A 67039-nucleotide genomic window follows, 5' to 3' on the forward strand; every position below is an offset into this window, starting at 1 on the left:
GATAGCTGAGCGGAGTCCAAGTTAGGCCTCCTCTGACAGACCTACACGCTGCACATCTTCGGGAGGTTACTTCCCATGCCTCCTTGAACTCGGCCGTGTCTCTGCGAGTTTGGGATGCCTTGTCCAGTCGTTTCAGACCGTGGCAGCGCCTTCGTGAGCCACTTATGCCATTGATATTGCGCCGGCTACCACGGCTTGTCAAGCCCTCCTCTGCCAACCATCCCGAAACTGACGGACAGTCCGAGAACGCTGTTAAAGGCCTAAATAACTACCTCCGCGCCTATGCATTCTACCACTCAGGCCCCTGCCTGATAGACGGTGCGTATGCAGGCGGGTTTGCGAGAGCCACGGGACAGAGATTCTCGGGCGCAATGATGTATGATTCCATGTTTCTCAGCCTTGCATCATACTAATGGGAGCCAGGGCGACCGTAACCGTGAGCTTCCGTCCTGGAATACTATTGCGGATGGAATACAAGTCGTTTTGAACGAGTGCTTTGCCATGGGCGGGAGGTGTCTCTAGGGAGATCAACCACCCTAACAGTGGAGGGCAATCGCGGTAAGTAGCATGATCATTCATAAGTCGTCCTCGGCCATTACATACGCCTTGACGAGAGCCAAGTTGGCCCATGTAGGGCAATGGAGGAGGTTCGCCCAGCAGATGACCCTATCTTTTCAGAACAAGGTATCCCGGATGGGCCATCCAGCTAAGATCCTCAGCGAGTGATTCCATCCTCATCATCCCTCCTGCGGCCTGTGATCTAGAGTTTCGCCCTAAGATCAACGGGCTCGGGCCAGTTTACTACTACCGGATTCATTCATCAGCCGTCGTCAAGACGAACCCGCAGGATGCAATGGGTCTGGGAAGGATTTCGCCAACCTGTATACGCGGAGAACCCTACTTGCATGGAAAACGGCGATACCGCCGATGGACGGGGCTTTATTGAAGTCCCCACGACATCCTTGATACCCTCATGAGCCGTGCCAACACCAGCACCACTACAACCATCACATTTTTGGCCCATCCTGCCGTGAGACGCCCGACTTGGTCAACCATTGAAGCTGCCGTTACCACGAGGCACGCCTGGCCGCTCTTTTCGCTTCTTGGTCTAATGCAATAGCCACACCTTGGGTCAGGTCAGATGAAGGGGAACGTGCCCCGCGTCCAATACATCACGCAATGGCCACACCTCCTGGACAAGAAGATGAGCAGTCTGAGGGTACGATTTCGATGTGATCAATAGTGAAAGTCTCATCAAAGTCCAAGACCAGAGTGGCTAGTCGGTCTTCAAGGGATGCCCGGCGATGGGAACTACCCAAGCCTGTCTACGGGCAAAAATCAGGACGGCAGACGTGCTGGACACCGCCATCAAACCCCTCTTGGAAAGCAACCCTCGCACGACTTGCCGCAGCTCAATCCTCCACGACAGCCATAATGACGAGCGTTGGCTTCACATGATTGCCTTCGAAAGCCTCTATCTGAGCTTGGAGCGAGTTTGAGGAACGAAAACATTGGCGAAGATATCAAGGGCGTAACCCGCGCACCGTCTGAACGCCATCATGCGGTAGAATCGATGATTGTTGGTATACCTGCCACCACTAAAGAGGTTTTCAACATGCCAAAACGCCCCTAGCTTGGCCTTTTGGGGGCAAATTCGGGCAGGGGGGCGTATTTCATCAAAATGGGCTCCTACAAGAAGGGGCCAAAATACATCCATACCAAATGCTGCAACAATGCCGCTACGCCATTGCAACCGGCTAACCTAGACATTGGGCCGGCCACCCACTGCCAGCCAACCGTTATCGTCTTCCCACTCTGACTCTCGCCGCCATTAGAGCAAGTCGGGGGAGAAGCGAATGATGGTGTGCGGGACCCGAGACCGTCCTCACCTTTCACCTAAGTCTAATTCTTCCAAGCCCTAAGTACGGGGTGTTCGAGTCTTAATCAATCCCCTGGATGATCTCGATGACAAGTTCAAAGCCAACAGTATTACTACCGTCAGAATTGATATATCCTTGGTTGCAACCGGATTGGACTGATTAAATCCTGTTATCATTGACCGGCTATCGGAGACTATCTAGCAATGCCAGGCTCCCTGCCCGTATCAGTCCCGTGACTGCACAGCTGTGGTGATGCCTCTCGTTTCGCTCTGCGTCGACCTCCTTTAGCTGCCGCGACGTTTCTTCACATATTCTCCGGCGAGTGGGACTGCAGGCAGTCACCTGCCACCAACACCCGCTGGGTCAAAAAGGGAATTCAAGACCTCCGAGTTTCTAAGGTTACCAAATCCTTTGCGCATGCTACTACTATGCATGCGTATAACATCGACAGTCAGAGTGCCATTGTGGCACAAGACGAGAACCAACACGATATCCCTGACACGCGATCCAATTTCCCTTCTCGAGCGAGGTGCTTGGGTTCCAAATGCGGCGGAAGCGGTTGTCGGAGAGTTCCCAGCGAAGCTTCGCCGGACAGAAAAGATTAAAGGATATCACTTGGGATGATTAGTGAAGCCTATTGAGATCCAGCCGCCAGCTGTCCACTGGCTCGAACCAGGTTAGAAATCGCCACGACGGGACTGGAGCCTAGGAACCACTTTCTGGCTTTGACAGGATACATTATCCGAATTTCCTTGCATGCTGGAGCCGCCTTTCTGTTGAATAGTTCATGTCTCATCACGACAAATACCCAGAAACAAGCCAGTTCTTCGTCTTGCTCTCGAGCGTCCCCGGTAAGCCAAAACCAATTTGTTCCCTCCAGGTTGCCTATGGAGGGAACGGGAAGGTGCTATGGGAGAGAAGCCGGGTGTTCCTTTCTCAGGTCCTCACCAGCGCCAACGGGTTTACGAAAGCCATGCATCTGACACTCTGTGGTGCAACAACGTATGTTTCCCCAAGGCTCGTTTCTCACTTAACCTAGGCTTGCATCCTTGACCCTGAGCTGCCGACGCCTCCAACATCGAGTTCCAGATGTCCTGTAAGCATAGGGCGGCATGGGTTCGCTAGAGCGCATACCTGGATTCGGCACGACTGCCAAGGAGGGGTGCTCCACGGATCACGGATCATTGGTTGCTGGCAATGGAGATGTCGGCGGCGGTCCACATGGAAAAGAACCCCAACAGCAGCGACATGAGATATGTGAACCGGATGATGCTGTTGGCCTGCGTACTCGATTAGCGGGCCCTGGATGAACCACCGGGGTGGGGTGGACGAGTGTCACCTCCTACTGGACACCACCAACGCCAGCCTTCGTCCGGCCCAACATTGCATATCGTGTGTGGCAACCAAACGTTCCGACAGACACGTCTTCGGAGCCTACGGGTGGATATGCTGTACTGAACCATCTCGATCCCTGCATTCTATGAGGACAAGACGGTTCTGTAACATGTGCCTGCCCGCAGGTCTCAACCTAGAGTGCGAGATAGTCACGTCACCCTTGTTATCCACGCCAAGTGTATTGAATACGAGAGTATCAAGTACTACGACATCCAAGTATCACCGAAAAAAAGACGGAAGAGGCCGATTTACACGTCAGTCTAGGATGTTTCTGAAGGAAGCTGATTCCCCGTTCGAGCCCCAATGTTCGAGTATGGGCTGAGACTGTTTGAGAGATTGCCAAACCCAAACTCAGACCCATGTCCAATTCACGCATCAGGCCCTGAGCTGGCCGTCGTTTGCCCCCGGCAGACGGCACAAGCCTCTGTCATGTCCTCAACAGACCACCTTGCACGTCTACAGAAGAAGCATCGTACGAAGTGAAGCAAGACGGGTCAGTGCATGGAACGACAGCACCCTGCAAATCAACTAGGTCATCGAACCACACGAATTGGAGGATCCGTCCGTCGTACTCTGAAATGGCGTCAATAAGCGATCTTCGAAAGGGAGTCGTCGCGGTGCAGATTATTCCAGCCCGCAATACCTGTCCCTGAAGTACACTGGCAGCTCAACTTGGCCTGGCTGCAAGTACATGACTATGCAGTCGGAGACGACGTGGCTGCCGTTGAACACCCGCGGACCACTACGCTCTGCCCGTCCGGGAGACAAGTGACTATCATGTCGACATCATTCTTTACTCTGCGCGTTGACGCCCAAGGACCGTCACTCAGTAGGATATCACGACTTTGAAGAGGGCAATCATCACCATGATTTACGCTGGTCGCCACCATGTCTCTTTGAACACCCCCCTCTGCCTCTATGCACGAACTACGGTGGCTTAATACCAACGACGCCATGAGATTTACCGGGCAGCTCGCGACGTCAAATACTTTATTAGACCTCGACCCTTGAATAGCCCCATCCTAGTCTATACACATCTGTTACGTAGCAAGTATAGAGGGCGCTGGACCGGCTAGTCCTCAACACCCTCCCATTCTGCCTGCAAGGACTGCTCTCGAATGGTACACACAGCTACCTGAAGCTATTCGGATACCATGTCCACATCTTCCTCTCACCAGGTAGAGGTTGTTGACTTCACGGGAACGACGGAATTCTACTCTAATCTCTTTCTGAACGGAAGATCTGGTCCGCTGGGCCGACGACAGCGAAACCTAGTTTGTCGCTAGCTCCACCGAGCCCATTAGTGTATCGCACACACGGGTACGGAGAGCCCCTAGTGCAAGGTGACCCCCAATCGAGGCGAAACGACGAAGTTCATTACATGGATGGAGCGCCAACCAAGATCTCTAGGGTCGGGGAACTCGACGCGCAGTTTTGCCACCACAAAGTCAAATGCAGTTTCGACATGTTACTTGGGTTGGCAAACTCGAGGTTCAGTACAACAGCTCGGGAATTGTGGGAGGATTGATTCTTCCGAAAAAGCAACCTGGAGGTTTTCTTTACAAGGTTCGGCAAATGCTGCCAATGGTGCATGGTACGCCGTATGCTTCACCAGCAGGACATTCCAGCACATTTGTTGATCTCGCTTCCACGAATGAACAGGTCGAGTGTCACTCTTAACTGGACACTACCAGGAGATCTGGAGATGACACCGGCCATCCATCAAGTCCTCGTAGAAGAGTTTACCAAGAGCTCCGCAGAATCAGCAACAATGGACTTTCTCGCACAAACGTGCCAGTCAACAAGGCGCAGTATACGATGCAGTATCGTATCCTCAAGGCAAATGGGAGATCCTGGCGTTCATCCCAGAGTCGGCCATGGTCAGATCACCAATGACATTCTCCGTCAGGGAAATAAAGGAAGGCATGGACTCGGGACCTGGAGCCCGATCCGATAGCAGTGTCAAAGAGGAGCGCCATCATGCACAAATGCGTTGGGTCGACGTAAGGATTCAGCTGCAGCAAAATATGAGCCGGGCAGCGTGCAAGGTATGTATGTACGGCAGGAAGAGCCATTTATTGGTACATGGAGTCGCATGTTTTATCTCCCGAGGAATGCGACGCTTGAGTATCTTGTTGAGATTCAGAATACCTTGGAGACGTTGCTTCTTTTCGTTGAACCTTGCTGCTGGGTTGGTTTGTGGGATTCATTTGTGATGGGCACAACGATTTCGACAGCATTGGCTGAAGACAGGCTCCATTTTGACCTCCTACTCGTCCGCAAGCAAATCCACGCGTGGTATGGCCACACTGTGTCAGACCCTATCGGACACCTACAAAGCAATGCTGCCAACGCGGCCTTGATCTTCAGTGGTACCAGTAAGTTTCCGAGAACAGCGTTCTGGACTGATAGCAATGAGCTGACACATACCAGCGCGCAATACCGAGTGAACTTCTCGGAATTGACAGCCCTAAATTATCTGAACCATCAAATGATACGCTGTTGAATGACCTAGCCATCCTACCGGCATGTCAGCCTCGGGGCTGAGGATCACACAGCTTGAGAAGCGACTGAGGAACTAGATCAGAGATTCTAAACCCAGGCGGAATCTTACAAAGACGCCAAGCGATGGTTGCGAGGGGATCTCTGGGCCCAGCAAAGCCCATTTTTTGCAATGCTCTCTTAACCTCTTCTGGAGATCTCCTATCCTTCTATCCTCGAGACTGCCCCTTTGCGCCTTGACACTTCCGAGTGTACTGACAAACGACGGGCCCTGGTTTATCAATTTCCACATTACATCTCACATCTCACGACCCACCCGCGATCAGAGCGAAACCGGCCGAATCTCCCAACTTCGAAGCATGCGAACATCACCAAGAGCTCCACTGAGCAGTCGGCGCGGTGCAAAGTACTCGAGTAAGCGTGGTGTACCCACCTCGAGGCGAGGATGGCTCGACTAGCTAGGCACAAAGAAACCTCTCAGGGCTCTCTGCGGCACGTCATGGAACCAATGGCCACGCATAGTCATCGCGAAGCCATGCAGTGTGCCATAACTGTAACATTAACTCACGTTGGAAGGCCTTCTCGCGGCAGGCTCAACCCTCGGCCGAAGACACCACGGCCTAAACCAACGAGGCCGCACGTTCTCTGGCACGCCAGTGGATGGATCCCAGCGAGCTGTGCTGAACCAATGTCAGCACACTCTTTGTCCTAGACGGGAGCACTGTTAGCAGGAAACAAAGGACTGCGCGAAGAACCTCCATAAGACCTTCCAATCGTTATTTCACAACTCCCGTGCGAGCGCTGGCACTTGATCCGCGAGATTATTCCCCTAATCAGTGCCTGGCACTGTGGCTACTCCCGTCTCTGCTGTTCCAACGTGGAGCCCCGACTGACCTGGACGAAACCGAGCGGCAGGCTTCTGCTTCTGCGCCTCATGGATAATTATGATGCCTGTCCTGGGTGCGATGCTCAAAGCCCATTTAGACTTGATGGTGAGAGGAACACGGGACTTGATTATCTGGATGCCCTCTTTCACCCCGCCGCCATGACACTACTACGCAGATAGACCGGGCTAGGAAACATGCAGCTGGTGATGTCAGGCCGATGAGTACTCGTTCTCGGTTGTATGCCGGAAGCGTCAAGCCCCAATCGCATTCGTCCTAGATCCGTCGGCTGGGTGTCAAGTCTGTAGCTATATCTACCACAAGTGTACCGCATCATAGGACTCCTGAAGGGAGAGGACCCAGTTTATAACAGGCAAGCGACGACATTCTACACGGCGTGAGTGGAATGCTCCGATTAGCCACGCCTTTTTCTCCTTTCCCTTGTATTGTTTCTGAATGGCACGTACTGCAACTGGCCTGCTACCGGCCGCGAGCGGTTCAGCAAGGATGGATGGCAGGCAGCGCGGGGGCTGGAGCATCGAAGACGGGGTGGCACCGGCGGAGAAGTGAGTGAGAAGGGCAGAGCGGGTTGGCCTTGGGCGGGACTCGAAGAAACAGGCCCTGGGAACGCTCTACCAGGACGATGTTCGGTAGGCGGGACGATCTACTAGGTATGGTCGATCAACATCTAAATCACCACCATCACACAGCCCACGCCCAATTCATCTCTGGAGGCTCGCCAAAACTGAAGAAAGGCATATAGGTGCTCGGTTTTGAATCCTGGGATTCCACCGATAAGAGAAGTCAACTGCGGGCCTTTGAAATATGTTGGAACGCCCTGCAAAGAAAGCTCAAGATCAACCAGGCCCGCTATTCCTGCCAAGAAGGACTGATCACTTATGCCCTGACCTGACTTGCATTTGCGAAACCCCTCCGGACCCATATCGCGGCGTTGACGCTCAGCCTGACGAGATATTGGAAGTTAGCACCGCACATGTCTCAGAAGAAGAGTTCCAGCTTCCTGTCAGAGTATCCACCACCCGCCTCTCTGAAGCTAGATGCAGTCTACATGCAGTTTACACCAATATGGCCAAACAAGGCTACGGCGGGCTTTCCACTTCCCTACCGAGCTAAGCTGTTAGGGCTGGGGACTCGGTCATTCGCTCGATTCGGTTGAGGACGGCATTAACCGGGGCAGTTTGGAACGACGCTCACGGAGGCCACTTGGATTTTGTGACCCATGCCTATGAACCTGCCCACCTAAGCCTGTATATTGGCCAATCCAAGCAGCCAGGATATTCGCGAGACACGCCGCAACATAGGAGACAGCTCATGGAAAGCATCACTGGCCGGCCTTTATTACTGCATTGTCAAGAATGGCGAGGGCCTAAGGATGGCCAATTCTATTCGGCTTTGCCCCATTCCCATTCCCACCATAGACTGATGGTACAATAAAACCTGTTGTGATCAAGTACGACTTACGACCCTGGAGGTCCAAAGACGTTCTGACTTGGAAGAAACGTTCCTCAGCTTAGAATACTTCCCACGGGCCATGAACCTCCCTCGTCAGCCACACACAGATACTGCGCTCTTCCTACCTACCAGCTCCTGCAAGCAAGAATCTGCCATATCTGACAAAGATGCCTGAAGTTATGAGTGACTCCAATATTATACGCGCTATTCGGTCCATTTTCCGTTACATTGATGCCAGAAAGTGCGCCGTGCTCACCATGAGCGTAGCCATGCCGTTGAAGCGCCTCGGGTACTATCCCCCACTGCTCTTTCTATCAAGCTCTCTACTCAAGTAGAGTTCCATCTGGGATGGCACGGCGTGAAATTAGCATGGCAAGACGATATTAAATTAAACCACCGGTACGAGATAGAGACGGAATCATTCTGCCTGTTATTTTGTGGCCGGAACGCGCGTCGATCGGCTCGGAGACGCCAGTGTGCTATCATGCTTCGCTTAGCCAGACCCTTCCAGGATCTACCTGGCTAGCAAAACAACGTGCTCAGGCATTTATAACGCGCTCCTTCTTTGGGCGGCAGATATCCGGAGTCCATCCATCTTCATCTATCGACGATGCTGTTTCACTTGTATGACCCACTTCATCAGGTTATGACCCTTTCACCATTCGCTTTTCCTGCCTCTAAATAACCTATGTTGTCGTGTCCCTACAATATTCCCCGGCCTGTTCCATCCAGCAGTGTCTGATTCAAGCACAAGGGTGGACAAGAAGATAATCACGCAGCACAGTGCCACCGCCCACAAATCCATCCGTTTGGTCCATGCCGGAAGCAGTAGGTACTTCAGGACCAAATCTACCGTAGTCAGCGCCGAGGGGTCCTATCAGCCTCTACCAGAACTCCGGCCCAGTACTACTCTGTATACGCAGTAAGAGGGCCAGTCGCAGTCATGGCGCCCCGTTCGTAGTGGGGGGTGCTGATCGTTTAGGATTCGATTCACTCAACTGTTAACCTTCTCATTCCGTACCATACAACTACTATTACTCGGGAAACTAAAGCTTGATATCCACGAGCTAAACCCTTTCCTTAATCCCAAATATCCTCGACCCCCGAAAGACCACGCGAGCTACCAAAAGCGGAAGACAAAGCAGAGCGGGGCATCCAACACCTATTGCATCTAATGCATACCCCAAATCATATCGCGCGTCCTCAAAGTTGCTCATTTCATGGTGGTCGAGCACGCGTTATGGATGGACCCCCAACACGCCTACTATCATCGACATGGGGGTGTCCTGCTGCAACGGGGTCCCCTAGTCCCCTCATTGACTTCTGTTTGATTAGAAGGTACGCCTGGGCCCTCTTTCGGTCTCTCCCTTTGTACTCTCTTTTGTTGTGCGCTCTGCCCCTCGCCACGCCTGCTGAATACTGATTGATATGCTCAGCACAGAGATATTGGAGCAAGTTGAAGACGAGTACCTCTCTCAAGTCGTAGCTGGCTATACAGGAACCTTTATAGCTCCAACTCCTGGTTACGGAGCTAAATGCTAACAAGTTTGAACCTGGAACGGTCCTTTTGCCGAAGCCCACTGCACTGTTTTCCACGCGGACAGCCAATGGATAATCACGCTATCTCAGAACCCCGAGTATCACGCACGTTCGAAAGCATGTATATATCAACTATCACCTCATCCGCAAAGTGGTTCAACCATGCAACGTTAAATTCGTCTACATCCCTACATCTGAGCAAGCGGCCGACGGCGTTACCAGGCCGGTCGAGGAACTCGACCCTCAATTGCTTTACCCAGCAGTCTAGGGACGCGAGCCTACAAATGGCACGGGCTCGAATGCAGCTTGCTCGTAGAATGGCGAGCCATCAAGACCAAATCGAATGCTCAAAGAGCACCCGTACCATTACAGTTGAACCCATTTCCGGTGACGAAGCAGGTGTCAGCCTGCTCATCGGCAGAGTTTAAGATTTCAATCTGAACAGCCTCGGAAATGACGGCTCATACCAAAAAGTACTGCTTCGGAGCTGGGCCAGGGGTGTTGCCGTCTCGCAGCTCGTGTGGATAATGGATAGTCCTTGTATCCATCGGCTGGTCTTCCCTCGCCCCCTACACACACCTGACATCCACCTTGTACGGACAAACGTGGGCTCTGAAAAGGGTAGCCGTTTAGGCCTAGTGGCTGCCATCAATACTGCATACTGGGATTGATAAACCCGCGCTGTATTATCCCTCGGGAGACGAGACTGTAAGCGGCCGCAAATTGCTTTATGCACCTCCTCCAGGCGCTTGATGTTCACCTGCAAATCGACCCGAGACCATAAAGACAGAGCTAATGTCATACCAGACCAATGAGAAGTCAGAGAAGGTAGGGAATGCGCAGCTGCTCCGCCGATCACGTTTAGTGAACTCAACCAGAGCCTCCAACTTGAGCCCCACTCCTCAAGACTGGGTTGCAAGCACTGTGGCAAGAGCGGCCTGTTGCTGCACACCGTAAGACGCGGATTGTGGGAGGAGCGTGCACGGACAGTTTTATTCAAGTCCGCCTTGGTGTGGCCTGGAGGGGGCATCGAATAAGAATCCCGGGGCTTCTTTGGCTCGGCCGTTTCCATCTTCAACTACAAAGCACAGCGGCTATTCTATCCAACACAAGTCCATGTGGCAGGACAAACCTTTGGGTCTCCGAGAACAGTCATTTTTACACCATAATTGTCATGCCCAGGGCAACTGAAAGGCCCAGGTGGCATAGGAGCAAGTCCCGGTCTCTCAATCATTCAAGCTTGCAAGGTTGTCTGCTGAACAAGGTGCTATTCCAAGCAATAGCCAGACCAAATCGACAATCACAGATATGCCTATGAGCATCAACTGGAGCGCTGGACGCTTGTCCGTTATTCCCGAATAGCTGTTTGCTGACCATTTGTATCCTACCAAAGATTGCAACTTATTGTACCTTGGATTCGATCTATTCTCCAAGATCACGGGGGAAGAATTTGCGTCTACCTCGCACTTCGTTACCTGCCAGCAGCTATTCCTTGGTACGACTATATATCTAGTCTACTCAGGAGATTGTCGGAAGAATTCTTTTATCTAGGTATACCTGCACTTTCCCAGGCCAGTATACGAGGTTTCCATGCTAACTGGGATTTGAGAGATATCCTCCCCATGCACAAAAGCATGCCGGAGGTTCCAGCCTCTCTGTCCTCCTCCGCGTTCTCATGGGCATGCACTCAACCTGGGAAATACCCCTCTCGTCAAACGACATCATATCTCCGCTACTAACACACTTGGCATTCAACTTTGAGAGAAGACATAATGGTTTAGGGGAAAGGGATGTTGTTGATGGCTATTCAAGAACTCCCTATCAGCCCATCGCGCGCCTCACTCCATGTGGCCACCACTACCATCACTCATGTATCCGCGAATGGTTCGTCTTTTTAACCACACGAGACCCCCCGCAGAAGGCGGCATGCCCGTGTTGCCAGGAAAAGACTGTCTCATTAGAAAAGCTTTCTCAGATTAACGGTATGATATCCGAGAACCTCGAGTTGTTATTTATAAACTGATACTAATGTATTCTAGGCCCTGTAATAGAGACAGAGGAATGGAACTGGTACAAACCGGGTGCTCAATGGGTTGATGTCGATCCAACGGCGCCGCCTGAGCGTAGGCTCGGGGTCCGACCCCCAAAGGCCCGGTTAACACCGGGGCCCTGGCTCTAGAGGCGATGATTGCGATACTTCAGCATGAGTGATTTCAGCCTTACCTCTTCTATATTGCCTCAAACTGTAGAGATGTCCGCCTTCAGCAATGTGCGGATTTCTTGGCCCTGCTCAGCGTCACTACTGTCTTTCCCTGCTAGATCCATGTACTTTGGGATACATGTGGAGCGAAGAGACTGGGAGCTCTGTTACGGACAGCCAGTGGTATAACGTAGAGGCCAGCTTCCGGGATCCTGGTGTCTAACGCTCGCCAGGCAATGTCACGCTGAGGTCAGAATATGGTCATTACGCAGACCACTTCAGCCTCTCAGGACACCTCAGACCATCACTACGTCCGGCTAGAGAAGAACAATGCCACCGAGGCTTTGCTCAAACACAGCTCACACGCCTTGGCCAGGCTACCAGATGGCACGCCACAGGACTTGACAGTGGGTGACGAACGACCCCATCAGCCCTCGGTGCACATTCGGGCGTGGGGAGGCAGGTAATAGCATACTACACTACAGTGAGCCGCCGAGCAACTAAACGCCATGGTAGTGAACCTGCATTGTAACGCGTTATACTACAGAGGTTAACCACACGCAATTAATGAAACAGCTCGGACTATAGACACCATGATCATTATAGCCGTTAGTGCATTAGACATGGAGGTTATCTCCATTAAGCCTGAAGGAGCAACAGCAAAGCGATTACCACGCATGCCCATTAAGGGATAAATCTCATCTAGGGTTTGGAGGAGGAAAGCTAGATTACTTCCAGCCGGGCATGCATGTCACACAGCAAGCACGCCATACCTTCTACTACCAGTTCCACCTGGCTGGCTTCGCGGATGCACTGCTATATGGTCACCATCGCCAGCGACGCAAAGACTCACAGAGCAACGAAGCTCAATGTGACCTCTGTGCCTAGGAGAAGGAGAAACAGGAGAAGAATGGGGATATTTACCTGGTCGCGTGCACCGGGTGGGGTGTGGCGTCCACTAAGCTTGACCCTTGTAGGGAATATGGGTTCATTATACCGCACTGCAACTGAGCGCGAGATGGAGTTGAGCGAGCACATCCACGGAGTATATGACCATCAAGTCATACTGGTTCACCCACTCCATGCGTCCGCGAGCCACTGCCCCACACACTCCACTTCGATTGTTTTTCTCTTCGGCATTAACAGATGGCTAACGGGGTATTGCAGACGAACCACCTCTCATACTCAGGCAAAGTAGCTTCAACCGGATCGACATCATGCCACGCCTCCAGAAACTAGAGAATATACAGTGCCACGCCTGTGGAGTGTACGGTCATGTATACGCCAATTGGCCTTACATGCGGGCCCCTGCCAACCATTTTGTAAGGACGCTCCCTGGCTTGTGGTAACATCTATGCTCATCATTTCAGAACGCAAGCGGTGGCTTTCGCCGTCGTGGTGGCCGTGGGGGTTCGTGACACATGTAGCAATACTTCCGCCTTCTTCCATGGCGGCTGCCCTATGCTTGTGCTCGACACTGAGGACGAGAGCACTTCTACATATACGACCATGATTTCCCAGGCAACATGTTTGTGCTCAATCAGTTCGCTCGGGTTTAGACGTGGGAATACTCGTGGAGATGTTTGTGGCTGATATTGTCTGCAAGCCCGTTGGAGATACTAGAGATCTGCCACCGCTAGGAGAGGAGCTGGACGAGGTAGAGGTGGTGGACCATCGTGGTTTGAATTAGATTTTAGGAAGGAAGCTGAGACGTGTGTCACAGTGTGGCTTTGTGACCCGGACTGCCAGAGCCCAGAACTGTAAAGGCGGGAACGTACTAGCTACCAGCCTATACTATACATGGGTAAGATAATACTCACCCCGTCTGCCTATTATCAAACTGCATACTAATCCTTTCGGATAGCGTTGATCCAGGACGCACTGAGGGTGGCCGGCCGAGAATGGACTTTACTCTATTGGGTTTTATTAGATGGAGGGGATTGGGAACTCATCCGCATGGACATGAGGGGAAATGTTGATATCTGCCTCCTCAATGGAACAACCGTGCTAAATCCCGCGGGCTAACTAACTAGGGTCGACATCGAACAGTTGATCTGGGTCGCCAACAATGCGAGAAAGATTATCTCTATCCTATACAAAATTATCAAACCCGCATCTGCCCTCGCCGGACCCCTCTGCTCGCCCCGTTCCGCTAGGCTTTCACGGCTGGCACTCTTCCTGATGCTCCTTGTGCTGCTGTTGTCACGGCTGCCATTGCCGAAGATGTAGGGCAGAAGCGGAACAAGAATCAAAGGCAGACTGCGAGTCAAAAAAGAAAAAAAAAAAAAAAAAAAAAAAGCGACAATCTCCATAGGTTTGGGCTATATATATACTATATGAACACGCTACTCCAGTGTCACCAAGCTTGTAGGGCCTTGATGTCGCCGTTGGATATCCTTCGCACCAGAGTGCCAAAAAAAAAAAAAAAAAAAAAAAAAAAAAAGACACAGACTAAAGGCGCAGCAGACAGCGAACAAGACAATGGAGGTAAACCAGGCTAGTCCATGTTGCCAATGGAAAGGCCCGAAAGTACAGAGAGGCGGCCAAGAGAAGGCCCATCAATCATTTTGTTGCGGCGGTGGTTCGAAGTATGCTTCGCAGACGAAACGGCCCACCTTAATCAACTCTTTGCCTCTCTGCATGGCTCTGGAATTGGTGATTTCGTGCGGCTCTACTAATCTGTGGAGGCATGGCAGGGCCGGTGAAAGAAAGTGACGATACTAGTCAATGCCGAGTCTCTAGGTATCCATGGATCTGGACTCGGTGCCGAGGAACTTGGTACACCAACTCCAGGATCACTCAAATAGCTAGCACAACCGCCCTTTTCAGGACAGAGATCAAACCTGTCGTCAGGCGCTAGCATGAGCAAATGATGGCGGCGCTGGGTACAAAAGGTGGAAGTAGAGACAGCAATCGCCGGCACCGATGACCTGCTTCGGGCCTCTGGGGCCCCCTCTGAAACTCTTGCTTTTGGCACTATCACCCCAGCTGCATAGAGGCATGGGCCTTGCAGTCCCCCTAGGAATCAGAGTTGTGGTACGCATGCTTCCCAAGCGGCCGTGAAGCAGCAGGATCAGTGAAGATTTCAGGCCGTGGCCTGCTCCGCCAATGACATATCAGGGAGGCTGAGCAGAACTTTTGAGGTGAAGGAGTAACCTGGCCCAACACGCAGCAGCTTTCTCCAGTGTCTACAGGCTTTCTGGGTAGCTTGAATATTGAGACAAATTCCAGATCCCAGAGAACATACATGGGCTGGTGCAACGACGTACGTTCCCCCTATCCGGGGGTAACCCCCATCCCAAATCATGACTGACGAAAACAGGATGTCAAGGACGGTTACCTGCCCTCGCCCAACAACATTGCGGATGGTTTCCAAGCGATCCTCAGTGAGCACGGTGGGTCGATTAGGACCTCTATGAATATGGCTGGATATCTCTTATCTGGGTTAAAGACAACATAGAGGCTGTTCATGCTGTTCCGCGCATACTACGAGGTGTTTCTTCAGGGTACAAGTTAATCGCCGAAGTATGCCCGCCCGTTGAGCATCAACACAGCCCGGAAATAGGCCAGGTTCTACCTTAGAAGATGACCGAGTTTCAAACCACCCGGGGCTGATGGGCAAAACAGGCGAGTAATGTCAGCAATGAGCCCTGAAGATGAATGGGGAATGGCCTGGCGCGCTCAAACCAGCCAACACAACACCTGATAAGAAGCACCATGCCACGTTTATGGCGGCGTCTCTAGTATGGAGAGGAGCATTAACCATCCCAGTCAACCAAGCGAGATAATGCTTGCAAGCATGGAGTGAATAATAACCCGTGAACGCGCCGGTGTCCGTGTACTCATGCACTCTCCACTCTGAGAGCCTGTGAGAATGCCGAGGAGGTTTGGATTGTTTCCCCCGTAGCGAGATAATGTGATGTGCGTCCGCGGTGGTACATGGATATAGCAGAAAAAGGGACCTCTTTGAATGGAACCGGTTTGACTGTGCCCAAGGCAAACCCATCATTGTGTGTACTGGGGCACATAATCCCAGCACAGCGTGATAGCCTTTCCACACGTTCGAACCGCGCGTTCTCGTTGGAGCAGCCAGGTGTACCTTTACTATAACATGGTTTGAGGTGGCCTTGACTGGCATCGACCGATAATAATAATAGCAATACCACTGCCACTTCCTGCAACAATGGTCGGGGCAGCTGGAACTATTATTGAACCAAAGAATTGAATGTCCATGAGGTGGAGTAGATTGGACCCGTTTAAACAAGACGCCCCCTATTCTAGTTCCGGAAATAACCAGGAGGCAGCTTCTACAGACGCTAAAGAGTCAGCAGTACGTCCGCGCGAATTACTGGCGGGGCTCAGTGAGCCTGCTAGCACAGAGCAAGGTCCCAGCCATAGGCTCTGCAGCTACGGGTATGGCTTTGGCGAGAGCCGATGCGCCTATGGCCGTGCTTTTCTAAGCGATTCCAAGTCCAAGTCTAAAGGCGATGCTAGACCGCACAATGCGTCAGACGCGAATAAAGGCACGGATGAGGCCATGCCGTTGAATGCCCAACTACACGTCGCTTATCTTACAGCCAAAGGATCTACCACCCACCACCAGAAGACATAAAGACCTCCTGAGTATAGTCTTGAAGCCCAGGTTGTTCAAGAGCCATCAACGCCGAGAACGAGAAACAGGTCCTCATGGGATGGCGCATTATTCGTCAGAAGCTCAATTAATTTCTGCGAGAGAAAGGTAGTTGGAGGAGATGCAGACCTTTGAAAGCGCTGAAGCCAACTAGTGCGCTCCAAAGCCCTTTAAGGATTTCTGAAGCAGTCGGAAGAGACTCACTCAACTCTCTGACTGGGAAGAAGGTAAAAGGGCAGACTTATCAACGCCTGACTTACGTGGGAAGCCGTTGGCACTTATGTCATGGAGCAGACTAATCTCCTTGTTTCTACAAACAACATGCTGACTTGGCCAGCTGATCAATCAGACTATGTGGAGGGCTAAAGCTCGCTGTCATAAGCTCTGTGCACCCCGTCCCACTATGCTTCCCGCGTTGTGCATCTTCAGAAGGACAATTTGACAACCCATCCTGAAGGTGAAGGGCGAATCATCTAGCGCGTCCAAAGGTGTGGCACCACATTGACTACCGTCGCCGTCACCATTACCACACCTGTGGTTCTTTTGACCTGAATCGCTGACTGTGGAGGTATCCCCATCCCGTAAAAATGGCGGGAATGATGTCAACCAGCGACAAGTCCGGCGAGTCAGCCCGACACGCTGGATGTTATCTTCAGACTCTGATTCAAGCTACTCTACACGTCGCCATCAGTGCTTATTGCCTTGAGAAAACACCCTAATATGAGAGCATCACCAATGACCACAACCGAGGCCGTGTTCCTGACGAGACTGACAGGGAAACGAAGCGAAGTGCGAGGCGGTGCCACTCTGCCTGGATTGAATTGATACTTGGTGATGCACTGGCGATTCTGACCGATGTCTTCGAGTTGAGGCATAGATATCCGACCTGGGGCATCAGCTAATCACCAACGACTGGAGTTGCAAGGAGTACTTTGCAAAGACAGTACGCAGCTGCGCCTCCCCGCGGCCCGCACTCTCTTAGTGACGCCGAAATCAACGTGAGTTGAATATCCAGGCCCCTCGGCGCATGTGTCCAACCTACATCCGAAGGACGTCAATGAAGGAAGGCCTGTAAGGCAACCAGCATACAGGATAACAGCTCCTGATATTACATCCTACAGAAGGTAACGCTGCCCAGGTGATTCTATCAAGGCCACCATGACCTGACTCTTTATGCGCGGCCCTCATTACCTGATTGTGAGTTGTGTCTGGGATAGATGAATACCCATCCGCAACGTCCCACTCCGCATAGACCTGCCGCGCAGCATCGTAGCCTCACGTGGTCAATGGGCTGAGGACCGACACTGAGTTGTCAAATCCAACAGCCGGGCTTCGCTTCGTAGACGCACGGGTTGCTGTGCCCAATGCGTAGTTGGTGCAAGGGGTTGTGGAACTCTCATCACCTCCCCCACAGGTGAAAGAGCACATTGATCATTGCCATGGGTGTAATGAAAAGGCATGGCATCTCGCCCGTACGGTTCCCTATACCTCATTCCTCCGAACATCCCATTCCACACAATCTGCGTCAAGCTAATCCTGTGCCTTCCAAACATTGGGGTCTACGACTCGTGCGTGCCCTGGACATGCAAGGCAACAGAAAGGATGACCGTCATACCTGGCAAAGGTAACTGGGCCAGCAAGCAGTAGGCCATGGGCCTTGTTAACTGACTTTAGCTTGGTGACTGGGGTTTACCCACAAATATCATGTGCGGCCGTGAGCGCAAAGGGTTGTCAAAACCCTCCAGGCAATAGGATAATAGCCTCCCTATGTAGTGGATCACCTTTGGAACAATATTCTGAATATTTATTTTCTGGAAGAAAGACCATCTCCGCATCGATTTGGCGTCGAGCGCGAATCCTACATCATCTGGACCACTCAGAAATGGGTTAATAACGCCGTGATTAACAGGATTGGAGGGTCACCAAGGAGACACACACATCTCATTCACTTGGGCTAAGAGGGCTGGCCTCAATTTTAATATTCCGCCAAGCAACCCTGCTTAGGCCGATGCGAGGGCAGCTGTAGCAGCCCAGCGTGGGAATAGCTCCAGGGGTAAGGGTGCAAGGTTAGTAGTGATGAGCCCTCCCACACTGCTCCGTGGGGTCTCCCTGCCAGAGCGCTATAACAGCAGCGTTATTTCCGCCCCTACCTTGGGCCTCCGTGTGTGCGCGAGCAGCGAGTTGGCATGTGTTGCGGATGATATAATAAATAGCGACTGGATTATCCCAGTCTCCCAGACGGGGTCCCGGCAGACTATACGGATATATTCATAGGATGAATGACTGGAATCGGAAGCCATCCTATTACTAAAAGCCGCCATTCAGAGCCCAGGTTCCCTGCCCCGTGTATGGAAGCACGTTCAGAATCCACTTGTTCCTCAGTCTATCCGAGATCCCTTCTCTTGATCGGCCTACAAGCACGACAACCCAAGTGGATATGCGTACGGGCCAAGCGCCTACTCCCTTCTTCGCTGTCTTTTCGAATTGTCCAGACAGCGCAACCTACTGAACACGTCCAAGCGATCTCGCACGCACAACCACTTAACCTCGAACAGCATGCTGTGATGCCGAGAACATGGGACAACGTTACGTTATACCTGCTGGGTCTCCTCTCATCACCGGCTTTGATAACCTGTACCAAGTTCCGGGCACCAGGCACCCCAGAAGAGGTGGACCTTCAGGTAAACAGCGACGAGCTGCAGTATATTGCGGAAGTAATGTGGGACGAGCAGAGGCGGAAATCCCCGTGAGGTTATCTATTCCAACCTGGCGACATCGGGTCCTGCCTATGCTGTGTGTAGAAGATACGAGAATAGGGTTCAAATAGAATGCTGGCCGTGGACAAGTCCTGTGAGCACCTAGGAGAACTTTTATATGCCTGATTGGTCTCGAATACCGCTGTTGAGGAAGGACTAATCCCGTTTCACATGGTTATTAATATGCATGGTCCCTACTCGTGGTTCAACTGGATGCTTCGGCGGGATTAAGCCCAGGTCCTACGCGGAAAGTCAGCATCATCAACAGGGACACGCAACCTAGCACAGATTACTATTACAATCAACCAGATCACATACCTTATTAACTCAGATAAGCAGCACAAAAGTAGTACCTTAGCGGGTGTTTCTAGAACCTGCACGGCAAGCAAGCAAGTAATTGAGCCATCCCATTCTCACAGCGAATGCCGTGTGGGATTCCCGACTTTGCCTGCTATAGCGCATATGGACCAAGTTAGGGTCTGCTTCCTCTTTACCACTCTCCTGACTGCTATCCTGACCATCTTCACGGCTCACGGCGGTGCTATATTCACTGAAACCACATCTCTACCTCTTGCTGCTATCGCTCGTTTCTCGCCACCTGTGCATCAACAACACTTCAAACCACCCAGTCAGCCACATATTTAGCCCTGGCGCCAGTCTTTCCAACGCCAGTTCAGCATCGACTAACCTGCCACTTCAGCTACAGTCTCCTGGTGAGGATGGTTTCTTCCATTCGTTGGGGTTCTAATCTATCACCTCCATATCCGCAGCGAGGATTGAGCTGGCGTTCCACGCAGGACTTCGACAAACTCCGCCGCAGGTGCTTGTCCGTAGTGAGTCTGGCGCACTTATTGGCTTTTGCCTTCTCGGCGTACCAAGAAGCACTCACAAAATCATGTTTATTGGACGACAAGAAACATTTTACGACCCAGGGCGCCCGCCTAGTCCCGGCCATTATAAGACAGATGTCGCCATCAGCAAAGCAAGAGCTCCCGACTTACAACTATGAGAGTTTTGTCTCGAGGCCAAGGCACTTGGTACGTGCCATGGTATTTTCTGGCACAGGCGCACCTCCACAATCAAGTCCCAGGGCAAATCAATCACACACGTCAACGACCTGGTTCTACTGGCCATAACAGGGCTGATTAATATTTAGGGTGATAGTCACGGACACAGTTAGTATGTCGTTAGAAAGCCTCGGCTGTGTGTCTACACCTGGACAAGACCTATACCACATATTGTAGCCAGCCACCGGGGCGCAGCAGGCGACTTTGATGGTGCGAATAATCAATGCGGGTGTGGATGCCGGCTTGATCTTTCGCTTCTTCCTTTCCTCTGCTCAACCCGAGAACGGCGTCTCGCAAAGAATCCTCAATGGCAGTATGTCATGCACTTTGGATACAAAAGTAGCGCGCATATCCTCATTAACTACAATCAGAGTACAGGAGCAGGGCACTGGCAGACCCTTTCCTATGACCGGAGTGAGCAACGATATCTTCCAGACCAAGTTCCCTGTAGTGAACGCCAGCCTGTTATCTTGTAGTTCCGCTCACGACACAGTCCTGCGCTTGCGTCTATGCAAGACGTTTTACAAGAGAATGTCAAAGACCAGCTGGCTCTAGACTGAGATGGAGTCCATGTAGCAGAGGCTTAATCGCATACATGCGTTAGAGCCAACTGGGAACAGAGCCCAGGAAAAATCCCGTCCGTAGTCTGCGCATTCTGTGATTGCAAGGACTTCCGGAGGACAAGTCACCTGCTCACGTACGAGTACAACGCTAATATAGCCCGCTTCTCCATTCCTGCCCATAAATGGCGTAACGAACTATCAGGAAAAGCCGACTATTGCATCGGCTCCGGGGCTTGTAAGTCAGTGACAGGAGGTCAATATACGCTGCATAGCATCTCTACTGCAATGTGATACTATAGCGGCGCAGCAAAAGTATTATTGGTCATCTTTTGTCCTCGTACTACACGAGGAATCAATCTGCTATTGTCGGCAGTGCGTGAGCAAAGACCAGGGCCCTTGAAATCCAGTGCTTACCCTAATACTTATGCCATCAGCCAAGCTGCTCCTTCGCGCCGGTCGTGGTGAATTGTCCCATGCACCTGAATCGAATGTTCCTTAAGATGGTATCTCGTTCTTCAACATTTGGATAACCGTTACGAAAGGTGTTGGGGCTGACGCCGCAAGTGGTACATAGACTAGGCCAAAAGCCCAGCGAACCCAAACAAGAACTGAGTCCCTCTTGGCATCAGCAGATCAAAAGGGGACTTTGTACAAGCTTAAGGAACAGAGGAACCACATGCTTTGCCTTCGCTTCAATTATGAAATCAGCGAGCTATCATATACTCGCATAACAGGTGGGGAAAGAAGTAAGCGCTGCTGCGAGTGCAGTCCCACTTCCGGATCTGAGCGTCTGCTCAGGGCTTCATACAGTGGACGGCTACAGCGGAGGGTTCGCACAATAGTCGGACGACTCATGTTAGGTGGTTGTACACCGATAGTGTGGCTTACGGAATGTATCGGACCAAAGCCACGCTGGCAGCCTGGCGAAGGCACGACCAGGACGTGGGTGGCTTCTTCCTTTACACCATCAGTGTCTACATTCTCGACTTAGATTACCGGGAAACCGGATACCCTTGGGCCCTGGAACAACCACGTTTCAAAGGATGTCATGGAGTAATAGTGGTAACGGGGACAATGAAGGCCCGCTTGCCTGGAGAGGGGGCCATGATTGATGCATACATACTCTGAACACTAGTACATAATCATCAATTGGAGCATCGAGTAGTGTTTACAAGGCCAAGGCCGGGAACATAGATTTTGACCGGTGCTGATGCAAATGCCGTCATGCTCCTTGGGTACCATCAAGCATTCCTGTATGCGATGCCGTTCAGCCGCTCCGATATTCACAAGTCCCTTCCAAGTTTAGGTCGGCTCTCCTTGATCCAGGTAATTCAACAGCAGTTAAAGTCGTTTCTCTTCCAAGCTGCTGGACAACATCTATATTAACCACAGTGTCTATAAATGCGTCGGCTCTGCAACTTTGCACATCGAGGGGCCGTGGTCTAATATCCTCCAATATCTCATAGGCTTTCGCCCAGGCTCTAGCCTAGCAACACCCAAGTGATTCTATACAAGGGCGATGGCGTGTGTCCCCAGACAGTCATTATCCTGAACCTCAAGGAATGTTCTTCGAAGAGTACTAGAACCACGTATATAGTATCGTTGTCTGCCCTAGGAGTCTTCACCACCGGGTTCATCTTATTGGGATCAATCTGCCACGATGTGGAACTGATACAGAAAGGTCGAGGCAGTGGTACCAATTCGGGTTAACCTAGTACAATAGCAGTTAACCTAGTACAATAGCAGTTTATAGAGCCCATGCTATGTAGAGATCCAAGACCACGATGAAACATAAGGTTCGGGAGGCTGGTGTGGTGCTGTCACCCACAGAAGCGTTGGTCGCGAATATCAATGGCAAGAACGCCTCGTGGGCGGAGGAGCCGCAGGAGCGTTGATGAATTGCCGGGTAGATAGATCCAGCTCCTGTTCAGAAGTCAAACTTGATGAGAATTTAGGCATTCCTATCAGTGATGCTGCATGTATGCGTGATTACACTTGACTAGCTGAGTCCTGGGTCCAATTGTAGCCAGGTCCTCTCATTTCCGTGATAGCAGTCTTATCAGTAGCAATCAGCTTTGGCCTCCATTTATTGATGCATACCAACATTTGCTCTCCTTTGCTATCGGTCCGCCTGGCAACTGCCAAGTGCTGTAGTAGGAGGTGGAGCGCGGCGTTGGCTGGCAGTGTCCACCATTCGTTCTCTGAGTGTTCAGAAATGAGGCGTGGGAGCTCGTCTTCTAGTTCATTCCGCTAGTCCAAAGTGGGCTTAGGGAGAGGTCCCTTGCATTTTCGCAGCGCGGTGATTTGGCCCGCTGTAGTGAGGGGTGCTCATCCGAGCAACCATCTACACAACCGCCTCCAGAACCCCTGCGCAACCACCCGAACCTAAACCCCCGTCAATCGAACCTCCCCAAGAATCCCGCCCCGAACTCCCTCCTCTAAACCGAGGTCTAAAAATCCGCTCTCCGCGTCCAAATCTGCCGCCTCCTCACGCAATCCCTCACCCAACAAGCCATCGCAAAACAAGTCGGCGTCTCCCCGCGCACCGTCGAGCGCCTGCACCACAACCTCGACACCCACGGGAGCGTGCGGAAGCCGCGATACCTTGCGCTGGGACGGTCGCGGAAACCCACAAAGGAGGATGAGGATGTGATTCTGGAATACTTGGTGCAGGACGGGTGGAGGCAGCAGGAGGAGATTGTCGCGTGGTTGCTTGCCGAGACCGGGGTCGTTGTTTCGAGGCCGACGGGTAGTCGCGTGCTGAAGAGGAGGGGTGTTGAAGATTAAGGAGGCCAGGGCAGAAGGGAAGGAGGGGTAAGTAAGGTTGGGTTCGTTCTGGTTGGAGTAGTGACTGCTACGACGGCCAACGGCAACCTCGTTGGGTGGCTCGGGCATCGTGTCACCTCCAACAGGGAAAAGGGGCTCTGAGGAACTGGAGGCTGAGACTGCGCACGCAGGGGCGACATACAAGACACCGCAGACCACGCACGCCGCTCTGTGTTCTGCTCCGATCCTTGGAGGAGTAGCTTCAAGCATACACGGCTTATTGCCCGGCAAGAGCTCGATGCTCAGCTCGGGATAATATCCAGGCAACAGCGAGAAGTGACAGTTGTTTCCGAAGCAAGATATGGCATCGCAACACAGCGAGTGCACCGATATATCTTGGGATAAGCAACAGCACTCGCTACAGAAATGAACCGCCGACAGGCTTGGGCATCTGTTCATGCTCGTTGAGTTCTATCTCAAGACCGCTGTCTGTCCCACCCATCAGCTGATTCTTGTTGAATAGAGAACCCTATGAGAAAGATATTCGGTCCCTGCAATGACCTGGCAGTTTTGAAGGTTCTCTGGTCCTTCAATATATGGGTGAGAGCTGCTTCTGGAGTCGGCATACCTACATGCAGGGTCCATACCAGGATGAAATACCTGGTATGAGGGCGTAGTTTTGGGAAATTCAACCCGGGACGGGCCTGAGATACTGCCTATGCCATGAAGAAAGCAAGACAGGTAGACTAGCACCCTACGGATAAAGCGCACTGGGCCGAGATTCCATTCAACCTCGGGTTCCAGGTCAAAGCCTATGGTACCACACCTGCATAACAATCCTAGGTGTGTCAGACAAAGTCAGTGAATCAGGGCACTGGCTTCATGGCTGGTTGGCAACGAAGATGGCTACAGGTTTACAATATGAAGATCAAGAACAGAAAATGCAGAATTATATGAATAGCCTGTATATCCCTTCCCAAACCGTTTATCTAGATTATGGTATTAGAACTTTTTAGATACATTTCCCAAAAGCCACCTCGTCTCATCTAGATCAATGCAACTGGAATCGTCCCCGAACTCCTCCTTGACGCTGAGATCGGCGGACGATCACGAGCGGCATCTGCATCATACATGCTCATTTCCATATGCATATGCATATGCATATGCATATTCGAATTCGGATTCCCATTCTCATTGCCAGATCCACGAACCATGCCCCTCTGAAATGACGACCCCGTCTCCGGCGGTTGCGGGAAAAGCATCCCCTGGTAATTGCTCCCTGCGCTGCTCCGGCCCGGGAGGACAAGGGTGCTTCCGAGGCTGGTTCCGCTTTGCATGGAGTCGCGATCTGGATCCCGATCTCGGTACGGAGCGTACGACTCTGCGGGTCGTGTGGGGTCGGAATTGGGATTCGAGTCGGGATCCATGGCTGAGCTGCGCATCATGAAGGGGACGATGGAACTCTGCGGGAGGTGGGTTACTTCTGCGGAGTCGCAAAAGGGGTTCTGGTTCTGGGCCTGGTCCTGGTTTGCTGTCTGGTAGTTTCGGGGTTGTGCATGTTGCGCTGGTTTGTCGAAATATGATGGCGGCGCTGTTCCGGTCTTGTATAGCTTTGAAGATGTCGGCGAGGCATCTGCGAGGTAGGACATTGGTGGTCGGTAATCCTGCTGCAGGGTCATCGTCGAATCTGGGGATCCACGGCCACTGGGTAATAGCCTTTGAACGCTCCAGCCACCTGGTTCAGATGCGGTTGAATCCCGACGTGAGCGGCGGCGGAAGAAAAAGAATAATATTATAATCAGTGCTATAAATCCGAGTACACCAAATAGCACGCCGAATATTGTGGCGTATGGGGGCCCGGAGCCGTCATGGTCTGAGGTTGATTGAATGGGTTCCGACAGGGATGTGCTTGTGTCTGATGATGTGGATGTTGAGGTAGTGAATGTGGTATGACTGATGGAAGTGGCCGTAGGCGTCGCGCCGTATAGGTTTTCTGAATCTGACGAGTGTGGTTCCGAGGGTTCGCTTGATGTGTGGTCCTGCGACTTGGTTGATGATGAGCCTGAGTAGGAATCTGAACTGGTGGGATAAGGCGCGACTGTGGTAGATGCAGTAGTGGAAGAAGGCTTTGGTGCCGCTGTCTCCTCAGGTGAGTCGCGGTCTGATGAGGTTGTTGTAGGGTCGTTTGTGGCAGACGGAGGGTCGGTTGCCCGCGGTTGTCGTGGGACTTTTGTACATCTGCGGCCCTGGTAGAAGATGATGGATGGGTTGGTTGACATGTCGCTCAACAGACGTTTTGCTGGTGCGACTACATTGAGATTGAGCTGAATAGCAAGGAATGACGTTGTCTTGCGACAATAAACTGGTGAGAGATCAAGCGAAGGATGGTCGAATTCTCAAGAGAGAGGAACTGAAAGAATGCCTGTCAAGCCATGACAGTAGAAGGTTCACCAGGAAATCCTTCAAGCGGAGAGAGAGCAGAGACCGTGCAGAGAGTCAGAGATGTCCAGGAGGGCGCAAGAGCCGTAAGATGATAGTGTGACCCCTGCGTAGAGAAGGCAAGATCAGGCGAGCGAACGAACCCTTCGTGTCAGACGCAGACAGACGCTATGACGCGCTATATTAAAGGCCATGCGGGCTTGGGCCTGGGCGTCGGAGGCCCAGAAAGAGGCGCAGGTTCCTGAGCGAAAGGATCACGACGGAGCAATATATGAAACACTTTCCGTCCAATGGGCCGGGGGGTTTAATATCCAGAGTGCGAACTGGGTCATCTTTGGAGGGGTCCAGTCCAGCTCGATCACCGATTGAAATTATCTGCGAGATCCAAGCTTGAAATGAATGCGTTGAGAGCACTTGAACAGGATACAGGTATTGAAGCTGCGAGTTGTTGTTGATTGTCAAAAGATGGAGAGAATCCAATTGGATGTGACAGCGGGATTCCTGATTGGGCAAGCCCGCATTCTGCTGCCTCAGGCACCATGGGATCCGGACCGACTGTCTGTTTTGGGCGTAGCGCCGTCTGAGCGCCGCCTCCAGAAAGTCAAAATAATGAAGATGGAATTGCTCGCAGCTGCGTCGATTCGGCGTTCTCTCACTTCAATTCATCTCAAAGACATTCGAAGCTCATCGTCTCACCAGGCAGATGTGTTCACCCAGCACTAACGATGCAGAGATGGCCATATCAGGGCACCTAGCGAGGCAGACCCTGACTAGCGTGACAGCTACACGCGACGTCAGGTCACTCCACTCATGCATTGAGGGACCGGCGGTTCAAGTTGGCTCCTGAACGTCTTCCCCTCTTTTCCTCTTGTTCGCTTCTCTCATCTCTCTCTCTCTCTACAAACCCTCGTTGGGAGTCCGTGCCACGGTTCGTGCGAATGAGACTCTTGCCACTTCCACTTACCCCTCATTCCCCTGAACCACACTTCCGTCCTCAGGGCTGAGCTAGTCGCATGTGATTGTGATTCTGCATCTTTGCATCTGACATGCCATTGGCATCGCTTCGTTGAACGAGAATATATACGAGCCTATTTTCTCAATATGTTTGGATGGGCTAGTGCGCTGGGTAAGCCTGCTCAACCCCGCGTTCTAACAGTCTGAAGTGCGGGCCGCTACGGAAGAGCCGAGTTCACCCCTGAAGCCTCCAGGCACATGCAATTCTCCGGCGTCAGGCCTACATCGCTACGGCGCCTATCCCAGCGCCTGCTTAGTGAGAAACTCATTGCTAATATAACAATACCCAGGCCTCCCGTCAGTCGCGTCAGATCCCGACAAGGAGCGGGCTCCGCCGCCTCTCCCGACACCCCTCGATTTTCCCATCTACAGATTCCCCGCCGTCCCCGAGACGCCCTCGGAAGACTCCCTGCGAAACTTTCAACACGTCCTCGCCTCCATCCGCCGTCCACAAGATATCACTCCGCAGAAATTTCACGACCTCAACCTCGAGGTCGCGACAGACATCCCTGTCTCCGATATCGTCCGGCACGACGGAGCAAAGACCGCACCCACGCTACCATGGGAAACTAACCTCGAGACTCCCTCGCTCGGCCAGGCGCCGCCAGAAGACGGGACTCCGGTCACCATGGACAATGAGAACCCATATCCGCCCAAGGATAAATACGATCTGCTGGAGCAGGAACTGCTGTTGGACAACGATGACGCATTTCGCGAGGTGGCCAGACTTCCCCCTCGCGAAGGACGCAGCCGCGTACGCGTGACGCAGGCGAGAAAGTTCTGGACGGCGCTGGAACGCATGTCGCAGTACTGGGACGACAGCGCGGACAACTACTTTGAGCGGCCCAAGTCGCCAGAACCCGAAGAGACGAAACCAGACGCCACGCCAATGGACGTAGACAGCCCCGCCACTGCAGAAGAACAACCGGGAGCACCACCTGCAGAGCCAGAACTCGTCAAGAAATACACCGGTCGTCGCCTCGCCGCCGGCTCCGACATGCCGGACGATATCCGCGAAGAGACTGTCCGCGCCCTGACCGAAATGGCCGCATGGCCCTTTGGCTGCCAGGTCTCCCTCCCCATCGTCCCACCCCGCCTCCTCCTGGGTAAACTGCTATTCCCCGTGCGCCAAACCTTTCAAGCCACACGCTCTCCGAAAGACCGCCAGCTCGCCCGCAACGGCATGCTCGAGGGGCCGGTTTTCATCGCGCAGTGTCGGCCGGACACCTCCTTCCGCGGGCCGGAGGAGGCGCACGGCGCCGGACTGGGCGATACATGCGACCTCATCCGCGAGGTTGCGGCGATGATCCTCGCCGCGCAGGAGCGTGCCCGCGAAGGGATGACGGATGTCAGGCCGGGCGAAGGACAGTGGTGGACGACGACGCCACGGTGGGGTGGTGCGCCGAACGATTCTATCGGCGATAGCCCGCGCGTTACAAACGAGCAGGAGAAGGAGGCCGCTGCGGCGGCTGCTGCTGGAGGCCACGAGCGCAAACGATCGCGGGGGGGCCTGCGACGGCCGGGTCTGCCGAGGAAGATGAGCAGTAGCGAGAAATGGAGGCTCGTTCAGCCTGGTTCGAGTCTTTGGGATAGACGCATGCGGTATATACAGATTGGCAAGGACAAGAACAGTCCGTTTGATGATGTAGGTGCTACAGCTTTTCCTCCTCCATCCATCTCCCTTGTCCATATCTATTTCTCAAAGGCCGCACTAACAATCCCAGATCTACCTCCTCTCCTCAATCAACCACCACCTCTCCATCCTCCACCTCCGTATCCACCGGCGCTACCTCGATCTTCTGACAATGGGAACCAGCAACGTACCTGGAGACTCACCAGCAGAACAACCCTGGCACGTTCTGAAAGTCCGTCGGACGCGATGGTACGACCTCTTTGACGCGCAAGACCGAGTCGAAGTGTTCCGCGGCATCTGGACGCTTTTCCACTGCCAGTTACGGCGCTTCTAGGCGGGTCCTTATATTTTCACTCTACGTTCCGTCTTAGATATCTTGCGCGCTTGGGTTGGAAATGGGGCGGGTGGGATTTCAGTTCTGTAGATTCGCATCTAGATACCTGGCGCATGAGCGCTCGCTGTTGGGTTGGTAGCGTAGCAGGTGCCCACTTTCAGATTGAATAGGTACATACTACCACATCGATTAGCATATCATATTTAGACATAGTCCCTCCTCACTGTTATCGTAAGGTCCGGTACTTTGGAGCTCAAGTCAACGGTACGTACACTCATCGAAAACGTACCTACGATTACTAGCATCCAGGTCTCGAGATCGGCGCAATCCCCTCCCCAACTCTACTCTCGTGCAATCCCACGAACACATCCAGCTCACGCGACCTACCCAAGGTGGGTGGCTGGCCCAGCCTCCTCCTCTTTCCTTTCCAGCCGGTCGGTAGCCTCGCGGCCTGTGTCAGATAGACAGCAACCAATCCCAGCTCCAACTATCCCTGCTATCTCACAAATAATCGCTCGACCGGAATTAGGCCCATCCAGATGCAGAACGGGCTGCAGACACGAAGTTCCAAACTCGTCTGCGTGCCGAACGAATTCCACAGCCCGTCAGCCGCCACCAAGCCATCTCCTCAATGGCAGGTGCCATTGCAATGTCCAGCCGTCGACACCGAATCCGTATCAGGGAGGCCGGAGCGGGGAGCCTAGGGCCCGAAACTCACGCATAGACCCCCATTGTGCTCCCATCCCATCCCAGCGCCATGGGCTCGGGCTCGGGCCTACAGGCGTGCGGCTAGATCGGTCCAGATCGTCGCTGCCGCCCGCTCGGGGGGAGAGGTCAATGCCATTCTTTTCGGGATCTGCGCGGGTGCGCTGGCGTTGAGGGTGTGATCGGATCGCCTGCTGGGTGAGGGGTTGAGGTTAAGGTTGGTCTGGCCTATCATTGTGATGATTGTCTGGTTTTAAAGTTGAGGAGTCGGTTGCCTTGGATCATTCAGGGAGATCAACATGTATGTACTGTATACACGGAGCCTCGATGAAGAAAATGGTCAACTGGCGATCGAGCTCGACTCGACGCTCAGACGTTCTGCGGGCTGTCACTCTCGTATCGCTGGTCGTCCGTGCACCGCGCTGTGTAGGCTATGGTTTTGGCACGACGTGACAGGTCACGTCACCCTCTTCGCTTCGTAAGCGGAAAAAAAAAAAAAGAAGCCTAGCCCAGGGGTCTGGAATGTAGATCAGCCTTCGGATCATCTGGCCAAGTTAGCGATGCGACGACGTGAGTACCAGTCCTTCTGGTTTCCTTGAAAGGAAAAGGAAGATTAAGCGCAACGCAATGACCAAGATGTGCAAGAAAACGCAGGGAGATCCGTAAGGGATTAGCGAGCAAGAGGCCGCAAGCGTCTGGTCTCACCTCCGTACGTTGAGCAGTGACTATTGTATTTTGTTGGTTCGGAGATATTTTCCGCCTAATGATGATCGCCCATCGCCCATCCCCCCTGGCCCCGATCTCCCTCGCATCCCACCCCTTTCCGCCCGGACGTTAATCATCCCCCTGGATCCCACACCGGCTCCTGGGGGCTGGAAAAGAGGACTCGTGAAAGGGTCCCCGCTTCCTTCCGGGCTGTCAGTGACGAGGAAGTTAGAGGTCCTGCAGTGCTGCTCTAGCCAAAGTCGTGCTCGAGCCTTTGAGCTCGAAAGCTTATAGTCAGCATTTTTCCAAAGCGAACGTTGATCGCCACGAACTCTGTGACATACCAGAGCACATTGGTCTGTGGTAAAAAGAACTTGACAGATTGAGAAAGAAGGCGATGAGGCTCCTGAAGAAGGCACATGCGTACCATGGTCACCGAACTGAACCTTGCTGGGGGGTAGAACTTAACTGCTTGACGATCGATCTCCCGTGCGCAAAACCCTATATTGTCTAGTCTTGTCCCAATTACTCTGTTTGGAGGAGTCTTAAGGCTCGTAAGGTACTTTGACCTGCGAGCATACTCAGATCTACTGTCGAATCAGCCGAGTATCATACATACGTACCATAGGCGCAGACTTACCCCCACACTACTACTCACCGAGTCTCAGCGCCCCCCTCCTCCTCTCCACAAACAGATCGACAGAGCCGGGCCGTACTCCGTAGACAGCGCAGATCGTCCCTTGGATTTGCAATCCAGACGTCCCGGCCTGAGCGCCAGACAGAGCCGTAGTACGTGCATTGTAGATCCATTCCGCGGGACCGTTGATCCTGCGAGAAGGATGACCCTTGGTAATTCTTGACGGCGCGCCGTTACCTGTCATGGCAGTCTCCGAGATCCTGACTGTCATCCTGCCTCGCATGAGCCCTAGCTTGCCATTTCGGCGAGACAGCTTCGCAGCTGGGATCTCGACGAGCACAAGCCATGGAAGGATGCGGCCGATCTCGTTACTGGCGACGCATGTCCGTCAGGGTGAAATAGAATGGCATCGAGCCCTGGCTAGGACCAGACCAGTTCGCGCGCCCGAAGGGGAAGTCGCCTGGATCGGGGTCATTGGATCGCGAGTCGCCCACAATACCAAGTATATACGGCATGGACTATATGTTGGGTTAGTACTCCGTCTAGCCTAGAGAATAAAAACGAAAGGCAGGGCCCGCCACGCTACGACTGTGATGGGCCTACCGAACCATCCTCAAGCTGTTGCTCCTCCTCCTCCTCCTCCTCCTCCTCCTCGAGCATAGATATCCGGACTCGCAAGGAGTCTGGCCTGTCTGTCCCCCGCACCAGCCATCTCTGCCCTCGCAAACCGCAGTGCTCAGTCAGAGGTAGTTCGCATCCGGCAATTCGTGCCTTTGGGTTGCCTTGCGAACAAGTGCATATGCATATTCCGAGTCCCAAGGAAGATATTCCCTGGAAACCATATCTGGGTCCAGGAGATCGAGATCGCCGCTGAAGCTTGAACAGACACCCCCACTGCCCAGGCCAGGCTGGACTGCCAAACACACGAATCGCGATTAGCTTTGCCTGCATGAGCCTCGTCGCTTTGTGTCTCCCCGCCTCGCCTCGCCTTGTACAATGAAGCCACACGGCAGGAAGGTAAGCCAAGTTGTGCTTTGACCGGTAACGGTGTAGGGTGCAGAGAATTTCAGCTGGAGGGACCTTGAACTCTGCCACCATGCGTTCCGGACTCGTTCGTGATGGATGATGGATCAATCCGCGCACTGTTCTGGACTTGCCTATGCAGCAGATAACTCAGTCGTCATGGCATAGTGGGATAGATAACTTGCATAGCTTGTGTGACGTGATACCTTCGTGGCAGTCAGTGTACTATATGCATCAGACGGAACGGTTTTCGTATTGTACAGAGGGACGGGGAGTTTATGTACAGTACTATGTATATCCAAGGCTGTTAACACCCATGCGGATGACGAGAGACTCCCAGTCAAGTCCAGTCGCGTCTATTTCCCGTGGACGCCCAGGCATTTGCGCTTACCCACCCTGCGCTGGATTGATGATACGGGACCGTTGTGAACCTGGATGGACTCACTGTTCTATTACGGACAAATTTGGCATAAATATACTTGAAATTCTGGAGCGATATTGCTGACGTCGGATCTGATCGACCGAAAGATATATCTAGAAGCATTGGTAGGATAACATATAACATAATAATCAAGCATGCACAAAGCTAAAGCAAGTCCATCTATCCATACATACAATCTCGCTCTTGGAGTGGAAAGCGCCTTGCCGCTTTATACATCCAGTGTACGGAGTATACTTCGAGCTGCTGCATACACTACACTCTCCACACCGAGAACCTCGACTGAACTGATATGGTTCTCGTATATGGCCTACTCACTCCTCCAACGTAACAATAACCAGCAACAACAATGCCCACTGCAATACAATAACCAGTAAGCACCCAACACAGCCAAGCAGTCTCACAGCATCCGACAAGCACACTGCCCCCGGCACCCAGCACGCTGCACCCAACCAAGGAACGGTCAACGACCATCCATCCTCCCCTCCCCTCTTTTCTCAAGGCTCTCACAGCCCACACGGACACGAGAGCCAAGAAAAGCCGGTCCCCGAGCGCCGAGGGGCGGGAACTGAACAGGGGGACACGGCATTCTGGATCCTACCCCCGGTCCAAATTCCCGCTAACGAGCGTCGGGCCGCACGGGATAGGGCGCGAAAGCCGGTCTTTTTTTCCCCCTTGGCCGTTTACTCGTTTCCCGGGGGGTTGGATGAAAGAAAACGGTGGAATACTCAAAGCGGTTGTGGAGGCGTGGACATAGGGGACGAGGTGGTAATGGAATGGAATGGAATATGGAGGAGATTGGATTGGTGTGATGTGATATCTAGAGTGTGGTGGGACGGGATCACTGGAGGAGGTTAGTTTAGATGGCGTTGTCACGCGTAGTGGCTACAATTCAGCCGAGTATGAGGCCTAAGACAGGCTTTGATAGCATAGATAGCATAGCAAACAAAGGAACGTTGTTGAATCAACTTTGGTCGCAAAGCCTATGTCTAGAGTTGGTCCGAGTCCTCCGCTGCTACCCTAAGCCTCTCAAGATTGAAGACGCAATTCCAAATACTTTACTGGCATTCAATGCATCAAGTTATCAACTAGTCTTATTCGCCGCGCATAGCCGACATGACAGCCCGCATGACACATTGACATTTACTCCGAGTCTCCGTGACGTCCACTCCCTCCACCAGTCCACCGTAGAACCAGCTTGCACCACCCTCCCTCCCCCCTCTGGCACTTATCAACGACCGGAAACCTCTGGAGCGGAATCCCGCTACAGACATGTTGATCGCAAAACAGAATCAGCAAAGAACAGCGGAGAGGCCCATGCGCCGGCCAGCCGGACTTTTTCGGAATGATCTGCAAGATGGGGTTCCAGATCGTTGGAAATGTGATAGGTCGCTCGCTCTTCTGTGCGTTTTCTTTGTCTTTTGCTGGATCGAGCGTCTCGACGATGGAATGTGTGCCTTGTGTTGCCCTGTGAGGGGTGAAAGAGCTGATCTGTCATCGCGGTGTGTTGGGGTGGTTTGTGGAAGGGTCCGCTGTGGAGGAAATCGATCTGAATGTTGATACCAGGTACCAGGTACCGAGTAACCAGGTCCTCGGGGCATTCTGCACTCTGTGGGCAACCCGAGATCGAGTCCTGTACCATCCTACCCATCTCGTCACGGACTACATAGAGCCTGCAAACAACAACCAAACAGCCTACCCGCAGTGGCGCACCTCGCAACGAGTTGCCTTCAGCCTCTCGCCGCGAGCAATCAACCAAGCAGCACAAACACACTCCCTATCGACCAATGGTGACCAACCACAAAAGACGTCAATTGTGTCTTCAACCGCACATCCCTGCCCAGGCGCCCGATTAACCTATAGCCTCTCGACGGTCGATCGATCGGTCCTGTGCGCTGGGTCGGATTGGACTGGCCTGGGTGTCCATGCGAGCGCGCCTACCGTAGCGGCGAAGCCTGAGTCGCTCCGCAAGATTGGACGAGACTATTCGTCGCTATAAACTGCAGCGGTAAAGATGCGAAGGTGCGAGGAAGTGACAGATGCACGGGATACAGATCGCATCTGATTCTGCGCTGCGCTTCGCTAAGCGGTCGTTCGTTTGTTCGTTCGTTCGTTCGCCGTCCATGGCCAAGGAGATGGATCGAGAATGAGTGATCAACGGCAGGCACCGGACCTGACGACTTGAAATTCGATGATCGAGCTCGAGACCAAAGAGGAATTATGGGTCTGGCTTGACCCTGCCCAGTCCCGTTGGCGGCCGGCGGTCGCTGGGGTCTCCTTCTGATCGTCTGGGGCCTGGGGCGCTAATGCGGGGATATGTCACATTTGGGATTGACGTGCAGCCAGAGACTTTGAGTTTGGGTCTGGTGGGTTGGTTCAGTGCTGCATCATTAGAGAAGATGGATCAATAAAGTAATGTATGGGTGGAGAGATAGCTGGATGGCGATTGAGGTTGAGAGGACGACACACAGGATGTCATGATCGTTGCGCAGTGTTACTTTTGAGACGAGATCCGTTCATCATGGCCACGTGCGTCTTATCAGCACAGGTTGCCTCGTCAATTCCCACCAATTGCTTCGCAGTACACTGTAGCTGTACTCTGGGTAGTCCTGTTGAAAACCGACCAGGATCCATCCTCTGCAAAACATACCTCTCTGCCCAACATGCGCCCAGCCTAAAACCCAGGAAGTGGAGCACCCAACCCACCGTCGGACTCAGTACCAGGCTCAACCAGGCCACGACTCGAGTTACACAGTACAGACATGGATACTATGCACCTGGACGGACTGGGTAGTACAGAGCTCGCGCTGCAGGAATAGTTTATTGATCCATATGCAGGGTGCCTACATTATGGCAGTGGTAAGACAATGCGTTGGATTGGATCAAATTGACAGTGGTATTGTTTGGAGATAATCTTTGCAGGGGTGGTGGTGGTGGTGGGTTTGCGTCCAGGATTAGAAGATACCAGGAGAGTCCAGACAGGAAGGAGCTATCTACATTGGAAGTACTGTAGAACAGCAGAAATGAATCCTGCTAGCTCACTGAGTGTTAGCTATGTTTCTAGGTTCCGGGGTGAGTGGTAATATACCCAGTATGTTGGTGATATATATCGCCCACTGGGCTAATCTGTGTCCACTGTAAATTGCCTCACGTCCGGACATCATTCTCCATGGACAAATACCCTTCGTCTCCACTGAATCTAGTAGAGTTCGAGCTAGAAAATATCTCAAACTAACCATTAACAACAAACAGCGCAAAATCAAGTCCAACAACATCAGCAACAATGAGAAGAATAAGGCAGCCTTGGCAGTTTGCTGGGCACTCTCCCATACCCGAACCAACAAATCCGATGAATCCCATCAAGCGCCACCCCGAACTCTCGACTTTTCTGATCTCTTGAACCCTGCCACGATCTCTGTTTCTGGAATTTCAGAAACATATCCAGGAGAAATTAACCCGGCCAATAACTTTGCTGGACAAGCCCTTCACCCTGAAAGTGACTTTTCAAAGAACAAAAACTCCAGGGAGAATTTGGAATTGCAGGAGCGGACGCTGCGCCGACCTGCCAAGACCCCGAGCTTAGCGTGTCTCGATCTTGCAGTGGTTTCGATCGTGGGCCGGAGAGCTGGGTGTGAGACTTTGGCCACTCCAGTTTAGACTCTCTACGAGAAGTCATTGCTGAGTTGCTGAAACGCTGAGGGGAGATTAACTGACTCAATCAACAGCGATGAGAGAGGACAAACCTCTGAATCAATCACGGCCATGTCTAAACCCCACAGTTACAACAAGCCAAAGGCAACCGGTGACATAAAGAGCTCGATGAGGCAGGGCCAATGAGCCAAGTCGATGCTTCCAGCCTCACTTTTCATCACAATCATCACACACGAATCAACTCATGATGATAAATTGGCCCCTTGAGGGGGTCAAACTCTGGAGAGTCATTTGGCGGCCCTTCCCGCTGTCAGCCTGCCTGTTCATGATTCGTTTTGTGTTGGACTGGCCGTTTTTTCAGCGGCGACTCATGGGTGCTGATTCAATCAATATACATCATTAACAAAGTCTGAGGTTTGCATGCAAGTTAAAGTTGCTGCTCAGCTCAGCGCGAGCCGCAGCCATCTCAGCGACTGAACGACGTCTTCCGTAATCGTATTCCATTCCCGAATCTGCGGGATTCGGCCCCAGACCAGACCCCGAAACTTGGGACGAAACCCCGGGAGTATCGTGACTACAACGTATCGTCTCATCATCCACTATGGACTGCCACTGATCTTGCGAGGAGCTAGAGCTTGCTGAGCAGCGAATCCAATCCAGTCCTAGCGACCATATGCCTGATTCGGACGGCCTCATCGAGAGCCAAGGAATGACGACGACGTGTGGAAGAGATAGTCAACGTTGACTGGTTCCTGGCAAGGGGTGCGAGGAGCGGTGTTGAGAATACGATGTATCCCCACACCGAGGCCATGTGCAGAGAAGCCACCTCAGTGCTCATCAGAAGGATGCCCCGTTGGCCCAATCGTTGTTGCGAGCTGGCCCGTTTCGGGTTCCTGATTTGTCTCGTGAAGTCGGCCGACTCCAGGATTCAACCCAGCAAAGAGTGGAGCGAGGCCGGAATTATCAGTCGGATTCAAATTTGACGTCGACGATGACGATGCTTTGACGAGTAGTATCTGATGAAAGGAAGGAAGATCCAAACGGCATTTCCGTGATCGATCTACAGATTACTCCGTCCGGTCCAACTGCGTTTGGCAACAGATCAACCACCATTATTGTCCTTGTGACTTACTACGTACCGTCATTCAAATTGGACTGACTGTTGGACTATTGGGGATGCGGCCGGCAGCCGCTCTTGCCCCTGACAGGCCTATCAACGGCCGCAATCTGACACATGGCCATCAGCCAGTCGAGATGGATATCCAAGCAAAGCGCGGGAGCAGGGAACTGGGAAAACGCCGCGTGAACTGGAGGCAGGAAGGCGGAGTAAGACGGTTGGTCCGCTGAGGAGTTACAACTTGCAGTCTGGGTTCGGCAATTTACTACCGAAACAAGTTAACGCTGCCTAGAGGCTAGAGTTCCGGCGTGACGGTTACAAAATTGCCCGGAATTCTCGTCTCCAGCGACCAGATCCTTTGTTGATCGAGTGACCGCCACTCTCCAGAGTTGAAAGAAGGTAGGTCGACTACGGAGTATCGGACGAGACCTGCCTGAGACGATAGGAGGTGTCCAGGTCATGCTGATGGCATCGCTCAGTCATCCAACCTCTGACAATCTGCGCTCCGGAAATTCCGAGCGGACAATCACCCATTTCATCTCCAGCATTAATGCTTAGAATATTGACGGATACTCGCTTTACGGGGTGGTAAACACCCGTTCTTTAATGTGTTCACAAGCCTTCTGCACGAAAGATCGCACAGGGCCACCCCTTGCTTCTGCTTCTGCACGACACAGGATAAGGAGAGTGGACACTGCAGCGGCCGTTCTTCTGAAGGACAATCCCGAGAGCTGGGTAATTAGAGCCCCACTGGCTATGAGTCCTGAGCAAGGCCTCCAGAAATGAAGTCAACAGTCGTTTAGAATTCTGAATTCTGATAGGCGTTTTCGCGTCCTGGTCGCTGGAGTCCGGTGGGTTCCTGGCTTGGATGAAGGATTATTCCGGCCCGCGGAGTACCGAATTGCTGGAATTGGGTGCAGTGACCCCATGATGACTTGAAGGAATCAGGATCATCTCGATGAGCAGCTCGGAAACCACGTTGTATGGCGAGTTGGTAGAAATGAGGTTGAGACAGGCTGTTGTTGCCACTTGTTGGACTTGTGGGCGGGTACTCCGTCTCCCATGAGTGCTGCGACCAGCCGAAGCGTAGCCGAAGCTGGTTCCAGGGGTCAGGATCAGGAAAAGCTAATTTTGTAGATCAGCTCGAGTCGCCAGTCGGAGCCTGCCCAGCAATTCACCCCGTCCAAACGGAGACAAAGAGAATGCGAATGTGAGTTGCCAAAAGGCCGGAAGCTGCGCGGTGGCAAGCTCACCGTCCCAGTCTGCTGGGACGGCGTCCTCCAGTCGAGTTGCGAGCTGGAATTCAGTGGCGACCGAGTGGAATTGAGACATCTCCAGATTGGGAACCCCTGGACTAGTACCAAGGCAAGGTGGTTCCTGAAGACAAAAGACAGCGCAGCGTCCTGGAGGTATGGGAGTGGGCCTGTCCTGTCGTAGACATCAATCGCAGCTCCAGCAGCCAGCTGCTGTCTCCCGCTTTTCGCCTTTCAGTGTGTATCTACCCGAGATTTGTCTGACTGAGCTCAGCATGAGTGAGCTGGGGCAAGCTCTGCTGGTTCCTGGGTTGGACCGGCTGACCCGCGCCTGAACCAGGGAACGCATTCTGACCCTTGATTGCTGCCCCTCTTCTGCATACAACGATCCGGAGTATGTCTCCGGGGAATTCGACATCTTCAAGCTGTCAATACTTGCAGTATCAGCTCACATCAAATGTCATCAGCGATTACATCAGTCCAGGACAGCGTGTCTGTATCAGATACACCGTTGGAGCATCTCCGAGCCGAGCTTCCAGATGATGTATGGAAGATGTGAGGCACCGGCATGATTCAAGATGGGATCCCCCTTGCTAATCAATCATGTTTGATCACCCTCCAGATGGGTACCCAACTGAATTGTGGCCGACGACTCCGCACTTTTCGCTCGTCCACTCGAGACATACGTAGCAGTCGCCAGCCCTGGAATTGCAGACGTTATCTCGAGATCGATTCAAGGTTCGTTTATTCCTCGGGACTTGGGCAGCCACCCTCTTTTGACGAGACCATCTCCCGCAACCGCAACCCTGGAGAAAAATCGGTCAGCGAGAGCTCAAGGCTGATCTGGCAATTGGATTCTGCTCCAATCCACTCGATCTGCTTGTGTTTTTTTTTTTTTTTGGGATGGCTGGTTGATTTCTTCGTCGCCAGTCCCACCGTCCCAATGTTCCCCACTTTGTCTTTGCTGAAAGTTTTCTGCTCTGTTTTTGAACCTGTGGCATTGCCAGTGTAGATAATCTGGTGTATTTTATGTGTATTTTATTCGGAGACGGGATCCTGGCGAATCAGGAAGACATGTTAAACACAAATCTAGAGGCCGACATTTGGTAGATTCAACTTTGAAGACTCGTCTCGTAAATATTCGCTGGCATCGCAAATCAAGGCCTGGGGCAGGCCGCCTCCGAAGAAACCGATCTGTCAATTTTGTGGCTTCAGAGGCCCGCAATTTGCAGTCAAAGGGAAATATCATCCTCAAATAAAATAATGGATTTTGAGATCCTCGATTTCTCTTTCATCACTGCGCGAGCACCAGCCTGAAACAGTTATTATTATTATTGCTCATCGACGACTGTCCGATCACCTGCCGGCAGTCTGCGACCACTTGTCTTTTCTTCAGGCCTGCCCGCCCCAACACTGCCCTCAGACTCCAGAGCTCATCGGCCTGCTGTATTTTATCGATCAGATTGGGTTGTTGCTGTTGCTTGAACCTCCAGTCGCCCTGCCAGTCATCCTTCCTGCCTGGCCCTGCAACTGCCACCCCTGTCTTGAGGCTTGGGACCGTGTTCTTGTGGAGGGCATCTGGCATTCCTCCTGGCGTTTCCATTGGTAAGGTCAAGGCTCTCTCATGTTTGTCCGTGTTTAGGCCCTTTTGGCTGTCTTGCGGTGTTTCGGTTCTCTCATAACGACTGCAGCTCCAGCTTCAGCCCATCCCAATTCCTGCTGCTGCTGTCTTTCCCTTTCCACATTATTGCCTCGCACTGATTTTTCGGCACTAAAAAGTACTAAATTCCTTCTTCCTCAAGGTGCCAGGCTGTGGGGGACACAATCCAGCAGCTGGCCCTCGTTTCTTTTTGCTCCTCCAGAGTCCACCTCGACGGTGCGGATCACAGAGGCTGGTCGGTCTTTTCCTCTTGCTCAGCACAAATCCCTCCGTCTATACTCCCAAAACTCCCTAGCTGCTCCTTGGCCCCCTCCCCCGGCGACTATTAACACCTCGTTATTATTATTCCCGCCCTAGCATGGTTTTATTCCCTTACCACCATCCTGGGTGCCAAAACCTTAGTCGCTTTCCAGCACTATCGCGATCACCTCTTTCCTTCCCGTTTTCTGTCTTTTCTTTTCCCTCTTGCCTTTCTTTCTGTCGCTCGCTTCACTTTGACAGTTGCCTGCGAGGCTAGTGTTGCTGACTGGTCCATCTCCCTTTTCCCCGACTGACATTCCATAGTCTTGCCATTTCCAGACTCCTCCCTTCGCTCCACTGCTCCACGCTTTTTCTGGCCGATCCCTCACCCCTCTTCGTGCAACCTCAAAACCGCGTGCCAGACACATCGCGGAAGCAAACCGACCGGCAATTCCCCCTTCTTAAGAGCAGACGCGGCTCGACAACAACAACAAGACCAGTCCGACCGCAGCAATTGAACGCCCTTTCACCGATCCCCACCCCACCCCCACCCAGCGTCCAGCCTCACAGCTAATTTCCTCTTTCGGAACCCGAGAGCCACGCCCGTCCAGCATCCCGGTCGCGCAACGTACACCCACCCGCCGTGTGCCACATGGGCATCAACATGTCCTCATGACCGTATGACAATCACGCTCGATAGACCGCCTAACGTCGATTTGCGCCCGCCGAGAGCGCCGACTCGCGATCCAGGAGCTGCGATCATGGAGATGGTGCCAATGGACGACAACCCAAGAACACTCCCCCAGTACTCAGGTCCGGCTCCCCCTCCCATGCATCGCATACCGCCACCGGACACTCCGCATGGCCTGCCAGCGGCCCCCGGTCTGTACGATCAGTCATGGCGGCAATATCCGCCTCCATACGAGGGCCACCCTTCGGAGCCGCGACGCACTTCCAACGGGCCCCCTCAGCCTCCCCTGGGATCGCATAATTATCCGCCCATGCATAGCAGAGAACTGCCACAGATTTCTCCTGATGGACCATACACTCGACCCGCCAGTCTGCCGACGCCGGCACATGCCCCTGTAGAGCCGCCTCAGCCGCCTGCGAATTATCATCCCATGAACGGGGTTCCGCACGAGTCGCCGCCTCTATCTGCGCCTCCTGATTTCACCAGGGCTCGAATGTCCTTTCCGCCGCAAGAAGCACCTCTCCATACCAATGGTGAACCTCCGATGCCTCCAAATTCGTTACCACCGGCTCAGTATCCCACTGCAGTGCCACCACCTTCGCACACACCGGGCCCTTACGATTCCAGCTATTACCAGAGCCAATCATTCAACATGCGACACCGCAAGGCAACGCGAGCGCAGCAGGTAGGATGATACAGCTTATATCTTGGCTGTAGCTCACCGCAACTAACCGTTTTCCATATAGGCCTGCGATCAGTGCCGTTCACGGAAAGCCAAATGTGATGAGGGGCGGCCGTCGTGCAGCCATTGTAAGGAGAATAACTTGACCTGCATCTATAAAGAAGTGCCCCCTCACAAGTGAGTGGTTATCCTGCTACTTGCTGGTCTTGCGAAAATCTAACGGCCGGGAAACAGGCAAGAAAAGTCCACGCAGCTTGTGTTGGATCGAATACAACAGTCGGACGATGCAATCGATTCGAGGATCAGCCACCTTGAGAAGCTTCATGTGGATAGTAACACTCTACTCACCCAGATTCTCACCTCTATCAATCACGGTAAACAACCAGCACAGCAGTTACAACTGACCAATACCCCGTTGAAGTCGTATCCCGCAGAGTCTTCCACCAAGACAGAGCCGAAGGAGCAGACAATGGTCAGAGAGCGCAATCCTCCACCCGCCCGCGACTATGTAAACAATCTTATCCAAGAACCGGACGGCGCCGAGGATGGGGGTCTCACCATTCCAGTCGAGCATACGACCGCCGCACACAAACTGCTCTGCTGGCCTTCGATCAGCAAGATTCTCCGACCCCATCATTATGACGACGATTATGTGATGAAACTCGAAGAGACCCGAACCTTTATGTTGATTCACGGTCGTGGCGATGAGGAACTGGATGCAGAAGAGTTGTCTTCGTCTCAACAAACCAGCTTCAACACCAGCTTGATCGAAAACTATCCGGACACCAGCTCTCCCAACGGTACTTGGAACCCCAACGTTAAATATAATGAGACGCCACCGGAAATTAAGAGTATAGACGAGGCTGGTGTGGTGTACCTCGACCCTGTTACCGTCCGCCGGTACGTGGAGAGTTACTTGGAGCATTTGCACAAACTCCATCCATTCTTGAGTCAGTCAGACCTCGTACGCCGAACCGAGCGATTCATTGAGTTGCACTGCCCACAGCCCTCTCAGCCAGGGCATGTTGCCAATCACAGTGTCCCAAGGGGAGCCAAACGCAAGCGATCGGGTGAGACCCTGCAAACGTCGCCGCCAAATGGACAGCCAGCTAGCACCATGCCCGTGGAAGCCACACTTCCGAATGCTGTAGTCCTGCTTGTTCTTGCCCTGGGACGGATATGCGAAGTCCGCGACAAGCCCATCCGCGGACCCTGCACTGACCGGATCATTGACTACCGAAACGAACCGATACCCAGGGCAGCAACACGACCAGCTGTGTCCCCAGCTGACCAGGAATCCCTGCCAGTAAATCAGAGCTTCTACTCCCCGTACCAGAACCACTCAGCAACATCTCCTAGCATGCCCTCACCGGATGACAAGTATATCACTCTTCCCGATCCTCCGCATCTTGAGAATGTTGATACTGTTCCCGGCCTGGCGCTGTATGCGTTTGCGGCGAGGATTCTGGCAACGAGTGGCACCACTAGTCTTGCATTTGCGCAAGCGGCTTTATTGGCGGGATTATATACAGGCCAACTGGCCCATCCCTTTAAGAGCCACGATTGGATTTCCCAGGCAGCAAGAGCTTGCCTGGTACTTACACGACCGTAAGTGTATCCATCTGGAATAGTGGTATGTCAAAACAGCTAACTGTGGATGCCAGGCGACGATATGTCAACTTACCGAGTAGTCGTTGGAAGGATTTGGTGAATTTCACGTACTGGACCTGCCTGCAACTGGAGAGGTTTGTTTTTCTGCATCATCCTGTGGGCTCTTGCACTGACTGGCGTGGTGCAGTGATATTCTCGCCGAGCTTGATCTTCCTGCAAGTGGCGTCTCTCGCTCCGAGAGCCGGATCGACGCTCCCAATGGCACATTCACAATTTCGTTGCCAAACGACATATCTGCCCCCAACACGATGATGATGTTCTTCTATCACGCTCAGATTCACCTTCGAAAGATTCTCAATCGTATTCACACGGACTTGTACAAGGTTGAGAGTAAGATTTCCGCTTAGTACTCTTGTGATTACGCCTTTGCTGACAATTGTCTTCCATCTTGCAGAACGAGGACAGACTCGGTGGTCAATCAATATACAAGAAGTCCTAAACATGAACCTCTCCCTCTGGAGGTCCAGTCTCCCCAACGAAATGCGTTGGCACGACAAGGATCTCCCATCAACAGACATCAACGTTGCCAGAATGAGGGCAAAATACTACGGAGCCCGGTACATCATCCATCGGCCGCTTCTCTACCATGCTCTTCATTATATGGGCCCCAAAACTAGTGACTCTCCAGCCGTATTGGGCGCGCCCTCGACATCACCCTACGATCAGCCTGCGGTTGACATGACCCGGATCTCAAGCGACCTGGGTGGTGGCCCGCGACTCGACCAGAAGCGGGTCCAAACCTATCGTGAACTGCCGCAGAAGTTCCGGCACTCGTGCAAGACGTGCGTGGATGCGGCTATTGCGAGTACAGAGGCCTTTGACAGGGTCCAGGGGCGTCCCGTGGTGACCAACATTTTTGGCACTGCTCATGCGTATGTTCCTCTTTCCGCAATCTGTTAGTCGTTGATACTGACTCTGAACCAGGCAATTTGGGAATATGCTCGTGCTGTCTACAACGTACATGTCACCGCATCTGTCTGAATTGGTGGACCGCAACGTTCTCGACAGACTATTCAAGAGAACGATCGCATTTTTACTGCGAAACCGAAACATCTCACCGACTTTACGGGCCGATGCAAAGATTCTCACGGATATTTATACGAAGATCTTTCATGAACCACCCGTCCTGCCCGGGGACTGACGACAGCATACGCTAGACATAACTTGACTACTAGCAATAATTGTTCGTTCATTACACCGTCATTTTTCTCTCTCGCAGGGTCGTACTATAATGGTCCCCTCGATTTCTTCTCCTTCATTGCAGACCAACTCTGAAACCAAACTTTCACCTCTCACCATACGTCTCCAACGTGCATTTCGAACGTACTTCCATTCGACAATCTACCTCTCTCCATCACTTTGCGCTACCGAGCTCTTCACGGCCGTTCGTTTGCCTTGTTTTCACGGCCCCTTAGGTCGCATATTCCCAGTCCGAGTTCGATTACCTATGCATCCCCATGGAAAGGCGGCTATCCGTGAGCGATATTACCTGTTACCCAGATTTCATTTATTGTTGTCAGTCTATTTTTTTCTTGGAGTTTTGGACTAGCCTCGCACTGAGGCGGATATCTATGGCGTGGGCGGGATATTTTGCTGCATTTTAAAGCGTTGACAGAAGATACAATACCATGTTGCGACTCGGATGGCTCAAGCCTGGCTGGACAATCGAAACTAGTAGGATACCTAGCTCGAATACGATTGGGTGCCGTCAGTTAATTGGATACCTTACCATTGAGCTCTTACCTTTCTGCTGTATGGCCTAATGGTTCTTTGTTAGCAGCAAGAGGAGCCGCGGTCCGCCGCTGGTGATTCGACGAGGGCCAAAGTGCAGCCCACAACCTCGGTGTCGCATGAATTTCCCCGCACTCCCGCAATAATCGACCAACGCGGAGAAATTCAGCCGACTCATGACTCGCCCAGACATCAAGGGCCATGGCGATTCAGCTGGAAAGGGGGCTCGCGCTCTTGTCCGCTGTTCATCATAAATTCCCCCGGCCCTGCATTATCCCTGTGCTTGCTTTTGCTTTGGTTTCTACTTACTCCGCGTGCGCCGTCCCAGTTGCATAACACTCGACCGGACTGCAGTTGAACCAAGCCAAGATGGCATCGCAAGGTTTCTGGCTCTCAAGAGAAGGTTAGTCTCGTCATTCCCTTCCTGCTTTATGATCGCTATAGCTAAAATCACTCGTGTTTAGGCTTCACAGCCGACGTCGTGGGCAAGCTCCTCCAACGCACCGTCCTCAGCCCCTGGAAGACCCTCCCCCTCCTCCTCCTCGCACACTACACAGCCAAAGGCCAAGAGACCGCGCTCGCGCACCCAAAAGCCTTCCAGGCCCTGAAAATCCTCGCCTCCCTCGCCGTCCTCCGCCGCGTAAACGCCTACCTCAACCAGCGCGCGCTCAACAACGGCGTCGCAGACCGCTACGACTGGAACCGCGAAGTCGTCGTGCTTACGGGCGGGTCGAATGGGATAGGTCGACAGGTTGCGAATCTCCTGGGCGCCAAGGGGGTCAAGGTTGCGATTCTGGATATCGCGCCGCCAAAGGAGCCCCTGCCTTCGACGGTGCGGTTCCACAAATGCGACATCACCTCGCCGAGCGCGATTGCGGATGTTGCGGCTGCGATACGGAGCACCATGGGTGAGCCGACAATCCTCATCAACAACGCGGGGATCTGCTCCTCGCGGACGATCCTCGGCTCAACCGAGGCGCAGACCCGCCTGCAGTTCGAAGTAAACACCTTTGCGCACTACTGGCTCGCCAAAGAATTCCTCCCCGCCATGATCAAGCGAAACCACGGGATGGTCGTCACCGTCGCCTCGCAAGCCGGCTACACCGTCACCCCGAACATGGTCGACTACAGCGCGACCAAAGCCGCCGCAATCGCCTTCCACGAGGGCCTCGGCGCCGAACTCGTCACGCGTTATAACGCGCCGCGCGTGCGCACTGTCCTCATTACACAAGGGTTCGCGCGGACAGCGCTCATCGATAAACTCACCCCCGAGGATACGTGGTTGAATCCGCTGCTGCATCCGGAGACGGTCGCCGAGGGGATTGTGAATCAGGTTCTTACGGGGAATTCGGGCCATGTGATTTTGCCTGGGGCGACGGGGTGGATTGCGAAGTGTATGCGCGGGTTCCCGGCTTGGTTTTCGCACGCGACGAGGATACGGTTGGAGAAGTTGATGAGGGCTGATTAGTTAGGGAGGGGGTGCTGTGGGGTGAGTCTGGGAATGTGGTGAATGGGTGATGGATGTTCACGGGTGTCTATTAGTGAAATTCTAAAGTATAGTATACCATTTTCTATTCCAATGCGAGTTCTCTGTTCTTTAGCTATCGCCGGGATGTTCTGTTGAAAGCTTCGACCTCGTGCCAGCAGCCTTTTTGATATGCACAACTCTGCACCTGGGCAGTGAAGGCTCATCTACAGATTCTCTGACGGCTCAACACGGCTGAGGAAACTAAACGAGCGCCATAATCAACGCTCCTGCGTAGCAAAGCTATAATGAAAACCATGCTGGAGAGTTGAGCTGCACTTGCGGATAGCGTATTCTGGAGGGATTCAATCTCTGCCCAAGGCATCAGGGCATTCGCCTCAATAGATCATCTGGCGTGTGCTCTACATACCAGAAGAGCTCACTTTTGATACGCTCTGGTATAGGAGCCCCTGTCCTGTCCTGGACTAGGCTAGCTATAAGCTATCCTGTTTTGTAACTACCTTGGACGATCCTGCGTTTCCCCCTCCAGTAACGGAAGCCCAGTTATTTATCCCAGAACCACCGCTCTTCTCGCGCTTCTTGCTTGGATTGCTCCCGGTACTGCTTCAGCAGCAGGGTCAGACCAATGGATCTAGATCTCCCTCGACCCATCCAATCTTTTCACTTGCGCTTTGTGTATACCTGATCCTTCTCCTTCTCGTCCCTGTCTCCTCTCTCAATCACTTGCATCAAGTCGTTGATCTTTTTTTTTTTCCCCAGCAATAGGGCCTAGATCACGAATACTTTCGTTCAACTCGACTTGGTAATCATCAAAGTGCGTCGACTCCCGGGGTTCCGCTGGAGGCTTGGACTTGAATGTTGTGCTGGGGTGTGTGCATTGGCGGACGTCAGTGAAGTGAGCTGACGCAGTGAATCGGGTGATTGTTGTTTTCTCCTGAAGATTTATACGGCAGGTCACGCGATGGAATTGGTGATGGGATGCGGTATGGGCTACGAGGTTCCATTCTAATACACTGCTTAGGCCTATGAGGAATGGCCGTTGAGGATGTCTTGTTCAATGTGACTGTGTCCCATGGTGCGAACTTGGGGCCAATAAACACTCGATAGTGATGCTGCTTGCCCTGAATCTTGAAGTGGAATCTTGAAGAGGGCCTCGTGGAGACTTATCGACAGGTTGGACATATTCAGCAATAGAACCAGCAAGTCCCGATCCAGATTTGGCTGTTAGGGCTGGAAAAGTGATCTCTCCTACTGCCTAGATATCGGCGGCGTACGGATCCTCACTCTTGAGGAAGCCATGGAGTTCTGGAGCCATATAACCCGCTATCCCTTTCCCAGCTGTGGTGAGTACACGGCCTTCCTCGATACGTTTGCTGATACCCAAATCGGCGATCTTTGCGGACCAGGGATTCCATGGCGGGCAGGGTGGATAAGCATGTTCTGAGGGAAACGACCAGTCAGCTCCGCAATGATCCGATGTCCCGTTAGCTCTCATATGTCGCTTGTAGCGCTGTACCCGCAGAGAAAAGTTACAGAAGCGCGATATCACTACGCCCATCGCCGCACTGGAAACCATCCTCGTCATTACGCGGCAACGACAGCCATACACCACCGCGAAAGTCTGGGTTTGTTCGATTCGGATAAATTCGACAAGACGGTTCTCCCGGCCTCCGAATGGCCTCGCGTACTAAGCAGCTGCCGCGTACGCTTCGGTGAAAAAGACAATCCCTTCATCCTGCGACCCAACTTCCTCGTCACCATACTGAGCAACATCGACTCCTAGAGCCACCTGGTCGTCGCTTTATGGAACTCCGTAGTATTGAGCGGCAAGAAGCGTGCGGCCAATGCGCCCATAACCCTTCGCAGAGCGGGTCACTGAGGCCTTAGACGCCGAGCATCTAGACATCGCGGCCGCCCTGGACGTCTCTGTACGCTCCGTCCATGAAATTTGCCAACTGTCATATGGCTTCCCGCCCTGTGGGCCTATGAATATGGCCACGACAACTGGTGCGCGCGTCAAAGGGTGTCAAGGGTCCCGTTGACCTCGATGTGCGCTATGTGACAGATGACCGTTGGGGCTTTGATTGGCTGGGAGTTTAGATTCACTGACAATACTTCGGTATAGTGGTTCAAGAGCCATTTCGGCGTCCTATGGGCGCGATTTTGCTGTGCAGAATGAAATCCTGCCCCGGCTGGGTGTGTTGTCTGTTACTGGGTTGTCTAGGGCTCGGCTGGGGTGTGACTTGCGTTTTGGAAGCTCGGCTGAGGCAAGTCTCGTACATCTGATTGGGACTGAAAGGAGAGCAGATATGCCATGCATCGTGTTGCGCGTAGAACACAATTGATCTCATCTTGGACTGTAAGAAAGATCTAGCTGAAGGGAAACGTATGTCACGTGGGCGCTAGGCCCTTTTTGTGCGGCTGCCCAAGGCTCCGACCTTCGCACATACTCATTAAGTTGTTCCTAGCAATAAAAGCACTTGAGAAGAGCTACGAAATAGCCCTATAAATGTGAGTGGCAGAGTGCATCTGAGGTTGTCCACTCCCTGGCTCGGAAACCAAATCGGCCACAGACGCCAGCCTGGGAGACGCTCCCTATTGGCTCGCTCAACAATGCCATTGATAGAGACGCGGCGAACCCCTCGCCAGCTGGCTGAATCCAGTGGCAGAAGCACGTGCATGTGGGATTCCCCGAAGGCTCAAATTAGCGAGAGCTAGCCTTCCCATAATTGCAGATATATAGCGAGCACCGTCTGATCGCAACGCCCGCGTTGGTTCCCGGGCAATCGCATCGTGGAATTGAGGCTTTCCAACCAAGTTCTGATGTGCACACCAGCTCGAACAATCCGGTTCTTCGAGGAGATGAGTACGGAGCCAACCACCAACTCTCCTGGGATGCACTAATAGAACTGCCTAGTAGGCACGGATCATTGGGAGCTTTGTGGGTGGGATCTGGAAGTATTGGAGGTGGGGACCCATAAGGCAACTAACCTGGTCCATAAAATCAGACTGACCTGCGAGCAAATGCTGTATAGAGGCGGAACGACTCAAACTTTGTTATGTACGGATTCAGATGCCTATTTCCCCGGCCCTGTCGCTAATCACTACAGAACAGTTTCGCCTCCTCTGATCTCCCTAGATTTGACCAATACAGGTCGCATTTTCCAAAGGAATTCTGGTCCGTGGTTGATGCAGATACCGCCGGCTCTTTCTACTGCCATTATAGCTGCGCTGATTCCAAGACACGTCCAGACGGTCTGTCATGAGCAACCCTTACGTCAATCCTTACTACCCATTTTAATATTTATTCAGTTTCCTGGGCATCTTTCAAGGTGAAGCTGGTCTACGAAGCTGGGACTTACGCTTGGCAACAGCCTACCTTCTTCGTTAAGAGGAGTTCTGGAACTGGAAGACAAATTGTTTGGCTTATAGACTTTCTCCCCTTCGACCAGCAGAGCGCATTTCTCAAGAACCTTCCGAAACGCTCTGATCGGGATCGCAACTTGTTTCTGTGGCATACAGCCTTCACGCAGGAGATTCTTGAGAAATTCGACACGAGTTTCTGGCTATCGAGGGGCCTGGTGCGCAACTTTGAAAAGGTACATTACGTCAACCCACCACTGAAGTGACCCTTCTATATCCCGACCACTGACCCTATCCTACGACCCCAGTCTGCACCGCCCGGAATCCACCAACCATCAGGCTTCCGTACCATTCACGACATTGTCAGACACGTCATCCATATCAACGAGACGCTCGAGTCCGCCGAGCATACCATTCAATGCATGGTAGACGAGCAGATCCGCTGGCGAACCGAAGACCCAACTACCGTGGTGGAGATTCGAGAACTCTGGCTAGATGCACAGTCCCGGCTGCTCGCCCTGCTAAAGGGAATTCATTCGTTGAAGACGCGGTCGAAATCGTTGGAGGGACGGCTTAACAATGAGATTAGCTTGGTAGGGACTAGCCTCCGCCTGCAACTGCCCTTTGTTCCAGCATAGTGTGCATGTGTTCCCTATGGATGTGCAGCTGACGTTATATCCAGGCGTATAATCTGGTCTCCCAAGCATTAGGTCGAGATGCCCGCTCCGATAGCGGGATGATGAAGGCGCTGGGCATAGTCGGGTTGGTGTATCTGCCAGGGACATTTGTTTCCGTACGTCAACCTGCCACAAAACCGAAAGGCATTGCTTGCCAGCACTAACCCTTATTCGCAGGGTATATTTGGCACAAACTTCTTCAGCTTCCAAGGCGGCTCCAGCGATTCGCTTAAGGGTGACTGGACCGTTTCATCTGATTTCTGGCTCTACTGGGCCGTGACGGTATCTCTCACGCTCGTCACCGTTCTTGTCTGGGTGCTCTGGCATTTCCGCGCGTATATGATGCGGACTTGGGGTGTGATTTGGAACTGGTGTAGGCGGTGGTATTGGCCTTCGTCCGGTTCCTCGCCTTCGCCTTCGCCTTCGCCTTCGCCTTCGCCTTCGCCTTTAGCGCCAGGGCCGGGGCCAGGGCCGGGGCCGCTGTCGCTGTCGCTGTCGCTGCCGGGCCTTGGGAATCAAATCGGCGCTAGGAGGGTTAGTGCGGTCTTCGTGGGAGGCGAGCCTTTTGAACCTGTGAGGGATCTTGAGCTTGAGCATGCGTATACAGAGCTGCAGGCTTGATCTTGTGTACATGCATACTTTGTATGTCGAGCCGTGGGGTCGTTGGCGAAGTCATACAGGGGGATTTAGGGCGATTGCGTGAGAGTAGAAGAGGAGTCGGGCAGAATCGAGTCGAAAAGATGATTTATTTACTCTTGAATACTTGTACACCGTAATAAGGGGATGGTTTATAGTAAAATAGTAATTCATATTATGTACACAGGTACAGCCGTAACGTCGTCATCTAGACAATCGTAAATCGTAAGAACGAAATAGAAAAAGGAAAAAGCGCATTAAAAAAGCAAGAAAAGGAAACCCATTATATTCGTCCCATCAACAAGCACCAACGCCATAAACAAAATTATCTTTTTTTCTGGCGAAACAGAGGGGACCAGAGCAGAACGAAGCAGAGAAACAAGATCTAGTGTGACGCCTAGATCACATTGCTCATGCTCATATTCATACTCATGTCCATGGTCGACGGCGCAATACTATGCACCGACCGACTCGCCTCAACAGACATGCGGTCCCCGCTGGTCATCTTGTTGAGCCGGCGCTCCTTACCAGGTCTCGCAACGAGGACCTGGGCAGGGCAGACGACGACCTCTTCGTCGCCTTCACCGACATCATTGCCCTTCTTCACGACGAGCGGGAAGAGGACGACGCGGACGACAGCATTCTGCGCCTGCAGTTCGTCGTTGGAGGTTGTTTCGCCGCTGCGCTCGTTCATGAGCGAGGCGTTGAAGAACACCTGGCGCGCGAGATCGCCGTTGGTGTCGTATTCTGGCTGCAGGGGAGGCAGCATGATGAATTCTGCTAGCTGCGTGCGCATCTCGATGGAGAGATTGACGGCTACGCGGAGCACTTTGCGGAGGGAGTCGAGGAGTTGCGACTCGACTTGGGTTGGGGGTGGGAGGAGGCGGGAGAGCGTGTCGAAGATTTCGAGGGCGACGGCCTCAGTGTCATTTTCGCGCTGTTTAGCAAAGGCCGGTCGGCGCGCGAGGAGGCTGAGTGTTGTGGCGCGCCAGCGGTGGATTGCGTTGCGCGGGCCGACTTCGATAAGTTGTTTCTCGAGCGACTTGAGCTTTTGTCGCTGCTCTCGGTCCATGCCGAAGAGGTAGCGCGTGAAGATGAACTCCCACACCATAGTCATGACGACGGACATGAAAATATCGCGACGCCGGACCCGGTCGCCGAGGTAGGCGTCTGTGTCGGAGCCGTCGAGGATGGCGTTGTCGAAGCGGTCGGCGACCTTTTCATCTTGCACGTCGATGAGCCGGCGGCAGCGACGGTGATCGGAATGTTTGGAGAAGCGCAAGACCCACTGCTGCACATGGCCGCAGAGCTTCTGACATGCGGCCTCGAAGTAGTCTTCACCGCGGAAGGCGATAACATTGTCGTTCATCGAGGCCGAGATTTGTTGCTGCAGTTCCTTGACTTTGTCACGGGCGCTCTCTAGCTCTTCGCGCAGACGACGAAGTTCAGCGTTCTTCTGTGCCAGCGCCGTTTCAATCTCTTGTTTGATGCGTTCATGGAGGTCGCCCGATAGACGCTCGTTTTGCGACCGCAATTGCTCGAGCTCGAGAGTCGAGCTTTGTCGTACGGATTGCAGTTCGCGTGTGTGGGTGGCGATGAGCGCAGCGTTGGCAGTCGTCAGTCCCGTGTTCTCTTCATTGAGTCGCGCAACCTCCTTCTGGAACCATTCGACGGATTGTTTCAGTTGATCAAGGTCGGCTTCGCGATCGCGCAGGTCGGCGTCACGGGTGTTGAGCGCCTGGTCGCTCTTGCGACGAGCGAGGCTCGCGCTGCGTAGTTTACTCTCGGCGGCATCGCGGGCGGCAGCGAGTTCACGGTTTTCTGCGATCAAGTGGTCGAGGCGGAATTCGAGCTCTTGGAGGTGTTGCATACTCCGGCGGTGGCGGATGCTGGGCGGTCGACTAGGCGACCGGGGGGAACTCGGTGTCTCGCCCCAGCCCTCCTGAGCCAATTAGCAACCAAGTCATCAAAACAAACCGAGCCATCATCGATTTCATCGCGAAAATGGTGTAAATCAACCACAGGAGGGGTGACAACTTACATAGACATCCGTCATGCTGCGAACGGGCTGTTTGCCCTTGTCGGTGACGGGGTCGTAGGAAGAGGAGGAGGCGATGCGCTCGACGTTCAGGTCGGTGGGGGAACGAGACGCGGCTGGAGCCTGTGGCTGGGGCGTCCTCGGCCGTGATTGGCGCTCCTGCTCGGGCGCTTCGCCTGCAGTCGCGATCGCAGTCGCCGTCGCTGCAGTCGCTGCAAGTGCTGCTGCTCGCAGATCTCCACTGGCGCTGTGCACGACCCGTCTCAGCGAATGTGAGCTGCTCCTCGCGCTGGCTGAGCCGCTCGGTCGCAGCACCGGTTTATCGTGTTCTGGAGTTTTGAGGATCCCCGGTCGCATGCCGCGATCTGGAGACAGTCGCTGGCTGGGCTTTTCGATCTTCTCCCAGTCGTCGTCTGAATTGTCGGGTGTAGGCCATGCGCGGCGTCCAAGCGCAGTCTCTGTGAATTTGCGGACGGGGGTTTCTGGTCGAGGAAGTATATGCTCCGGTTTTATTTCCAGCCGGGGCGTCCCGTCTCGAGCCACGGATCGCTCAGGTTCTTGCTCTGTGACGAGATGGAGAGGCCTTGGGGGCGAGAGGTCTCGCTTCGACCCAGCTTCTGTAGTCTCCTCGAGAGACCAAGGTAGTCCTTGTTGTTCGTGCCGTCCGTGAATTGACGGGCTACGGCGAAGATCACAGGGACTCGCTGACTCTTGTGTACCCTCAATCGATCGAGATCCTCGCTCAGGAACCAATGTTGGTTGCACGGGCATCTCAATCTTTGTAGACGGTAGATCTCTTGTCGTAGAAATGCCGAAGACATCATCCTGAGCAAGGGCAGGACTAGGGATATACCCACTGTCTCTGAGATTAACTGGCATCTCTACCTCTCGGGCGATGGGAGCTTCCAAGACCTGGATCGCGCTGTCGCGAATCGCCTCATCCATGGTCTCTTCCTCAGCCCCATCTTTTACCGACTGTGTCGGGCTCGGTCGGCGAAAGAACCCTCGCTCAAGATTTGGGAAGATGTTGGCAATCTTGCTTGGCTTGGATTCTGCTTTTTCAGATGAACTCTCCACGTCATGGAGAGTTTGCAGCGCCGACTCGGTGGACTTTGTGTGGAAATCCCTTGTTGTCACGTCGCGCTCAATTGTCCCAGTCATTGGCTGAGCTCTGCTTTCTTTGGCTGCCTCCTGTGGCGTCTCGCCAGGGCGCTCCATCAGAGCCTCTGGGATGGCGGACTCCTTGAATTCAGGGATTTCTGGTTCGAACCGGCCCGCATGAGCTTCATCGGACGATTGGGAAGACTGCTCAATGGCATCAATCTTACCTTTTGCCCAGTCTATCGGAGGCCAGGCGTCGTCGTCATGACGAGCCTTTTGCACCTCGACTGGCTCGAGGGACTTGTCAACTGTCTGCTCAGGCAGGTCTGCGGGTTCCAGAATGGGCTCGCTTTCCAGAGGCTCCTCGACCTTGCTCTCCTTGCGCTTCTTCTTCTTCTCTTTCTTGGAAAGCTTTCTTGAGAGGGGAGGCGCATCCTCCGTTGGCGGTTCAATGCCCTTGGATCCCTCGAGGTCCGGTTGAATTGGGGTATCTTCGACAGGTTCCACTGGTATTTCAACCTCTTGCTCCTTCATCTCAATCTCTGGCTCGGCGCTTGGAGCTGAGCGCTCCCGACTAGTCTCCAGCGGTAACTCTTTTTCCTGCTCTTCAACTGGCTTCCATGCAGCCTGTGGAATAGTGATATCCTTGGCTGGTTCCGCAGGTTCCGCAGCTGCTTCCTCCTTTTCATCTTCAACCTTTGCCACTTCCATCTCAGCTTGTTTCTTGAGCTTCCTTTTCTCCTTCTTCGACAGCTTTCTTGAGACAGGCGCAAACTCGGGTTCCGGCTCCGGCTCCGGTCCGGCTGGGAGCTCTCTCTCAACTACTACCGACTCCGTCTCCGTGACAGGCTCAGCAACTTCCGGGGCCATATCCTGTTCTGTAGGTCGCTCCTCGAGAACATGTCTCTCCACTTCCTTTTCGGTCATTTCGTCCACCTTTATCTCCTCAACAGGCTCTTCCCTTAGCACCTCCGGCTCCTTTTCGGTTTCTTGTGGAGCAACAGATGGTACTTCAACCTGATCATCCTTTAGAGTGTCCAAGTTTGCCGGAATCTCGGTCTTGTCTTGCACAGAGCTTTCCTGTGGGAAGTCTAGCTCTTTCTCTGAATTGACGTCCAAAGGCAAAGCTTCAATTGCCTCATCATTCTGCTGCGCCTCGACCACTTCCTCTATGGCCTTCTCCTCAGGGAGCTTTTCCTGGACAAACTTTTCTTCAGGTAGACACAATCCTTGCTCCACCTCACCCGGGCCAGACATACCATCTTTCTCCTTGCTCTCCCTAACTTCTGGGACCACATAATGCTCCACAACAGGCACATCTTTCGCCTCGACAACATCTCCTATCTTGATATTTGCACCAGCGACAGCATCATCAGTCACATTCTCTGCCTCAGCCGCGACAGGAGGAGAGGACTCCTCTAGCTGCTCTTTAGCCTGCTTCTTAGCCTTCTTCTTCTGCTTCTTGGATTGCTTCCGGCTAAGCGTCGGTTCTTCAACAGGAGCCGGAGCTTCGACTGTCTTCTCTTCACGTGGTGTCTCCAAAGCTGGCTCAGCCGGAAGTACTGGCTGTTCTTCCTTGGTCGTTTCGGCTTCTAGAGCTGGCTCTGCGACCTGTGCCTGGGGAATCTGTTCAATTTCCCTGGTGGTTTCTGGCTGGTCTTCCTGTCCACTCACGTCGACGGGAATTGTCTCCAAAATAGGCGCTGGGGAGACGTCTTCCACAACCTCACTGGTAATCATTGGCTGTTCCAGTCCGTCGTGAATATCCGCAGGGGTCGACTCAGTTGCTTGAGGTTCGAAGGGTTCCGCCTCAATCTCTCGAGCTACTCCAGGCTGTGTTTCTAGCTCAGGGACCTCGAATAAGGCTGGGACGGGTTCTGGTTCTTTATCCTTCGGCGCCTCTTCGACAATCTCAGCTTGCACATCCGATTCAGGAGCCGTCACCGGAGCCTCCTCGGTAGCCTCGGCGATTTGGGCTGCAGCCTTCTTCTTGTTCTTCTTCTTTTTCTTTTTGCTTGATCCTGTAGAAGGCTCCTCCGCGTCTTGGCTTGGTGGCGGAACATCTTCCTCAGGCATTTCCAAGGCTGCAGGTGCTTCCTGAGTGACAGTTTGCGTAATGTGGACGGGCTCTGGAAAAGCGACTGGCTCGTCCTCCTGTGTCGATTCGACGGCAACTTCCTCGTTCTTGTCCTTGTCTATCTCGCCTTCCCCGATGACGACGGGTTCAAGCTCCGTTGGCCGGAACATGGCCTGGTCTTGTGGTGAAGTGTCAAAGCCGGATGGCACTGCAAGTTCAGCCACGTCGGCAGCGATATCCTTGGACTCCATGATCGGAGATGGCTCTGCAGGTACTTGAGTCTCCTCAGGGGACGCGTCAGTTAACTGTTCATGCAAGGTCTCAGGTACTGGAGCTCCCTCTTGAACCACATCGAAGGTTGGAGCTCCGTCTGTCGCAGCTTCCACCGCAGCTTCATCGGATTTCTTGTCGTTTTCCGAAGTAGTACCTAGCACCTGTTGGTCCGCGATGGACACTTCGGAGACTATAGCCTTATCTTCAGTCTCCTCGGGGATCACAGGTCCAGCAGCTTGCTCCTCTGCTGCAATGGCCACTGCAGGCTTTTCGCTGTCATCGTGAAGCGCCGTGGCTGCTTGTTCCTCCTCAGCAGCAGCCTTCTGAGCCTGGCGCTGCTTCTTTTTCTGCTTCTTGCTCAATTTTCTTGTCGGAAGCCCGGACTCGGGCTCTTCGGCTTCGGCTGCTGGTGCGCTGGGTTCGGCTTCCAGAACAGGTTCAGACTCGAGTTGTGAAGCCGGCTCTTCCACTGTCCCCGTCGCAATTGGCTCTTCGACTGCGTCTGCGACTTCAGGGACGATGGGTTGAACATCTTTCTCGGGCACCGTCTCGGTCTCGATTGGCACCGCCGTCTCCAAAGCAACAAGGTTCTCCACCTGCTTGTTTCTCGCTTCCGCTACTTCCACGCTTGGAATCACCTCATTCTCAACATCCTTCTTGTCTTCACCATCCACGTCGCCGGACGCTCCTACGTCAGCTGAGGGCTGTTGGATTTCTTCTACCACTTCAGGCTGAACCTGGACAATGGTCTCCTCAACCGGCTCGGCGACCTCCGCCCCCTCGACGTCTTCTCGCTCACGCTCGGGCTCCGTGGAAGCCGTTTGTTGCTGCTCTACCTGCGAAGACACATCGTGATCAGTCCAAGTCAAATCTTTATCGGTATCGGCGTGGAATCCGGTGTCGTGGGACTGTTTATCTTTACCGTCATCTTCAGCAGGTGAGATTGCCGTCTCAGTGAGGATCTGGGTATCCGGGCCCTGTTCTTCGGTTGTCTCAAGGGGCGCTTTTTCGGCTGCGATCTCAGTCGGCTCGGCGGGCGTAGCAGGCTCTTCAGGCTTCTCTTCGGTCGGTGTCGAGGGTTCGCTTTCGGCAGCTAGGAGCTTGGATTGGCGCTTCTTCTCCTTCTTGGCCTTTTTCTTTGCTTTGGCGGACTTCGGTTCGTCGTCTTGCTTTTCAGCTTCTGGGGCAGGCTCTTCGACGGGCTCTGAAGCTGGTTCGGGGGCGGCTTCTGGAACGGGTTCCTCGACTTGTATGGTATCAGGCTCGGCGGTGGGCGTCTCGGTCAAGTCTGGTACGTTGCGCTCGGAAGACTCGGCAGGCTCGGGAGCCTCTAGAGGGACAGTAGGCTCATCCTCCTTCAGCTCGAGCGTCTTGCGCTTCTTCTTTTTCTTAGACTTTTTTGACTTGGGGGTTTCCGCTTCAGACTCAGCGGCTTCGGTGGCTGGTTCCACAGGAGTGAAAGGCTCAGATACTTCAGGCTCTGAATTAGCCTCGGCATTATTGGCTTCACTTATATCTTTCGCAGCGTCCATCTGCTCAGGGTCTGCAGAAGGGACAGGTTCCTCCTTGATCTCAGAAGCCTCAAGTTCGTCTTTGGATTGTTCGTCTGAAGGGGTATCTGTTGCGACGTCTTGCACAGTGGTTGTTTGGGGTTCCATTGATGATTCCCTTTGTTCTGCTTCAGGAGTTGGTACGTCGGTCAGGACTGGTTCTTCGGATTTTTGTTCCTCGGCCTGCTCAGAAGGCGCCGTGGGCTGATCCTGATGCTCTGCAGGATCTTCAGGCGCATCAAACACCGGAGCTTCTGTAGTCTCAGCAGGCTCAGTTGATTCGGATAGTTGTGCAGACTCAGAAGGTTCCTCAGCCGCAAACGAAACAGACTTGCGCTTTTTCTTATCTTTCTTCGCCTTCTTCTTTGACGACGCTGTCTGAACCTCCTCGGCAGGTGCTGCATCCAGAACTTCGGGCTCCTTTTCCTCGACAACAGGGGTTTCGGGAACAGGGTCCGCGGATCCAGCAACAGCCGGCTGGGACTCTTCAACGGCGGAAGCTGGAGACTCCTCTGGAGCCACCTCTTCTGGTTCGGCGGTGACCGGTGAGTCTGTGATGGATTCAGTTGGTTCAGCTAAAATAGGTCCCTCAGCGGTAGGAGTATGCGGTTCCTCCTCTATAGCGGAAGATTGACTCTTCTTCTTTTTCTTCTTGTTCTTCTTTTTTGAGGATGTGGTCTGAGGGTCTTCTGCTGGCTGTTCCTGTTCCTGTTCTTGAGGTTCGATCGCCCCTGGCGCTGCGGCGGGTTCTTCGGAGATAGAGTTCTTGGGTGTTTCTTGGTCGTCAGGGATCGAAGCGACATCTCGTTGAGCAACGGCTGGCTGTTCGGGTTCGGGTTCGGTTGGTGGCTCACGGATATCCTCATCTAGAGGGACAGAGGCTTGTTCTTCACTCGCACCTTCGGCAGTAGCCTCAGGAGTAACAACGGGCTCGGCAGCTTGCTCTGCCTCCTGCGAAGGCTCCACACTATCTGCAGCAGGCTCTGCTTGAGTCTCCACCGGCTCATCGGGCACAACCGCTGTATCAGAAGCAGTCTGTTCGGCGGGACTCTCGGAGGGTTCAACTTCTTGCGTAGCTGTAACCTCAGGTTCAGGCTCGTCAACGGAGACCGATTGGCGCTTCTTCTTTTTCTTCTTCTTGTCTTTCTTAGAAGGTATAGGCTGAGTTTCTTCCGTCGGCGTCTCCGGAACAGATTCTGCAATCGCTTGTGGCTCCTCGGGCTTCTGCTCCTGGATGTCCTCGGTGAGTTCGACTATCGCAGGATCTACAACAGGCTCAGCAACTAAAATGGGCTCGCCCCTGGGTTGTTCGTCTGTGGACCTGTCGTCTGCCTTAGGGTCAACAGCGTCTGAAGGGATGGAGATAACTCTTGTCGTTTCCTCGCCTTCTGGGAACGTAGTTTGAGTAATGGCGGAGCTATCTGGCTCAGGAATCTTCTGCTCTTCTGAGGTTGGCTGACTCTCTGTCGTAGGTTCTTCGGGAGCAGACGCGGCAATGGAAGGCAGTTCTGGAGTCTTAGTGGTCTCTGCCTCACTGGCGATAACTAGCTCGCCCTTGGCCTCTGCCTGTGCTTGTTCTGGAACAGATTCCTGGGCCTCCTCTGGGCTATGCTCTGTCACTGGTCCTGCAACCGATTCTAACGATTCCGGTACCTTGTCGTCGGCTTCGCTTTGCTCTGCGGCCGGCTCCTTAGTCTGTTCCGCTACGGGAACCACGTCCGCCTGCCCAGGTTCAGGCTTAGCAGCTTCGCCGTCCTGAATCGGAGTCTCGGCGGGAACATCGGACGACTCCTTCTCGACAACGGGCACAGAAGGCACAGCTTCTGCTTGAGGTTCCTCGGCGGCTAACGATTGCCGCTTCTTCTTCTTGTCCTTCTTTGCCTTCTTCTTTTGAGCAGCAGTCATTGGAGGAGCCGATTCCTGTTCCACCTCGGTTTCAGCTGGTTCGGGCTGTTCGGCGATAGGAACCTCGCTCGACTCGGCAGGGACGTCAATGTCTCGCGACATTTCTTCCGCCGGCTCTTGAACAATGGGCTCTGCAGTTGATTGTTCTTCCAGCGCGACAGGTGTCTCGGTCACCGGTTCAGAGACTGCATCGGGTGCGGGCTCGTCTGCTGCAGGTGTCTTTGGTTGAGGCGCAAGTTCCTCGGTGGCGGCAGCAAGGTCGGGAATCGAGCTTTCTTCAGCAGGCACGGAAACGCTTTGCTTCTTATTCTTCTTTTTCTTGCTCTTCTTCCCTGTCGAGGAAGACGGTTCCCCCGCTTCAGGCTCGACTGTTGGTTGCTCGGGCACATGTGGTTCGCTATCATTGGTCTCGGCGTTCTCCACAGATTTTGGTTCGTCGTCCAGTTTTTCGAGGGGTGCAGAGATAGCCTGAGTGTCTGCGGTACCTGCGTCTTCCTGCTGTTCTTGGAGTTGCTGTTCGCTGTCATCGAGGGGCTGTGGTTGGGGTGCTTGACCGCTTGTTTCGGGCGGGGCTACAGCCTCTTCAGTGGTGGAAACCGGTTCCTCAGGCTTCGTTTCGGGCTCACGCTCAGGCTGCGATTCGTGTTCAGGTTCAGACACTAGGGTAGACTTGCGGTTCTTCTTTTTCTTGCTCTTTTTCTTGGGTTGTCCTTCCGCGCTCTCTTCTGGTGTCTCTTCTACCTTGGCAGGTTCATCTGCAGCCTGAACCTCATCTGCGACTTCAAGAGCAGGTTCTTGGGCAACTGGCTCGACGGGAGTCTCTTCTAGGTCCCGAGCCTTAGAATCCTCTTCGACCAAGGTAGGCTCCGCATCATCAGAAGCGACAACAACAACAGGTTCAGGTGCAACCTCTTCAGGTTTCTCTTCTTCAGCAGGAATTTCCGTAACATCAGAGACTTCCTCTGCCTGTTTCGACTGGGGCGCATCCTCAACTGACACAGGTTTTGCTTCGGGCTCAGGCTCAAAGTTTTCCAACGTCTCAGGTTGAGCTTGAGGCTCCAGAGCCTGTGGTTGTGTCTCGGCTTCTGGTTCCGGCTCTGCAGTACTCTTGCGCTTGTTTTTCTTCTTCTTTTTGCTAGCCTTGCGTGAGAGAGAAGGTTCGAAGGCTTCTGTTTCCGGTTGGGAGACCTCTTCTTCAGGCTTTTGCTCGGTCACCTCTTCCGCTTGCACCAGAAGAGTGGTGACCTCGGTGGGTAGAGACAAGTCTTGTCCTTGTTGGCCAGGCTCACCAGGCACATGGAGTGCATCAGCCGATCCTTGAGGGGTTGACTGAGGCTCATTCTCGGCTGCTTGTTCCTGGGAGGCAACCTTTTCTTTCAGCTCCGGCTCAAGCTTCGGCTCCTCGACTGCTGTCTCCGTAAGCTCACGTGCGACCGTTGGCTCTTCTGTAGGCACAGCTGGATCTTCAAGATGCTGAATCTCGTCAACAGGGATTTGCTTGTCATCGGTAGCCGCGATTTCCATATCCTTCTCTAGCTGAGGGGCGTCTTGAACATCTAGAGAGACGTCTCCTGCGGTGGGCACGGGCTCCACGTGAGACTTCGAGATTTCTTCAGTAGATTTAGGTGCGTCTGTGTCGAGCACTTCCGTGGGCTCGACATGGCGATCTGAGGATTCCTCGGGACGGGCATCCTTAGCAGGCACTGCCTCTTCGGGTACCAAAGCGTCCTGATCTGTAACTGGCGCTGTATTGTCTTCGGGAGCAGGTGTAGATTCGGTAGGCTCTGTAGGTACAGTAACCTCATCTGCCACAACAGGTCCTTTCTCTTCAGACCCTGTAACATCCTCAGCCTGAGTAGGGTCTTCAGCAGGCTCCTGCTTATCAAAAGACTCCTCCAAAGCTACGGCAGCCGCCGCGGCGGTAGCAGCGGCAGCCTTCTTCTTCTTTTTCTTAGCTTTCTTGGAGAGGCCAGCATCCGAGGCGGGTTCTTCAGGCTCTTGAAGTTGGATTGGTTCAATATCTGCTGGTGTAAGTGGCTCAGCGGGCGCTTCTTTAATTTCCTCGCCAACTGTCTCTGCAGCGGGAACGGTTGTCTCTTCTTCCGGACGAATCAGGGTATCCTGTGCTGCAGGAAGCTCTTCTGTCGCCGGGACCTCCGGGACCTGGGATCGCAGCGCCTCGTCAGATGTTGAGGATTCGGCGAGTGGAGAGGCGTGGACGTCCTCGGTGCGCTTGTCTTCGACCGATGGAGGAGTATCTTGTGGGGGTGCAGCCTCCTCGAGTGAAAGGGCTTCACCGGCCTTCTCAAGCTCGGTGGCGTCCGACTGGATCTCACGGGCAAGCTGGCCATCCTCAGTCGTAACATCGCGTTCAGTAACACTAGGCTCTTTGATGGGGGCAACGGTCTCAGTCATAACCTCAGGAACGATTTCATGCTGAGCTTCGGGCTCAGAAGGAATAAGAACTTCCTCATCCTTCTTCACCTCGCCATCCAAAACAGCAGAGGGAAACTCGGGCTGAACCTCAGGCTCAGGTGCGGCCTCAGCTGCCGGTGTCTCAAGTGACTTCTCCTCGCCCTGGTCACCTAGATCAACGCTCTTGCCCTTCTTCTTCTTTTTCTTATTCTTCTTCTTCGAAGACGATGAAGGTTCGCTAGGTTCCTCGGCTGGCACTTCGACAGGTTCTTCAACTGGTACCTCAACTGCAGGTTCGATTGGGGTTTCAACTGATGCTTCGGTCGGTCTCTCGACTGGTGCTTCGAGCGCCGCCTCAATTGGTGTAGAGAGTTCCTCGGTCGGCTTGTCTGCCACTTCGGGAACAATCTCTACAGGCGCCACAACGGTTTCCGGCTCTGCTACCGGCGGCTCCTCTGCCTTGACAGCCTCGACCTCCGGTTCAAACTGTAGCGCTCGCTCTTGTTCCGGCGTGGGTTCCACCTCTGAAGCGCGTCTGGACTCAAGTACATCTTCGAAGACATCCCCAGTCACAGTCGTCGGAGTCTCCGCCCCAGGGCCACCTTCGTAGCCTCTTGCTTCTTCAGCATTGACAAACTCGAACTCATCGCGGCTAATCGTCACAGCAGGTGAGCCTGTGGCATCGAAGAACTCATCTTCCGTCGTGTAGGTGACAGATGGAGCGCGCTCGTCATCGGTGCCCGTGCCCGTGATGCCCTTGGCGGCTAGAGCGGCATCAACGACGGCACCGAAATCGAAAGGTCCCGAGCGGTCATTGTTGCCGGTCGGGGTTCGGGAAGGCGACAAATCGGCTAGTACTGGGGCATCGTTGCCGGTGACTGTTCGGACGGCGTCTTCGTCTTCGGCGTCGTGGAACTGAGATTTTGCCAGGGTGTCTCGGTCAGGGTACGGGGCCTCACTGTCCGAGGGTTGGAGGGGATATGAGGCGACGGCTGCGGCAACTGCAGCGTCAACGACACCTGCGAATCCTGGACCCTCATGGAGACCAGGAATATCGGTTGTTGGGAGTTCCTTGGCTTGTGTCGGTGTGGTTTGCTCGACTTCGGGGATATACTTGTCTTCTGGTGTCGAAGGCCGAGAGACAGGGAGCGGAGGTAGACTCTCTAGGTCGCGTTCCAAGCGGTCATCCTCCTTGACCCAGAGCGCTGATCCCTCAACGGAAGGCAGGATCCCCGGTGAAGGTGGCAAATCAGGGAAAGAGCTGAGATCCTGCAACAGTTCCGAAGGTGAGTGAAATTCGTAGCCCAGCTCGTCCTTCCGAGAAAGATGGCGGGGAAGATTGAAGGCTGCCCGGGTAGGTGTAGTGTGCTGGGAACCTAACCCCTCGTGGCCATGATATTCCTGAGGCTGGTGGGCATCGTAAAAGCCACGGCTGTACTCCTGAGACTCCCAGGCGTGCTCATCGGGAAGAGCAGTAAGATCTTCAGAGGAGGCGCTTTTGCTTGACGGCAGGGAAGGAAGCAGCTCGTCTAGCTGGTTGTCAATCTTGCTGGCCCCGTGCCGCTCCACGAGGAAGAGGGGTCGAATCTCACGAGAGTTCTTGAACTCGGACGAGTTTGGTCGACTTCGACGTCCCTGGCTAGGGGAGTTAGGAGAAACTGCCGTAGGCGAGGTGATAGATGGCGATCGCTGGAGCCTCGGTGAAGTAGGTGGTGGACGGAAATGCAGTGGTACCGCGGTAGGTGAGTCAACGAAGCGCAGGTCTGATGGGCGTCGAGGCCGGGACATACCATCCTCGCCGCGCTCCCATGTTGGACCAGGGGAGATGGATCTCGGAGCTGAGTCGGTGACAATCTTTTGCGAAGACGGCGGCGATGTCGAGTGGCTCCTAGGCCGTCGTGGGATTGAGCCCAGCCACAAGTCCATTCTCTCTACATCCATCGAAGAGGATGGCCCCGAAGCACCATCATAATCACCTGCGTCGTCCGTTGCTGGCATTTCGGGGCGCTCGACTAAAAAAGACTGGTCTCGATCGTTTTCTTGGGAGGTTCTTGGTTCCTATACGATGGAAGAGAAAAAAAATATCATTCAGCAATCATGTTCGTTAACACATTCAACAGTCGTAAAACAGGGTAATATCATGGTTTATACAAGTCATCGTGGAAAGACAAACAAAAAAAAAAGAACAGCTAAGAACTATACCTTGTCAAACTCCGCCGTTTCTCCCAGCCCACCCATGTCGCCGTATCGTTGCCTCCTTCGCTCTTCCCTGCGTTGCCTGCTAGACTTGTAACTCTCAACGTTGATGTTCTCCTTGTCCGCCAAGCTGTCTTCACGGTCCAAGCCGTCATCGTCATGGTGGCGCCTACCGTCCAAGGAGTCTCCCCGACTAGAGCTGCGATGCCGCCGGCGGCGCGAAGACTCTTCGGAGCTGCGAGTTCCGATCTCAGATTGAACCTCGCGAGATACAAGCTTTTCAGGGGACCTCTTGCTTTCTACTGGCTCGGACACTCTAGACCCGAAAATGCTGCTTAGGAAACCGCCAGACTTCTTCCCCTTATCTTCCGTGCTCTTGCGCTTCTCGCTGCTTTCAGTGAGAACAGACGATGCCACGGAGGCATTGTCGTCGAAGTCACCACTGTCACGCTTCGAGCGCCTCTTGCGTCGTTTCTTCTTCTTTCCCTCGCTTCCATCCCCGTCCCCAACGATCGACTCAGGGGCGTCATCGATGTCGTAATCAATTGGGTCAGTCGCTGACCGTTGGAGGGGATGAGGTTCCTCGGGAGCCGAATACGAAACAGTTGACTTGGTAACGTATTCTGCAGCAGGCGAAGTGCTGCGTCGCTTGATCTTCTTCGGTGCTTCCTCAGAGTCGAACCCGCCGGGCATGAAGAACTCTTCTTCGGGCGATTCAGAATCCTTTCGTGGACTTTCGGTGGTCGGCTTGTCCTGGATGTCCTTTGGCTCGGTAACTTCTGTCGGAACATCTCTGATCACGGTGCCTGCTTCACTCCAAATTGGTTTTGTCGCAGGGTCCACCACAGGCGCCCAGGTTTCAACGTCTCGGCTCTTCTCTACCATGCTTTCAGGGACGGCGGGTTCGGGATCGGTAAAGATTGGCCCATCTCTGAAAAGTTGATTCTTTGGAGTCTGGGGTGTCTCAACTTCACCTTCCACGAACCCATGAAACTGCGCTGGAGGAGGCGGCGCCCTTGTCGAGGGAGAAATGGACCGCTCCCGGGTATCAGATCCAGGAGGCGAAGTGCGCGTACGGAAGATAGGATCTTCGGTGATAAGTGAGGGATCAAATCCTGCAGCCTGTGCTGCAGCCGCCACGGTCGCGGCGAACTCAATTTCCTCTGTCATATCTTCGGTTTCATGGGCAGAGGGTGCAATGTATGTATAGCCGATACGCGTATCGCGAGGCTCTTCGCCAACGGAGTGGCGTCGTCCTTCATCCAAATCAAGAGAGCTGCGTTCAGAGGATGTAGATGGGACTTCGTATTCGTGCGTCTGGTGCTCGCCCCATGAAACGCGAGAACCAGTTGGCCGTTCAGGCTCCTTCTCTTCCACCACAGGCGGCTCTGCTGGTGTGATAATTGGCGAAGAAGCATCTCTAACCGAGCCACTTGTACTGTGAGGAGGTGTTGGCTCGATAACCCTCAACTCCGGTACAGGCCACGGCAACCTATCCAAGCCTTTGAAGTCGATAGGTGGGTCATCGAATTGCTCGATCTTGGCTTCGCGCTTGCTCTCGCTAGCAGGCTCGATCTCGATAATTGTAGGCATTACAGGAGATTCCTTCCGAGTGTGCGAGTCGGGACTGTGGCGCAACTCCTCTGGATAGAAGAACGTGGCGTAGTCATCGTACACAGACTTCTTGCGACCAACACCGCGGAAGGCAGATGTCTTGTAGTGGTGTGGAGGGCTAGCTGAGCTCGAACGTTCTTCAATCACATCTCTTGCCTTGGGCCGCACCGTAAAGTCCGACTGTGAGGAGACCAAGGGAGGAGGGACTGACGATACGGACGTGGGATCTGTTGCGCGGCGTCTCTCTGCTCGTCGACGTTCACGCCGGCTCTCACTTGTCTCGGAAGCATCATCATGGGAGGACTTGCCAGAGACAACAGTCGAAGCCACAACAGCGCCTATCGCAGCAGCAGTAACTGGGCCAGCCCAAGACGACGAGTCCTTCAGTCGTTCCAAGTCATCTTCTTTGGAATGACGCTTTTCCCGCT

General features: G+C 53.4%; 13 protein-coding genes across 13 annotated transcripts in view; 6 read left to right on the top strand and 7 right to left on the bottom strand.

Moving 5' to 3' along the window:
* Positions 1-15120: 15120 nt before the first annotated feature.
* On the top strand, positions 15121-16485 carry BJX68DRAFT_262994 (uncharacterized protein; the record flags this gene model as incomplete). The annotated part of the gene is made up of 3 exons (XM_071044571.1): positions 15121-15138; positions 15196-15268; positions 16205-16485. The coding sequence occupies 3 exons, from the start codon at positions 15121-15123 to the stop codon at positions 16483-16485; spliced, it is 372 nt and encodes a 123-aa protein (XP_070902959.1).
* A 6743-nt stretch (positions 16486-23228) lies between these two features.
* BJX68DRAFT_228771 (uncharacterized protein) lies at positions 23229-24583 on the bottom strand. Its single transcript, XM_071038908.1, has 2 exons — positions 24179-24583; positions 23229-24118 (listed from the first exon to the last, which is right to left on the bottom strand). The coding sequence occupies exons 1-2, from the start codon at positions 24298-24300 to the stop codon at positions 23275-23277; spliced, it is 966 nt and encodes a 321-aa protein (XP_070902960.1). The 5' UTR covers positions 24301-24583; the 3' UTR covers positions 23229-23274.
* A 1-nt stretch (position 24584) lies between these two features.
* On the bottom strand, positions 24585-26537 carry BJX68DRAFT_228773 (uncharacterized protein; the record flags this gene model as incomplete). The annotated part of the gene is made up of 1 exon (XM_071038909.1): positions 24585-26537. A coding segment is annotated over exon 1 (1228 nt), but the record flags the coding sequence as incomplete, so codon positions are not given.
* A 658-nt stretch (positions 26538-27195) lies between these two features.
* BJX68DRAFT_262997 (uncharacterized protein) lies at positions 27196-29075 on the top strand (the record flags this gene model as incomplete). Its single annotated transcript, XM_071044572.1, has 3 exons — positions 27196-27220; positions 27399-28753; positions 28833-29075. 3 exons carry the CDS (start codon positions 27196-27198, stop codon positions 29073-29075), a joined length of 1623 nt encoding a protein of 540 aa, XP_070902962.1.
* Positions 29076-31010: 1935 nt separating this feature from the next.
* Positions 31011-31782, bottom strand: BJX68DRAFT_262998 (uncharacterized protein; the record flags this gene model as incomplete). Its single annotated transcript, XM_071044573.1, has 4 exons — positions 31011-31072; positions 31144-31493; positions 31555-31640; positions 31726-31782. The coding sequence occupies 4 exons, from the start codon at positions 31780-31782 to the stop codon at positions 31011-31013; spliced, it is 555 nt and encodes a 184-aa protein (XP_070902963.1).
* Positions 31783-32751: 969 nt separating this feature from the next.
* BJX68DRAFT_176751 (uncharacterized protein) lies at positions 32752-33181 on the bottom strand. The gene has a single exon (XM_071037140.1). It carries the CDS (start codon positions 33056-33058, stop codon positions 32840-32842), a length of 219 nt encoding a protein of 72 aa, XP_070902964.1. The 5' UTR covers positions 33059-33181; the 3' UTR covers positions 32752-32839.
* A 4970-nt stretch (positions 33182-38151) lies between these two features.
* Positions 38152-38684, bottom strand: BJX68DRAFT_262999 (uncharacterized protein; the record flags this gene model as incomplete). The annotated part of the gene is made up of 2 exons (XM_071044574.1): positions 38152-38477; positions 38531-38684. 2 exons carry the CDS (start codon positions 38682-38684, stop codon positions 38152-38154), a joined length of 480 nt encoding a protein of 159 aa, XP_070902965.1.
* Positions 38685-38813: 129 nt separating this feature from the next.
* BJX68DRAFT_176794 (uncharacterized protein) lies at positions 38814-39758 on the top strand. Its single transcript, XM_071037142.1, has 3 exons — positions 38814-38842; positions 38946-39149; positions 39228-39758. Exons 2-3 carry the CDS (start codon positions 39063-39065, stop codon positions 39615-39617), a joined length of 477 nt encoding a protein of 158 aa, XP_070902966.1. The 5' UTR covers positions 38814-38842; positions 38946-39062; the 3' UTR covers positions 39618-39758.
* Positions 39759-41006: 1248 nt separating this feature from the next.
* Positions 41007-44934, top strand: clcA (putative C6 finger domain protein). Its single transcript, XM_071037141.1, has 7 exons — positions 41007-41881; positions 41943-42055; positions 42113-43486; positions 43543-43623; positions 43677-43879; positions 43944-44421; positions 44474-44934. Exons 1-7 carry the CDS (start codon positions 41186-41188, stop codon positions 44688-44690), a joined length of 3162 nt encoding a protein of 1053 aa, XP_070902967.1. The 5' UTR covers positions 41007-41185; the 3' UTR covers positions 44691-44934.
* Positions 44935-45409: 475 nt separating this feature from the next.
* BJX68DRAFT_228796 (short chain dehydrogenase/reductase family protein) lies at positions 45410-46810 on the top strand. Its single transcript, XM_071038910.1, has 2 exons — positions 45410-45683; positions 45745-46810. The coding sequence occupies exons 1-2, from the start codon at positions 45650-45652 to the stop codon at positions 46746-46748; spliced, it is 1038 nt and encodes a 345-aa protein (XP_070902968.1). The 5' UTR covers positions 45410-45649; the 3' UTR covers positions 46749-46810.
* Positions 46811-49232: 2422 nt separating this feature from the next.
* On the top strand, positions 49233-51536 carry BJX68DRAFT_176929 (uncharacterized protein). Its single transcript, XM_071037143.1, has 8 exons — positions 49233-49632; positions 49687-49733; positions 49802-49827; positions 49882-50021; positions 50079-50365; positions 50438-50722; positions 50812-50922; positions 50984-51536. Exons 1-8 carry the CDS (start codon positions 49590-49592, stop codon positions 51425-51427), a joined length of 1383 nt encoding a protein of 460 aa, XP_070902969.1. The 5' UTR covers positions 49233-49589; the 3' UTR covers positions 51428-51536.
* A 303-nt stretch (positions 51537-51839) lies between these two features.
* Positions 51840-53312, bottom strand: BJX68DRAFT_252993 (uncharacterized protein; the record flags this gene model as incomplete). The annotated part of the gene is made up of 1 exon (XM_071042642.1): positions 51840-53312. The coding sequence occupies one exon, from the start codon at positions 53310-53312 to the stop codon at positions 51840-51842; it is 1473 nt and encodes a 490-aa protein (XP_070902970.1).
* An 11555-nt stretch (positions 53313-64867) lies between these two features.
* The window catches only part of BJX68DRAFT_228803 (uncharacterized protein), a 6446-nt gene continuing 4274 nt past the window's right edge, over positions 64868-67039 (bottom strand). Inside the window, exon 1 of the mRNA XM_071038911.1 lies at positions 64868-67039. This exon is cut by the window's right edge and continues 4274 nt beyond it. Within this exon, the coding sequence (XP_070902971.1) occupies positions 64998-67039 (2042 nt within the window). The 3' untranslated portion in view covers positions 64868-64997.

Source organism: Aspergillus pseudodeflectus, assembly GCF_044049435.1.
Source record: "Aspergillus pseudodeflectus strain CBS 756.74 chromosome Unknown BJX68scaffold_6, whole genome shotgun sequence".
NCBI classification, from domain to species: domain Eukaryota; kingdom Fungi; phylum Ascomycota; class Eurotiomycetes; order Eurotiales; family Aspergillaceae; genus Aspergillus; species Aspergillus pseudodeflectus.

Bases quoted from the DNA above. Each gene is read 5' to 3' on its own strand.
- BJX68DRAFT_176929 (XM_071037143.1), top strand. From the start codon at position 49,590: ATGTGCACACCAGCTCGAACAATCCGGTTCTTCGAGGAGATGA. The intron at 49,633-49,686 runs GTACGGAGCCAA...ACTGCCTAGTAG, and splicing joins CCGGTTCTTCGAGGAGATGA to GCACGGATCATTGGGAGCTT. The intron at 49,734-49,801 runs GTGGGGACCCAT...AATGCTGTATAG, and splicing joins GGGATCTGGAAGTATTGGAG to AGGCGGAACGACTCAAACTT.
- BJX68DRAFT_228796 (XM_071038910.1), top strand. From the start codon at position 45,650: ATGGCATCGCAAGGTTTCTGGCTCTCAAGAGAAG. The intron at 45,684-45,744 runs GTTAGTCTCGTC...ACTCGTGTTTAG, and splicing joins TTTCTGGCTCTCAAGAGAAG to GCTTCACAGCCGACGTCGTG.
- BJX68DRAFT_228771 (XM_071038908.1), bottom strand. From the start codon at position 24,300: ATGGACCCTGCATGTAGGTATGCCGACTCCAGAAGCAGCTCTCACCCA. The intron at 24,119-24,178 runs CTATTCAACAAG...ATAGAACTCAAC, and splicing joins TATCTTTCTCATAGGGTTCT to GAGCATGAACAGATGCCCAA.
- BJX68DRAFT_176794 (XM_071037142.1), top strand. From the start codon at position 39,063: ATGTCATCAGCGATTACATCAGTCCAGGACAGCGTGTCTGTATCAGAT. The intron at 39,150-39,227 runs GTATGGAAGATG...ATCACCCTCCAG, and splicing joins GAGCCGAGCTTCCAGATGAT to ATGGGTACCCAACTGAATTG.
- clcA (XM_071037141.1), top strand. From the start codon at position 41,186: ATGACAATCACGCTCGATAGACCGCCTAACGTCGATTTGCGCCCGCCG. The intron at 43,487-43,542 runs GTAAGTGTATCC...TGTGGATGCCAG, and splicing joins TGCCTGGTACTTACACGACC to GCGACGATATGTCAACTTAC. The intron at 44,422-44,473 runs GTATGTTCCTCT...ACTCTGAACCAG, and splicing joins ATTTTTGGCACTGCTCATGC to GCAATTTGGGAATATGCTCG.
- BJX68DRAFT_176751 (XM_071037140.1), bottom strand. From the start codon at position 33,058: ATGGTCGTTGACCGTTCCTTGGTTGGGTGCAGCGTGCTGGGTGCCGGG.